At 38.2% G+C, this 71,645-nt stretch overlaps 5 protein-coding genes and 1 long non-coding RNA gene across 11 annotated transcripts in view; 2 read left to right on the top strand and 4 right to left on the bottom strand.

Annotated features, from left to right (window-relative positions):
- LOC126625387 (protein transport protein SEC16B homolog) overlaps positions 1-1,502 on the top strand; it is an 8,686-nt gene extending 7,184 nt beyond the window's left edge. For all 5 annotated transcript variants that reach the window (XM_050294491.1, XM_050294493.1, XM_050294492.1 and 2 more), the window contains 2 exons: positions 1-201; positions 534-1,502. The exon at positions 1-201 is cut by the window's left edge and continues 98 nt beyond it. In XM_050294491.1, coding sequence (XP_050150448.1) covers positions 1-201; positions 534-1,065 — 733 coding nt within the window. In that variant the 3' untranslated portion in view covers positions 1,066-1,502. The remainder of the gene's footprint in view (positions 202-533) is intronic.
- Positions 1,503-1,622: 120 nt separating this feature from the next.
- On the bottom strand, positions 1,623-10,152 carry LOC126625388 (asparagine--tRNA ligase, chloroplastic/mitochondrial). Its single transcript, XM_050294495.1, has 15 exons — positions 9,597-10,152; positions 9,350-9,418; positions 8,723-8,833; positions 8,257-8,361; positions 7,409-7,546; positions 6,790-6,870; positions 5,986-6,063; positions 5,814-5,882; positions 5,636-5,710; positions 5,420-5,503; positions 5,105-5,191; positions 4,087-4,182; positions 3,565-3,639; positions 2,612-2,738; positions 1,623-1,936 (listed from the first exon to the last, which is right to left on the bottom strand). The coding sequence occupies exons 1-15, from the start codon at positions 10,008-10,010 to the stop codon at positions 1,821-1,823; spliced, it is 1,725 nt and encodes a 574-aa protein (XP_050150452.1). The 5' UTR covers positions 10,011-10,152; the 3' UTR covers positions 1,623-1,820.
- A 28,233-nt stretch (positions 10,153-38,385) lies between these two features.
- LOC126625432 (uncharacterized) lies at positions 38,386-39,361 on the bottom strand. The gene is made up of 4 exons (XM_050294526.1): positions 39,318-39,361; positions 39,171-39,219; positions 38,746-38,906; positions 38,386-38,548 (listed from the first exon to the last, which is right to left on the bottom strand). The coding sequence occupies exons 1-4, from the start codon at positions 39,359-39,361 to the stop codon at positions 38,386-38,388; spliced, it is 417 nt and encodes a 138-aa protein (XP_050150483.1).
- An 883-nt stretch (positions 39,362-40,244) lies between these two features.
- LOC126627389 (uncharacterized) lies at positions 40,245-43,027 on the bottom strand. Its single transcript, XR_007624990.1, has 3 exons — positions 42,938-43,027; positions 41,780-41,850; positions 40,245-40,395 (listed from the first exon to the last, which is right to left on the bottom strand). It is a non-coding gene; the product is annotated as an uncharacterized LOC126627389 (long non-coding RNA).
- Positions 43,028-48,137: 5,110 nt separating this feature from the next.
- Positions 48,138-52,819, top strand: LOC126626878 (peroxisome biogenesis protein 19-1-like). The gene is made up of 5 exons (XM_050296276.1): positions 48,138-48,373; positions 48,458-48,512; positions 48,987-49,272; positions 51,641-51,957; positions 52,554-52,819. The coding sequence occupies exons 1-5, from the start codon at positions 48,334-48,336 to the stop codon at positions 52,597-52,599; spliced, it is 744 nt and encodes a 247-aa protein (XP_050152233.1). The 5' UTR covers positions 48,138-48,333; the 3' UTR covers positions 52,600-52,819.
- Positions 52,820-53,777: 958 nt separating this feature from the next.
- LOC126625191 (probable pectinesterase 68) lies at positions 53,778-57,274 on the bottom strand. Of its 2 annotated transcripts, none has more exons than XM_050294269.1 (5): positions 56,802-57,272; positions 56,473-56,662; positions 56,079-56,285; positions 55,029-55,273; positions 53,778-54,134 (listed from the first exon to the last, which is right to left on the bottom strand). In XM_050294269.1, exons 1-5 carry the CDS (start codon positions 57,137-57,139, stop codon positions 53,975-53,977), a joined length of 1,140 nt encoding a protein of 379 aa, XP_050150226.1. In that variant the 5' UTR covers positions 57,140-57,272; the 3' UTR covers positions 53,778-53,974. The 2 variants fall into 2 exon arrangements, with proteins under 2 accessions (XP_050150226.1, XP_050150227.1); XM_050294270.1 differs by lacking the exon at positions 53,778-54,134 and adding an exon at positions 54,400-54,517 and having other exon boundaries at positions 56,802-57,274.
- Positions 57,275-71,645: the final 14,371 nt, after the last annotated feature.

Here is a 71,645-nt window from a genome sequence, read left to right as displayed (position 1 = left end):
TCCTCCCCCGACAAGTACACCCTTTCAGAATGGTGTCTCTGATTACAACTTGAGATCTGTTGTGAAGAAAGAAGGGTCTCCTACTAAGGGCAGCCCAGATTTACAAACTTCAACCCCTCTAGGACCAACTTCAGGGACCCCACCTATTCCACCTAGCTCAAATCAATTTTCATCCCGTGCACGGTTGGGTATTCGATCCAGGTACAATATATTCTCAATCTCTCTCTCCCTACCCATCCTCTCTTTTCCGTCAATTTTAAATCATTCCATTCAAAAAGGTTCTTAAAAGTCTTTTTCAGTATTCACAAAACATTACAAAGTCATTGCTTTGTTATAAGCCTTAATTTACATTAATTAATTAGAAATAATATTCCTTGAGAGTCATGCCCTTTTACCAAAATTTCCCCCAATCAATGAGGGAATAAATGTGCCGGCCATAATTTGATATCGAACTCGCCATCCGGTGAGTCTGAACCTAAGGACAGTGAGGGAATGAATTTGACCTGAGTATATTTTTCATGGAATCTTGGCAGATACGTTGACACATTCAACCAAGGTGGTGGAAGCCCAGCAAACTTGTTCCAGTCACCTTCTGTTCCATCTGTTAAGCCTCCCGTTGCTGCCAATGCAAAGTTTTTTATTCCCACCTTAGCATCATCAAATGAACACGCAATGGAGGCTATTGCTGAGAGTGTACAAGAAGATGGTGCAACTAATGAAAATCTTTCAACATCTGGTATGAATGATTCATTCCATGCTCCTCTGCCTTCATCGTCGTCATCAAATACCATGCAAAGGTTCCCAAGCATGGGTAATATTCAAAGCATGGGAGTTGCCACAAATGCCAATGACTCTGCTCTACCCCACTCACGAAGAACGGCTTCATGGGGTGGAAGCTCCAATGATGTATTAAGCCCTCATATGAAAACGGGCGAGATAAAACCTCTAGGGGAGGCATTAGGTATGTCCCCGGTGGCTATGTTTAGGCCGAGTGAGCCTTCCCTGACACGTGCACCAATGAATGGAGGCAGTTCTGGTGACGACCTTCATGAAGTGGAACTTTGAGCCAACGTAATGAAGATGTAAATATCAAGTTTTGCACCAAGTGATCAATACAAATACTTGTGAGGTTCCTTCTGATCCTGCATCTCTCAGAAAGTAAAAATGGTGGTAGTGCCGGAAGTAAGTTCATCGAACAGGTTCTTTCTCAAAGTTGTTACTCCCCCACGCAGTTTCTATACTCTCGAGCCAATGCTGTATTTAAATGCCCGGGGAGTTACCACCGTCTACAGCTTTAGGGGGAGCTGGTCTTGTTTTCAGTTTTCCGGTTTCCTTTAACAAAAGCCTACACGGGCGACATTGTACAGATCATTTGTTCATTTGTTTAAATACAGAAATGGTTCCTTGAAGTAGATGAAAAGGGTCTACAGATCTTCTCAAGGGAAAGTCTAGTGTATTGAATTGAGAGAAAATAATTAGTCACTGTTTTGTTCTTTGCCTAAGGATTTGTGTGTTTATTACTATTACCGCATTGAATTAATACCGAAATGCCGAGGCGTATAATCTACGTAAAGGATCAAATGGCGTTTCTGGGGTTTCAGAAAGAAAAAACACCGAAGACGGGAGATTTTAGAATGATTTCACTGGGAATGTGCTACCTCCCAAAAAATGGGTTGGTCAAGAAAACAGCCACAAAATGGCGACAAACGTGCAGAAATCAATACCGACTTATCCTCCAGCTCCAGCTCTATATATACATGAGTTAACAAATTAGTAATACAAATTGCGGGAAATTTGTTCCGCAACTGAAAGCAATCGCTTTAGAACTCTGCCGAACCAGGTGCCCGGGGAAACGGAATAGTATCTCGAATGTTGTCTATCCCAGTTGCAAACTGTACAAGCCTTTCAAAACCCAAACCGAAGCCTGCATGAGGAACTGGAAAAACAAGGAAAAGGGAGATCAAGTATCTAATCAATTTATCTACTCGGAATACAGAAGCTTCACAAGTATATACTATTATACATTATCCAAGGTTTTATCCTTCTCCTACAACTAGACGAATGTGAAAATCTTCACCGAAACTGTTCCAGTACTCTTTATGCAGGAAGTGAACCCAAGGACAATTATTTTAGGTATGGAATATTGTTATCGTACGCACAATATTGCACCATGCGCTCGATGCTTCTACAAGAACAAAAGTGTAGAGGACTACAAGATAATTAACAACGGCTAGATCTAATAAATTGAGTCCAGAAATAAATCTAATTTAACATATTGGATGGTGCAGGACTCTACATCATACCAGCCAACAATATTTTATCACTGCAACAGTCATTAAACAGTGCCTACTTTCAAATTTGTCCTCTCCATGTCTAACTGTGCCACTCGAGTCGGGTATAAGTTTTGGTGAGAGAACATGAAAAGAATTGTAGAAGAAGATCGGTGGGTGGGATGAGTGTATAGTTGGTGGGTGTTCGAGTCAGTATATTTAGGCACATTATGGGGGATAATGAGGGTGGAAGAATGTCTCCGTATGTGTTTTTAAATTCAAGCTCAGATTTTCTAATTGAGTAGAAGCACATGATTCTAAACAGTCAGCAAATGGAGTACCTGAACCGTAACGACGCAAATCAAGATACCACCAGTAGCTTTCCTTCTCCAGCTTTAATTCATCCAACCGATCTTCTAAATATTCAAGCCTCTCTTCTCTCTGGCTTCCACCAATAAGCTCGCCAACCTGACAGAAGTACATCAATATACGGGGCAAAACAAAATTATACAACACCAATGAGCATGATATTCATGTATAGCCCATTCCATTTCATATTACATATAAACGAGAACATACAGTAATATGTTAACCATTGCCGTGGACAACACCAGCTAAGGGAGACAATCTAGGAATGACAAGATATGTTACTAATACTGAATGACATGAAATTAGCCAAATGTTGACGGATGTGTCTGAAAACTTTCTTGTCACAATGCTGTGTCAGCACACGAGATGTTAAACTAAAGGCTGTTGACAAAATTAATACAAAAATTCACACGAGGACACAGTTTAGCAGTATAACTAAATACATGACAAATGCAACCCTCCCAAAATAAAGTAAGCATCTTACTCTTGTTGCTTCTTGCCACCCATTTAGTAAATAAGACCATGTTTGCCAGGTCTTGTCATGTTTCTGTCTTCGTCTTATCTTACGTTATGTCGTCTTAGTCAACAGCCAACCCAAAAAACACAAGTTGCCACTATAGACCTGACTCTGACTAATTGCCTCAACACGACTGACTGCTGAGCCAAAAACCTTGGGGTTTTACAACATTTTCCTTTTATTATCATTGGTAATTCACTGATCAACTCAAATAATGCATTTTCAGGCTTTTTACAACTAAGCATAACATCATATATATATATATATATATATATTTTTGTAATGAGGAGTTGAAAAGTACGTATGACACGTCAGCACACCCGCTAAAATAAATTTCAAACCAAATTTTATTAACAGATATTTAGAGGGCAGCTATAATAGAAATGAAATGGTAGACGCTAAGATTACCCGGGGAACCAACATATCCATTGCTGCGACAGTCTTTCCATCATCATTTTGCCGCATATAAAATGCTTTGATCTCCTGAAATAGTAATGTGTCTTGAATGCTTCAGAATAGTAATTCAATAAATGGAATTAAGGGCGGTGTATTCAATTGAGATTTTGAGGGATTTTAATTCTTTTAATGAATCTAGGGGGTATTCAATCAGGATTTTCAAGAAGTTTATAACATTCCAGGTGTATTCAATTAAAAATTGATTTTAAAGAATTTGAGAAAGTTAAGGAATTAAAGGGAATTGGAGAGATTTCGTAGTGTATTTTAAGCATCCACAAATCTCACCTCTCCCATGAGATTTTGAGGGAATTGAATCAAAATTTTATATGGAATCTCTACAAATCAATTAAACTCCATAAAAATTCATGGATTTATAAATCTCAAATTCTCAACTGAATACACCCCCCTAAATGTCATAATTAGTTTTTCCTTTCTACCATAGATGAGAAAAAAGTAGAACAGAGGGGTTCATGCCTTTGGATAATCTCTGACAATTACAGGGCATCCTCTAAATGCCTCTTCAGTTAAATAACGTTCATGCTCACTCTGCAAATCACAACCCCACTTGACCTGATAATAAATGTTGAATAGGAGTTCAGAATATAAAGTCGAAAACATTCTTAAAGTTAAAACAGTGATAAAGAAGAGTAGTATTGCTACAAATGTACCAGTATACAGTGATAGAACTAAACACTATCTTTTGTAACCAGATAACACTAAATGAAAACTGACTCTCAAATGTTTTAAGAACTGAAAATTTCTAAAATAAAAAATAAAACAAATTATGAGTAGCTTCTGACTCACTGAATTTAATCAACTAAGTTTTTCTTTTTCTAAAGTATTCTTAAAGAGGCATCATCCAATATCATGAAACATCGGCCTAAGTCACCATTCACATGCATAAAGCTGTCTATTATCAAAATGTCAGAAAGTGGCAATCCAGTGGGAGGCTATCCAAACTATACATGTCAATAACATTACTGCCACTGGTACCTGGTCCAGGACTTGTTTGGAAGTGCTTTTAAAATGGCTGAAAGCGCTTTTGGTGGAAGTGTTTTTGAGTACTGAAAAAAACTTTTAAGTGCTTCCAGTAAGAAGCACCAATTATGTGCTTCTTAGAGAAAGAACTTTTAAGTGCTTTTTCAGGATTCACTTGCATTTTTACTAAGAATTAGTTCCAAAAGCACTTTCAGTAGTTTTAAAAGCACTTCCAAAAGAGCCTCCAAAAAGTAGCAAGCAATTTTATGGTTACTGGAAGATATAAACATTAACTAAATCTTCTCAAAAAGCTCTGAGGAGAAATGGTTACGATAAAGTCAAATTATAGTGTTGTACACAAATAGGTCCACAGAAGACTATTGAAGGCTATCTGTACAGGTTACACTACATACACACTAAAACATTGTTGACTTAGATAACCATCATAGAGAAATTAGTTCACAACAGAGAGCGATAACATTATTTGTTAAAAGTTTTAAGTAGTTGGCCATACTGGGAATTCAAATTTCTTATTTGCTTTAAGAAGAAGTTCAACTGCATCAGTATAAGTCAACTGCACGAAGTCCTTCTCAGCCACATCCTGTCGATGGATGCACAAAGAGAGAGAGAGAGAGAGAGAGAGAGAGAGAGAGAGGAAAGAGAAAGAGGGACAATGATTAATGGAACCTTGGAAAACAAGCCATTTAGCTTAGTCATCACATGAATACCCATTTCAGAAAAAGAAAACAAAACAAAAACAAAAACAAAATATATGGAGCGAAGTTATGTATAACATAAAATGAGGACAAGTTACAGCAAGAGGTCATACACTCAATCGACCAATGATTCCTTTCTCAATCCAAGTGTTGAAAAATTCCATGTCTTCCTTGCAATTTTCGAGGATGTGTCTCACCTTCAAGCATGGAAGTATATGTTACTCTAAAATCCAAAATAACAATATCTCGACAACTTTACCACGCTGGTGAGTTTGCAAGAATACGGTCAGACAGTAGTGTTGAGGAAATAGCTTTGAAAGGTAACATACTACATACTGGAGATAGGCACTTGCACAGGCCATGTCATCATTCAGATCAGCAAATGCAAGTTCCGGTTCAATCATCTTAACCAAGGCAGAATAGGGAAAAAAAATTATCAGAAAAATACAACCAAAACAGTTAAAGTAAAGAAAGGGATGTGTAAGAAGAAAAGAGAGCTAAATTTACCCAAAATTCAGCCAGGTGCCTAGAAGTGTTGGAATTTTCAGCCCGAAATGTGGGGCCAAATGTATATACCTGGAAAAACGATGCATGGATTTATCTTGGAAGAAATTACACTGATTGTGATTCCAATCGGTAAAGTGAGGAAAAGAACCAATGCAGTTAAGAAAAAACATACATCAGACAGAGCAGTAGCATAGGTTTCAGCATTGAGTTGGCCAGAGACAGTCAAAAATGCTGGCTTCCCAAAAAAATCCTGACATCAAAATAGTAAAATGAAAACTCACAAATGGAAGTCACAACAACAGAAATTAACAAGACGACCCTCTTTCTTTGGTCCTTTTCAAATATTATCAAGCCCAGTCTTACTGGAAGTAACAGATTCAAATGAATTTCGAACACTACTCCTGTTATTAAACACAGAACACGAAGGGATGACATAGTATAATTAACAACAATTTCATCATTAATACAAAACTGCACCTTTGACTTTACAACCTCTTTTGTAGTTGCACAATGTAAAAACCTCCCAACACCAAATAGCAAAATTAAACTGTTATTTACTATGGATAGTTTAGCATCGTCTACAGATTTGAGTCTCAATTTCTCAATAGTCTGCATCCTGGATAACATCATGGAGGGTTCCTTGAGATATTAAATTTGTCTACTAGGAAATCAATCTTGAAGTTTATATAACAACTTACTAGTATAACAGTGCCATTTAATTTGGTAATACAGCATGAAGCCAAATGACCTCATATTAATTCACCATGACATTAATTTGATAAGATTCAAACATCATACGAAGTCCAAATAAGATACGGGGAAATTCAAAACACAAAGCACCATGCCATAATTTTTATAAATTAAAGTATTAAATATTTATAAATGTCTAAGGTACTTTTCTTGATTCCTTTTACCTATGCATAAGAATATACTTTGCTTAGTTGTAATTTAGAATGTGGAAATTCATCCAACTCACTTGTGACCAATCAACTAGGCCATCCTTTGATTTTGGAATGCCATCCACAGGAGAATGAGAGGCTTCTCTAGAACTTGGAATCTGTTCATTAAACAAATACAAGAGTTAACAGAAGTATTTAGAAACATACAGCAGATTTAAAATCAATGATGGTAGAAGAAGACTAAATGCAGTACTAATATTCTAAGTGGCCTCTTAGCTATATATCTCCAAGGAGGCACTAGGATACAAGGAAACAATTAAGGAAACAAATAAATTCACATATTTTCCTTGGAAAAACATACACGTATAACATAGAGGGTAATATTCTTGTGGTGCACAGTATGGAAAACATAAAATTGTTCATTTCGTTAGACTAAAACTGGACAACACATTCAGGGAAGAACCAACCGAATTAATAATCTAAACTCAGTGTGGCAGCATAATCTTCTTATGTTACCAGACTATCTTTTGAAATTTTAATGTATAAATATTACGTAAAGGTTTGTCTGAATAGCATATAAAACAAGAAAGGAGTGAATAAACATGCTGCATAGGGTCGTGTTATTTCAGCAGTTCAGAGGAACATCAATCTTTGAACCAAAACATAACAAATTAACTTTTAATCCACAGTGCTCACCAAAGTAGTCACACAAAATTGTTCACCTGCTCCTTCGCAATCTGAAGCAGTAATGATGGGACTGGAAACCCATACAAATCCATTTTCCTGGAAAAACTTGTGAGTAGCATATGCCAAAGCATTTCTCACTCTTGCAACCTAAAATCATCACAAAAAAAAAGTAAAGATAATTGAAGAAGACACCATAACTCCAAAAGCAAATATTCAAAGACGCACATAAATTGTTTGCCACGCTGAAGTTGTCATTCTCAGTCAGGTAAGGATATATCTCAAAGTAACTATTACTGAATACAAGCCTAAACATACCATTACAGATTGATGCACTAAATACATTGGAGCAGCAATTGAAAATACAAGGTTAAGTAAGTGAGCTACTATTGGAAAAGTAAACATATAAAAAATTGGAGTTTTGACAAAAGCATTGCATGATATTACAAAACTGCACGATCTGTCACTTCAGCTTGAGCAAATACATGCTAAAACAAAACTTACTGAGGCAACCATCAAAGGTCAGTTTCATACAGCTCACTTTGAACTGAAATTAGCAATCGCCAATATCCTAATGCATTGTTCAATGTCTCGCCAATACATTTAAAATAAAATTCTAGTTTGATAAGTAACCAAAACTGTGAGATGAAACAACCAAAACAATTATGACATAAATGGAAGGCTGATTTGAACACCAATCGCCTACAAAGAGACCTGTCTCAAATGGAGCAATGACAACATATGGCAAGTTAGATAAAATAAAAGAAAATAGAAACATAAAACCTAAAAAGATTAATGGAACTAATGGCATTTGTAACTGTAGTGAAACAGTAAGAAACAAAGGAAATGACAGCACATACCGCACCAAAAGTATTTGTTCTTGGCCGAAGATGAGCTTTTGTTCTCAAAAATTCTCTACTGACCCTTTTCTTTTGGATGGGATACGAAGGATCACTCTTTCCAACCTACAAGATGAAGAACGTTAACGATTATTCTATTTGTTTTGTTAGCAAAGTAGAAGCTTGTGTGATTTCACATGAAATGCGGATCAGTATTTACATATATAAAAAAGCAACTCTATATTTTCTGTTTCCACTTATCAAGGTCATTTTGTCAGAGAGAGACTCCATTGCAGCTTATAATCATAATTTAAAGTTGATAATTAGAATCTTCTCTCTTTGTTCAGTAAAGATTAACGATCTACATGAATAACATTCGTTATGGTAGTTAGAACTTAGATGCACGGAAGCAACAACACAGCTGACTTGGAATCTACCAGAAATAAGAGAGCCATCAAGAAACACATAAATGAAAGGAAATACTAACCAGAACAATTTTGTTGACCTTCAATTCCACTTTCTGTTTTGATCCTTGGCTGGCAGATATTATCCCTTGCACCCATATTGATGCACCAGTTGTGATTGAGCCAGATTCTACCTATCAATAAGCTCCACAGCTTGAAGTAAAGACATGATGGTATGTCACAAATGCCATTAAATTATCAGGAAATTAATATCCCCATAAAAATTTGTTTACTTTATCGAAAAAGAGTTACAGAACAAACGCACATTTGTATAGATAGAACTCTTCTCTTCAGCCAATGAATACAGATAGAACTCGTTCAACCCGAATATAGTGATCACAACATAACCAATAGTTATTACACGAAAATCAAGTTCCGGGCTAACCCAAGTGGCTTACAACTCATTGGTGTGAAGTAAAATTACAAGCAAATACAAAAATTATAAGCAAATATATGTTGTAATTTTATGCGCAAGCGGAAGTGAATTCTAACAAAGTACCAAATATCAACGTCGTAGGCGAAAGCTAAAACAAACAATCTCAAAAGAAAACAAGAGATTTACGTGGTTCAACGTCAAATACAAAAATTATAAGCACATATATACATGGATAGAAACACACATTTTGCTAAACAGTGATTAGTAACAATACCTGATCATAACCTTCAGCATCTGAGCCCAATACACATTGCATGTTTGAGAGACACGACCCATCATTAACCTAAATGTGCAAAATTTAACACCAAACACATATTATTAAGCCACAAATAAAACATTTTTTGTTAATTCGATCGATATTCCAATCTAATCTCAACTACGAGGCGTCAAATTCAGGTGCAAAATGTAACTGAAACATTAGGGTAAAAGAAAGGTTACATCAATTATGCTGTTGCTATTACCTCAATGAATGTAACGCTACTTTGAACTCGGAGAGTACGAACCCAACCCATAACCACCAAGCTCTGGCCCAGGCGCTCGAGCCCCTCATCGGACCCTCCCTTGACATCCACAACCTTGAGCTTCTTCCTGAATTCCCCAACTCTGTTGTTGCCGCCTTCGGACCTCCGATCTTCAGCAATTTCCGGTTTCGTCCTCTCGGCAGCTCCGCCGGAGTGGAGAGCTGCGGAGATGAGGGTACAGAAGGACCTCCGGCGAGGGACGGCGGCGGCGCGGGAGAGGCGGGGAAGAAATGGCGGGAAAATTGGAGTTGGGGTGCGGCGGGGAAGTGGGGTTCTGGGGTAGAAGGAGAGGAGCCGGAGGGTGGAGTAAGGATTGAACCGGAGAGAAGGCGATGGTGCTAAGGCAGCAGCCATTTTTTCTGCTGGAGTGGTGCTTTTGATATCCACTCGCACTTTCGTGTGGTCTCGACAAAATTAGAGGGAGAATCAAGAATGTTGTTCGCTGCTAAAAACGAGTAGGGTGCGGTGTTGATTTGATTCGATTTGGTTTGGTTCGGTTCGGTTTAGTTAGCTTCTCTTTGAAGCCGAATCGAGATTATATTACTGGCTCGGCTATATGAAAAAAATTAATATATTAGGTACATAGTTGCGGCGCTTTACCGTCGAACCAAAAAATAAGCATGCATATGCAATCTGGTGCGAGTTTCATCTCTCTCTTCTAACCCACTAGCGCTAATCAGTGGTGGAGCCATAGGGGCATTGGCTACTGCTTTTCCAATAACATATAAATCCCTATTTGAAATTTTGTTTGACCTTGTACCAGCTATAGACCCAACAGTTTCTGACACGACACGAAAATAACAGATTTCGAGTTAATATGATAACTAATCGGATCATTATCGGGTGAAAATTAAAATAACCTAGTATAGTATTTGTATAGGCAAGAACTAAGAAGACATACATACAAGTATAAAAAATGTGAAAAAATATATAAACACTCGTGATCTATCATTATTCCTTCACGAGTAGATAATGGTTACACTTACATTATCGTTTAGATTTTTAAAATCCTCCAAACCCTCATGAGTAATGTTTTTCATTTGAGGGAAAAATTAATAATAATTATTGTAGAAGTGTTAAAAATGTAAAAAAAAAAAATATATATATATATATATACAATCACTCATAGTGACAAGCTTTACAACTTTCATGAAGAGGTCAACTTCGAAATCTAACACTATAATCCATAAACCTTAAATTTATATTTAACCGTCGATTGTCATTTACGCTTTATTCTTCTTACTAAATTTCATTTTTTAAATTTTTTTTTTTTTTGAAAACATAATTGTAACATCCCACATCGCCCAAGAGAGTGGATCATGTAAGCCTTATATGTATATTCCCATTTCTACCTAGCACGAGGCCTTTTGGGAACTCACTGACTTCGGGTTCCATCGAAACTTCAAAGTTAAGTGAGTTGGCGTGAGAGCAATTCCAGGATGGATGACTGATAGGAGCATATTTATGCGCCTTAGTTTAGCTGTTCTTGTACATTTATAGTGTTTTTGCTTAGTAAAGTAGTCTTTTAAGCTAGTTTTATGTGTTTTCAGGTTCTAAGGGCAAAATATGAAAAAGGATGCATTTTGGAGCAATTTAGAGCTTGGAATGGACATCATATGCTTGGAGCCAAGAGGATGGACGAAATTGAAGATTTGAAGATGATGTTTCCTACTTGAAGAAGGTTTCCTAGTCGAAGTAGGAAAGCGCCTAAGTGAAGATGGAATCCTAGTTGAATTAGGATTCCTAGTTGAAATAGGTTTCCTGGTGAAATTGGGATTCCTAGAAGATGAAGATTCCTACTCAAACAAGGTTTCCTACTTGAAGGAGGAAAGTTAAATCCAAATGGCATCAAGTTTCAGCAACAAAGAAGTTTTCCAAGTCCAAGAAGGAAAAGGAATCCAAGATGAAGAAGGAGAAGAATTCCAAGTCAAGGGAGGATTGAGACATGTTTTCCTAATGCTAGAAGGACTCCTAAGTGTTGTAAAACACAAATGAGAAGTTTCTAGAGTGTTCCCTTCCTTGCCGTGAGTTTCCTACATTTCCTATCAGTTTTGGGGCTTTCTAGAAGCCCTATCCCTAATCCCTACATTGGTGCCGCACCCTAGCTTCTAGAAATCTGATTTCCTTGCCTTGCAAGGCTTTCTAGAAGCCTTATCCACCTTATCCCTATCCAGCCGCACCTAGGAGGCTTTTTCCTTTGCAAAATCTGATTGTTTAGACCTATTTCCTTGTGGATTTGGGTTATCCAAGTCCATATCTGATTACCCTAGGGTTTTAAGTGCCTATATATACTCCTATTAACCCCTAAATCAGATCACCACTCACCACAATTCACAATTCACGCCAGAAATCATTCCTTGCTCTTTGCCGCACCTTTCCACCACCATATGCCATATTTTCTGCCCAAAAACAACCCTAGCCGCACCACCCATCAACCCTAAACACCATCACACATCCTCCATCCATTCTACACCATCCATAACCCCAAAGAACCTGTCCAAAGTCCTTGCCGCACCAAGGAAGGGGAGAAGGAAGCTCGGAAGATTCATGCAATTCAAGTTCGCGTCGCTGGAATTTCTAGGTGTTTCTTTTCCTTTGATTTCAATGTTTAAATTCAATTCTCTTTGTTTTGTGCGTATGAGGAACTAAACCCCCCCTTGGCTAGGGGGGATTCGAAATACATGTTTATGCTTGCGATATGATTTGATTACTTCTAATTGCGTTTCATAAGTTGTGAATTCAATTTACTTATCTATGTGAATTACATTGATTTATGTGTGTTGGTTGAGAGTGCACGCTTAATTATTATGCATAAATTGAATGCTAGGATATAAGGAAATTTCACCTAATCGTTATGGACTTATATTCACAAGTAGTAAAGGTTGATGATCTCAATCGCGTTAAGTAAATTCTTGGCATAAGTTTCATGCAATCATAGTAACAAGTGCTTCGTCAATGCTTATGGTTTTCATAGAACTTAATGATTTTTGCTTGTATCTCTATTATGCAATCATGTAGGGGACTTGTGGGGAATGTTTGGGTTGTCGTATGCAATCATCCAATTCAATAACGTTAGGAAAATCTGAGGGTTAATTTAAGCGGACCTAATTAACTTGGGGCATTGAGAATTCATGGTTTATTGAAAAGCAATTGGAAATCATTTTGTATGCAAGTATAACATGTGTGGAGATGAACCCCTTAGCTAGCCTTCCATTCACCCATTTAAATCAAATTCGTTTTTATAATCTGTTCTAATTTACAAAGTTTGTTTTGTTTTAAATTCGTCCAAAACCAATTCCCCTTTGTTTTAAAGTATCAAAATTAGTTAGTAAGTGTTTAGTTTGTGTTTTTAAGTGTCTTGGGTCAAGTTAAAACCCAAATTCGTCCAATTTGGTGCTTAGTGTCCAAAACTGCCCAGATTGTGTTTTTAAGGCAGTTTTGAGTGTTTTGGTGCTGTTTTGAGTCTTTTGGTTTGTTTTGGTGTTTTAAAGTTTAGTTTTGCATTCTTTGAGTTTATTTTAGTGTTTTAAACTTGTTTTTACGTTTTTGAGTCAATTCCAAGTGATTTTACAATCCCTCCTAATCCCCGGTCTAGAACGATCCCTACTTACATACATTGCTACAATTGATAAAAAAGAGGGTTTAATTTGAGTGCTAGTTAATTTTCACATCAAATTTTGGCGCCGTTGCCGGGGATTAGCAACTTTGCTAATCCCTTGGATTGTTATTTTCGTTTTTCTTATTAGATCAGATTCTTATGTTATTTTGTTTCTTGTTTTAGGTACTTGTTTATGACTCGGAGTTCTAATCCGGTTCAAGAACATATTTTAGACTTTGACGACGATTTTGAGCGTGAGTTGAGACGAAAGAGGAAGAACCCGGAACCTAGTGAATCAAGTGCAAGTTCCGAATCCGTTTCTGAAGTTGAAGAGGAAGTGGAAGACATGGCAGCGGACAACCGAACGATCAAGGAGCTTTCCGCTTCGGGATTGGATAATGCCGCACCTCTATGTATCCAGTACCCTAGGGCGGCGCAGGACAAAACTGCCAAGTTCGAATTGAAGTCAAGCTTGTTACATCACATTCTGAAGTACCATGGGCTGTCCATGGAAGATCCAAACAAGCACTTGAAGGAGTTTGAAGTCGTTTGCTCAAGCATGACTCCGGTAAACGTGGACGGGAGTATATTGAAGATGAAGGCTTTCCCCTTTTCTCTTATGGAAAAGGCGAAAGATTGGTTATATGAATTAGCTCCCGGAACAGTCACATCTTGGGAGAGCATGAAACGGGCTTTCTTAGAGAAGTTTTTTCCAACCTCTCGAGTCATTCTCCTACGAAAAAGGATAAGTGGAATTCAACAAGAAGAAGGTGAGTCTTTTCCTACATATTATGAACGTTTTAAATCTCTTGTTGCTTCTTGTCCACAGCATCAAATGAAGGAGGAGCTTCTTCTACAATACTTCTACGAGGGACTTCTACCAATCGAACGACAAATGCTAGATGCCTCGGCGGGAGGAGCATTGGTGGACAAGACCCCCACGGCAGCAAAGACCTTAATTGCAAATCGAGCGTTGAACGCTCAACAATACGAAGGTGTTGGACAAAGAGGCACTCCACGGCAACACCAAGTAAATGAGGTAAGTGCCATAACCGAACTTCAAAATCAAATGGCTAACCTTACTACTTTGCTTTCTCAGGTTGTGGAAGGGCCAAAGTTCAAAATGTAAGTGCGTGTGGCGTATGTTCCATGCAAGGACACCCTACGGACAAATGCCCACAATTGATCGAGAACGAAAGGTGGGAGACCCTCAATGCCGTAGGTTTTGGGCAGCAATACCAACAAAGGAATGATCCCTTTTCTAACACCTACAATCCCGGTTGGTGTGATCATCCAAATTTCAAATGGCGAGACCCCCAACAAGGCCAACAACAAAGCACATTTAGGCAACAACCCCCGGGTTTCTATCAAAAGCCATTTGCACCAACTCAACCCCAAGCACAACCCACCCAAAAATCAGGTTCGTCTATTGATAATGATCAAATTTTTAATTTACTAACTTCTATGGCGCAGGGAATGCAAAATAGGGACAAAAAGGTGGACGAGTTGGAGAAACAAGTAGGGCAAATTGCCGAGTTCATGGGGCAGTTTCGAGAGCAAGGCAGGTTGCCTAGCTCAACCATTGCAAATCCGAAAGGCGGCTTTGAATCTGCCAAGGCAATCATGTTAAGAAGTGGGAAACAAGTAGGAACAGCCCCACCACCATCCAAATCAGCCCCAAACAAGGTGGAGGAAGTGATAATTGAAGAGGAGGAACAAAGGTTGGCCACGGCAAGGAAAGAGGTTCCTTTGCCGCAAGTCTCCATGGCTCCTAAGCCATCCAATCCGCCAAATAAAGGTACAACCGTGTCCAATTCCATTCCTACTAATGATTTTCCTTTGAATGTCCCCTTTCCTAGTAGGTTCACGCAAACAAAGAAAGAAGAAGCTGAAAAGGACATTCTAGAGACGTTCCGGAAAGTGCAAGTCAATATACCTCTCCTTGACGCAATTAAGCAAGTACCTAGGTACGCCAAGTTTTTGAAGGAACTATGTATAACAAGAAAGAGAATTTCAAACAAAGAGGTTGTCCAGGTAAGTGAGAATGTTTCCGCTGTTTTGCAAAGAAAATTACCTCCTAAATGCAAAGATCCGGGAAGTTTTACAATTCCATGTGTTATAGGCAATACTAAATTTGAACATGCTATGTTAGATCTAGGAGCTTCAATTAATGTCATGCCATACTCAATTTATGCATCCATGAACTTAGGAGAGCTTAAAAACGATGGTGTTATAATTCAATTAGCCGATCGTTCTAATGCATATCCGAAAGGAGTTTTGGAAGATGTGTTGGTGCAGGTGGATAACTTGATATTTCCAGCGGATTTCTACGTTTTAGAGATGGAGGACTCACCAAATGTCACCCCATTGCCGATTCTACTTGGGAGGCCTTTCATGAAAACAGCACGCACCAAGATCGATGTGTTCAAAGGGACGTTGACAATGGAATTTGATGGGGAGATTATTAACTTTAACATTTCTGAAGCTATGAAATTTCCTAAAGATGATCATTCTTGTTTTTCTATTGATATATTGGATGAATTGGCGCAGGTTATCTTGATATGTTGGAAGACGATCCACTCGAAACAACAATTGCACAAGGATTTGGCACAAAACCCAACATGGCCGTACCAAATGATGAACATGCCGAGCTTGTGGCTGCCTTGGAATCATTGCCAAAACATCATGGTAAGTCGTCTAACCCAATTCCAATTCCCGTTTCCACTAATACGTTGTTACCTTCTGTGATTCAGGCCCCCATTCTTGAGCTTAAACCGTTGCCGGATCATTTAAAGTATGCATTCTTGGGAGAGGGAGAGACGTTGCCCATCATTGTATATTCATCACTCACGGCATTAGAGGAAGAAAAGTTGATTCGGGTGTTGAAAGAGCACAAAACAGCCATTGGATGGACATTGGCCGATATTAAGGGAATTAGCCCTACAACATGCATGCATCGCATATTTCTAGAGGAGGGGGCTAAACCAACTCGAGAGGCTCAACGCCGGCTCAACCCTCCGATGATGGAAGTCGTGAAAAAGGAGATTATAAAGCTTCTCGATTGTGGAGTGATTTATCCAATTTCGGATAGCCGTTGGGTCTCACCGGTTCAAGTTGTCCCGAAGAAGTCCGGAGTTACTGTGGTGAAGAATGCCGAGGATGAGCTTGTGCCAACCCGTATTCAAACAGGTTGGAGAGTGTGCATTGACTATAGGAAGCTCAACAACACCACAAGGAAGGATCATTTTCCACTACCATTCATCGATCAAATGTTAGAAAGGTTAGCCGGTCATTCTTTTTATTGTTTTCTTGACGGTTATTCGGGATACAATCAAATTGTCATAGCTCCGGACGACCAAGAAAAGACCACCTTCACGTGCCCATTTGGTACTTTTGCTTACCAGCGCATGCCATTCGGATTATGCAATGCACCGGCCACGTTCCAAAGATGCATGGTAAGTATCTTTTCCGATTTTATTGAGAAGATTATTGAGGTATTCATGGATGATTTTAGTGTCTTTGGCGATTCGTTTGATGGTTGCTTGGAAAATCTCACATTAATCTTAAAACGATGCATGGAAACTAACCTTGTTTTAAATTGGGAAAAGTGTCACTTTATGGTAAAACAAGGTATAGTTTTAGGGCATATTGTTTCTGTAAGGGGAATTGAGGTTGATAAATCGAAAATAGATCTTGTACGCTACTTACCCTCTCCGACTTCGGCTAGAGAGGTTCGTTCGTTTTTGGGACATGCAGGATTTTATAGGCGATTCATCAAGGATTTTTCAAGGATTTCCACACCCCTTTGCCGACTTCTCCAAAAGGAGGTGCCCTTCGAGTTCAACGAGGAGTGTGAAAATGCGTTCAAACACCTTAAAGAGATGCTAACTTCGGCCCCCATCATTCGGCCACCAGATTGGAGCATTCCCTTCGAGCTTATGTGCGATGCATCCGATTATGCTCTAGGCGCTGTTTTGGGACAAAGGAAGGACAAACAGCCACACGTCATATATTATGCCTCTCGGACCTTGAACGATGCTCAATTGAACTACTCCACAACGGAAAAAGAACTCCTTGCCGTTGTTTTTGCTTTAGATAAGTTTCGTTCTTATTTACTTGGAACTAAAGTAATAATTTACATTGATCATGCAGCATTGAAGTACTTGCTCACGAAGAAGGAGGCTAAACCAAGGCTTATTCGATGGATGCTTCTTCTCCAAGAGTTCGATATCGAAATCCGAGACAAGAAAGGAAGTGAGAACGTTGTGGCTGATCACTTGAGCCGTTTGGTGCATGAAGAAGATGTCATACCTATTCCAGAGACATTCCCGGATGAGCAATTGATGTCCCTAAAGGTTAGTGCACCTTGGTATGCCGATATTGTTAATTTTTTGGTGTCAAAACGTATTCCACGTGAGTTCACTAGGCACCAAAGTGATAAACTTAGGTATGATGCACGGTTTTATGTGTGGGATGATCCGTACTTATGGAAATTTTGCCCCGATTAGATTATACGTCGTTGTGTGCACGATTCTGAATGTCATTCAATTTTGAGTTTTTGTCACACATATGCATGTGGAGGGCACTTTGGCACACAACGCACAGCCCTCAAAGTGTTACAATGTGGATTCTATTGGCCTAGTATTTTTAAAGATGCTAAAACTTTCTGCTTAACATGTGATAAATGCCAACGAATGGGTGGAATTAGTGCAAGGGACCAAATGCCGCAGGTTTCTATCCTAAATGTTGAAATTTTTGATGTTTGGGGTATTGATTTTATGGGTCCCTTCCCTTCATCGTATGGTTTCATGTATATTTTGCTTGCGGTTGATTATGTGTCGAAATGGGTGGAAGCCAAGGCCACCCGGACTAATGATTCTAAAGTGGTTGCAGATTTTATTAGAACTAACATTTTTGCAAGGTTCGGAATGCCACGGGTGATCATTAGTGATGAAGGGTCACACTTTTGCAATCGGACCATTGAAGCGTTATTGAGGAAATACAGTGTCACCCATAAGGTTTCTACACCTTACCATCCTCAAACGAATGGCCAAGCCGAGGTTTCCAACCGAGAGATCAAGCAAATACTTGAGAAGACCGTTGGGCCAACACGGAAGGATTGGAGCTTACGGTTACATGATGCACTTTGGGCGTATCGTACGGCGTACAAAACCCCCATTGGGATGTCCCCCTTCCGACTCGTCTATGGCAAGGCGTGCCATCTTCCCGTTGAATTGGAGCACAAAGCACTTTGGGCCATCAAGAAGTTTAACATGAACCTCGATGAAGCGGGCAGTCAAAGGAAATTGCAATTGAATGAGCTTGATGAGATACGGCACGAGGCATACGATAATGCAAGCATTTACAAGCAAAAGACCAAAGCTTTCCATGACAACATGATCCGTGGGAAATCATTCTCAATTGGGCAGAAAGTGCTATTGTTCAATTCCCGTTTACGTTTGTTTCCCGGTAAGTTACGTTCTAAGTGGATTGGACCGTTTGTTATTACTAATGTTTTTGTTCATGGTGCAGTCCAAATCCAAAGCTTGAAAACAGGACAAGAATTCAAGGTGAACGGGCATCGTCTGAAGCCCTATTATGACACCTTTGTGGAGCATACCGTGGATGACTTACCCTTGGATGCCGTGGGCCCTAGTGAGGAGTGAATGAGGTCTTCGTCCGGCTGTACGACGTTAAAGCAAGCGCTACTTGGGAGGCAACCCATGCATTCAACAAAGGAGAACATAGAGAGCACTCCAATTCCAGATTTGCGTTCCTAAACTCTTCTCTTTGTTGTTAAATTCGTTTCTGCTATGTTAGGTTGTTTAGATGTTGTTTTGTTTGTTTGTTTGTTATTTGTGTGAGTCTATGCTTGAAACATTGAGGACAATGTTTGATTTAAGTGTGGGGGGGGTAACCAAAGTGTTTTGATGCAAATTCGTAGGGTTTGTCACCCATAATTTCAAATGTTGTTTCTTGCTGTTTTTAAGCCTTTTTAAGCTGTTTTGGTGTGTTTTAATGTGTTTTGAGTCAAAAATCCGAAAATCCCATAAAAATTTGAAAAATTGTTTTAAAAAACCCAAAAAGAGTTGTTTTTGTGTGTTTGTTTGTGTCTTAGGGTACCTTCCAACACAATGATGAGGATTCGGTTTGTAATTGCATGACGGTTAAATAGAGTTATAAACATGGATAAAAGTTTGATTTACTCTTTGGTTTATGCTTGGTTGTGGTTATAACTTATGAATTCACATATAATCATAAAGAAAAAATCCGTTTTTGTAACATGCTTGAAGGAAGTAACTCAAACTAATGCTACAACCTTGTGAGACTTGAGCCTAAACGTTTATTTGGAGAGTTAAAATTTGTGCATTCTTTGTTTTCTAAAGTCGTTGCATGATCTCATTATTCTTTGCTTGGTTGCTACTTAGAAGGCGTTTCATCACTTAGAACCAAACACTAGAACTCATACCCATTTCATTCAAAACATGTCATTGATTTGCATAACACATATTCAAGATTAAGTTGTGTAGTGTCCACCATAGCCCAAAAGCCGTATATCCCTATTCCATTATGTTTTGTAGGTTTTAACCCCGTTGAGCCTTGTTTAGCCTATGTTCTTTGTTAACCACATTATCCGCACCTAGCCTAGATTAGGACCATCCACACCCTTGTTCTTAAAACGTAGTAAAGCATAACGCAAAATGAATTCCTTTTGATCAATGTGTGCGGGAAACAAGTGTGGGGGAAGGATTAGTGATATAGGGATGTGCCAAAGTCTTGAATGAGGCACGGCAAAGAAGAGAAAAAAATGAGAAAAGAAAGAAAAAAAAAAGAAAAGTTGTGAAAAACATGCAAAATAGTTGAAATGCATGTGAAAAAGAGTTCCAAAGTGTTGTTTGTTGAAGAAAGGGTCCAAAGAGTTGCATTCGGCCCTAATTGATTGTTTGAGTCTTCCCTTCTGTTTTGAAATTGATTTCGGCATGCTAAAGTGAATTCTAAGTTTCGATTTCCATACTTTGCTTACTATTGTTTTAAAGAACGTTTGTTTTCCATATCCGTTTTTGTTAGCCAATACCTTAAGCCCCGTTACAACCCTTGACTTTAATCTTGAGTGTTGTGAATTTCAATTTGTGGAGTTTGAAATTGGTTTGAGCATATGGTGTCATTGGTTCTCGCATCTAAGTAGTAGCATTCCATTCATGAGATCATATTTATAAACATGTTATTAACTCCGGAAATTGCTTTCTTTGTTATACATATATGTGAGCATTCGTTTTTATTTTTACATCAATCTTCTCACATATAACTAGTGTAGGGTGTGTAGTTAGAAAATCTGAGTGAAAATAGAGTGCATATCTAGTAAGGAATTGAGGGATTCTCTAAGGCATGTTACTACATTCAAAACATTGTTTTAATTGGTTAAATGTGAACTAGTAAGTAGTGACTATGATTAAGTATGGGCTTAAGTGTAAAGATGGCTAAAATCTGTGGGAATGATGATTTTTAACATGTCATGTGCATTGGAAATCCCTGAGGCGATTGTTGGAAGGTTTAGGTTGTGTTTTACTTGTTTTATTTCGTTTTGTTCTTTTGTTTCGTTTTGTTTTGCTCGAGGACTAGCAAAAGCTAAGTGTGGGGGAATTTGATAGGAGCATATTTATGCGCCTTAGTTTAGCTTGTTCTTGTACATTTATAGTGTTTTTGCTTAGTAAAGTAGTCTTTTAAGCTAGTTTTATGTGTTTTCAGGTTCTAAGGGCAAAATATGAAAAAGGATGCATTTTGGAGCAATTTAGAGCTTGGAATGGACATCATATGCTTGGAGCCAAGAGGATGGACGAAATTGAAGATTTGAAGATGATGTTTCCTACTTGAAGAAGGTTTCCTAGTCGAAGTAGGAAAGCGCCTAAGTGAAGATGGAATCCTAGTTGAATTAGGATTCCTAGTTGAAATAGGTTTCCTGGTGAAATTGGGATTCCTAGAAGATGAAGATTCCTACTCAAACAAGGTTTCCTACTTGAAGGAGGAAAGTTAAATCCAAATGGCATCAAGTTTCAGCAACAAAGAAGTTTTCCAAGTCCAAGAAGGAAAAGGAATCCAAGATGAAGAAGGAGAAGAATTCCAAGTCAAGGGAGGATTGAGACATGTTTTCCTAATGCTAGAAGGACTCCTAAGTGTTGTAAAACACAAATGAGAAGTTTCTAGAGTGTTCCCTTCCTTGCCGTGAGTTTCCTACATTTCCTATCAGTTTTGGGGCTTTCTAGAAGCCCTATCCCTAATCCCTACATTGGTGCCGCACCCTAGCTTCTAGAAATCTGATTTCCTTGCCTTGCAAGGCTTTCTAGAAGCCTTATCCACCTTATCCCTATCCAGCCGCACCTAGGAGGCTTTTTCCTTTGCAAAATCTGATTGTTTAGACCTATTTCCTTGTGGATTTGGGTTATCCAAGTCCATATCTGATTACCCTAGGGTTTTAAGTGCCTATATATACTCCTATTAACCCCTAAATCAGATCACCACTCACCACAATTCACAATTCACGCCAGAAATCATTCCTTGCTCTTTGCCGCACCTTTCCACCACCATATGCCATATTTTCTGCCCAAAAACAACCCTAGCCGCACCACCCATCAACCCTAAACACCATCACACATCCTCCATCCATTCTACACCATCCATAACCCCAAAGAACCTGTCCAAAGTCCTTGCCGCACCAAGGAAGGGGAGAAGGAAGCTCGGAAGATTCATGCAATTCAAGTTCGCGTCGCTGGAATTTCTAGGTGTTTCTTTTCCTTTGATTTCAATGTTTAAATTCAATTCTCTTTGTTTTGTGCGTATGAGGAACTAAACCCCCCCTTGGCTAGGGGGGATTCGAAATACATGTTTATGCTTGCGATATGATTTGATTACTTCTAATTGCGTTTCATAAGTTGTGAATTCAATTTACTTATCTATGTGAATTACATTGATTTATGTGTGTTGGTTGAGAGTGCACGCTTAATTATTATGCATAAATTGAATGCTAGGATATAAGGAAATTTCACCTAATCGTTATGGACTTATATTCACAAGTAGTAAAGGTTGATGATCTCAATCGCGTTAAGTAAATTCTTGGCATAAGTTTCATGCAATCATAGTAACAAGTGCTTCGTCAATGCTTATGGTTTTCATAGAACTTAATGATTTTTGCTTGTATCTCTATTATGCAATCATGTAGGGGACTTGTGGGGAATGTTTGGGTTGTCGTATGCAATCATCCAATTCAATAACGTTAGGAAAATCTGAGGGTTAATTTAAGCGGACCTAATTAACTTGGGGCATTGAGAATTCATGGTTTATTGAAAAGCAATTGGAAATCATTTTGTATGCAAGTATAACATGTGTGGAGATGAACCCCTTAGCTAGCCTTCCATTCACCCATTTAAATCAAATTCGTTTTTATAATCTGTTCTAATTTACAAAGTTTGTTTTGTTTTAAATTCGTCCAAAACCAATTCCCCTTTGTTTTAAAGTATCAAAATTAGTTAGTAAGTGTTTAGTTTGTGTTTTTAAGTGTCTTGGGTCAAGTTAAAACCCAAATTCGTCCAATTTGGTGCTTAGTGTCCAAAACTGCCCAGATTGTGTTTTTAAGGCAGTTTTGAGTGTTTTGGTGCTGTTTTGAGTCTTTTGGTTTGTTTTGGTGTTTTAAAGTTTAGTTTTGCATTCTTTGAGTTTATTTTAGTGTTTTAAACTTGTTTTTACGTTTTTGAGTCAATTCCAAGTGATTTTACAATCCCTCCTAATCCCCGGTCTAGAACGATCCCTACTTACATACATTGGTACAATTGATAAAAAAGAGGGTTTAATTTGAGTGCTAGTTAATTTTCACATCAATGACCCACCAGGAAGTTCTCGTGTGAGTTCCCAGAAACAAAACCGTGAGGGCATGGTCAGGGCCCAATGCGGACAATATCGTGCTATGGTGGAGTTGAGCCCGGGATGTGGTGAGGGCTCGGGCCGGGATATGACATAATCATTTGGTTGATATAAGAAGATGAATGATTCAGATCTTTGATACCATGTTTCGATATTTACGATTAACTGAAATATGAGTCGATGTCATACAGTTTGTAGAAACTTTACAAACATCAAGCAATATTTTCACTAACCGTAAAACACTGAACATAATATTAATGATTCAAACCGTTCATCTTCCTGCATCCTCTAATAGATCATGTTTTCAAAAAAAAAAATAAAAAAAAACAAAATTTGATGAGAAAAATGAAGCGTAAATGTAAACAATAATCAATGGTTAAATTTTGATTTATGATTTATATGATTATACAGGTGAATTTCGAAGTTATGCTCTTCACAAAAGTTGTAAAGCTTGTCATTATGAGCGTTTATATATTTTTTCTATATTCTTCTACATTAATTAAAAAACTATTAAGGACTTTACTTAAATAACAACCGTAAGATAAATGAGAGTAAATCTGTACCGTTGGATTCTATTTCACTTATATTATTAGAACTTTTTTGGACGAAAAAACCCCTTCTCTATTCCATTATTTTCCAATTTTACCATTTGATCAAAACAAAAGCCCTAATCCCTTTCTTTCTCCCCCACTCCCGTAACCCTCTCTCTCGATCTCGCTGTCTGTTTTTTCTAGCCATTCTCTCCCGCCGTATGTTCAGTTCTTCCAGTAGCCTATCTCAGTCTCTCTTTTCTCTTCCCTCGTGCAGTGGACAAGGCTCTTGCTGTAGTTGAAGCATTGGAAGGAAATGTCAGTTCTTATTTGGTTGGAACACGTTGCCTTTTTTTTTCTTGGACCTATCTGGATCGATTAGTTACAAATCTTATGCTGATTTTTCAATTTAATGTTGGGTATTTAACTATTTATTTCTATTTTATTGATAGATATTCCTTTTATACAATGATTTTCGTTTTTCTTAACTATGAATTTATGACATACCCCGTCCCGCAGGAGGGCATGCTGACCGTCACGTGAGAGTGACGTAACTATTTACACAGTTCGGAAGCTTTAAAGATACAATTACTAAGATGTAACACCTGAGGGTGAATTCTACTTTTGTAAATTCTGTCAGAACACCGTTGGATTCCTCGTGGCCACCAAAGCTCTGCTATCTTGAACCTCGAGGGGCGCAAAATAAAGTTCAGTGGGTCAGTAAAACAAAGTTTTTCGAAAATCATCTCATTATCAAAACGCTAACCCCTCGCTGTAAAACTCATATACTTTCCCAAAAAAATAGTATATATATAACCATATATAACAGTAAATAACCCAAATCACAAGTCTTTAACACTTTTCAAGAAATATGCCATGCTATGCTTCAAAACATGATAAGGATGCATCAATATAACAGGTGAATTAAGGAATCAACCGGAGACCCTGCAGTTGTCCTATACGGTTAATTCTATAGCTCCAATCCAACCGGAGCCACCACTGTGACCTATACGGCACTACTCTGCACATAAATCGAAACTACCTGAAGTAGTCTGTATGACAAGAATGGTGTAAGAATACGCTCTAGTGCTTCTCTCATCAACAGCTGTATAATAATCTAAAGTCATCTACAAGTCGGAACCACTTCTAATGGCCTGTACAACATGTCGGAACCACCTCTAATGGTCTGTACGACATGCACCTACTTGGATCCAAGGTGAGCGTATGGTGCGGGGTGAATAATATAAGCACTAACACCAGGGGTGCAGGTTAGGTTATGAGATCTCAACACAATTTACATCATCAATAAATCACATGAACAACATAAAACTCACCTAATACTCACATGTGCGTCCACATCACCATTTCAAATATATGCATCAAATACTAATTCATATATTTCATATATTATGCATTCATGGCATTTTAAAACATACTTTTATTTAAATTCAATTTCTGGGAAAAATCGGTAGTATATAGGTATATACAGAAAATAACCGCCCACTCACCTGGGGTCCGCGCTACGACTCCCTAACATCAGAACCAAGGCGTCCCGAACGCTCGGTGCCTAAAACAGTTATCAAACCACATCTCAGAACTCTTGTACATAGAATATGTAATTCACATAACACATATCCTCAAGGGCATTCAAGAATAATGCGAGACCAGTTGATCAAAGGTCAACCGTCGACTAAGTTCGACGGTAGGGTCATAACCCCAAATAACTCAATCTGGAAGATTCACAACTCAGATTTCTAATCCGTTACTTCCCAAGATACACATTAAGCTTCTAGAACAATATACTAAAATTTCGTTACGATAAGACGGTTGGATCTTCGCCAATTTCCAAAACTAAGTGGCAGTTAACATTTTATTTTATGAACTTACAAATCCAATTCAAAAAGATCCGTCCATCGAATTCCCGATCCATAAGTTCCTAAATTCTTCAAATATTACGTACTACTACGTATCAAAGTTTGGTGACGATCCGACGGTTGGATCGTCGATTCACCTTTTGGCCTAACCATGAATCGTATCGAAATTAAGTTCAATTACTCAATTTACGTCAATCAATTATCAAAATTGAACCTAGAACATTAAACACATGCTAAGAATGACATTGGCGGGCCACTGACCACGCGTCACCGCACGGGCCGCCGCAAGTGGTGGTCGGCCACCCCGGCTGGCCGGAAAATCCAACTATTTCCAAAAATTACCAAAATTTATAGAAATGAAGATCTCAATTAGTAGAGTAAACTTTATACCTGTGGCCAAGGCCAATTTGGCCTGGAAAGGCTACAATTCCATCAAACCCGTGAAGAACCCTAGAAATGGGTGAGTTCCAATTCTTCCTCAAATCAACTCCGCCGTTCCAACCAATGCTTGGGCTTTGTTCTAGGCCTCAAGAGGATGCTATGGGTGGTAACAATTGGAAGGAATTGCTTCGGGATTGGGTGATTCGAAGCCAAAGCCGCCGCACTCCCTTCTTACGATTTTCTCCATTTTCAAAGCCAAATCTCTCCAATTTTGAGATGGAATGGATAGAGGAAGGCTCCTCGAGTGTTTCCCATGAGGTTTCTTGAAGCAATTCGCGGGAAAAATGGGTGAAAATCATCGAAAATAGGCATGGGTGCCGACCGGGTCAAGAACGGGCCAAGAGGATCCGGCTGATCCCCCGCGCCACTCTCTCCCTCCTTTCCTCCTTTCCTCTGTTCCGATTGGCTGGGCTTCTCTCTCTCTTCTCTCCATTCACCCAAATCTCTCTCATTTATCTCCCGGAGCTCTTGCTCTCTTCCTCTGGTTGGGCAGCTGTGCCCAATCTCTTCTTCTTCTTTTTCTTCACCAGTCACGCGCACACACACACACACAAAGCATTCCTTCATCTTTTTATTTTTATTTTCTTTCCTTTAGATCCAAGCCATCCATTTCAGATTTTCTTTAATCTGGGCCATCCAAATGGCACACCAAAATTTTTATAATAAAATTCATAAAATGCCCAAACTTTAAACTTTAAAATCTTTTTCGTTATAACTCCAAATCACAAACCGTCTGCGCTCACGCTTCCGTAGCGACGAGTACTACGAGGATATGTCAAGAAAACAAATCTTAGATGGCACAACACAATGATTAACCTCGAATAATGCGCGTGCCTCAAAGGGCATTTTTGTAAAATCCTTTATTAAAACTTTAAAAACTCTTAAAATCAGGGACAGACTATCACAATCTACCCACCTTATAGAATTTCGTCCTCGAAATTCACACAATAATTACAATTCATCCATAACCATAAAATAATCTGGGATAGATCTTTCTCAGCCGATTCTCTGCCTTCCAAGTAGCTTCTTCCGCTGAAAGATTCCTCCATAAACTTTCACCAAACTCATTGTCTTATTCCTCAGCATAATGTCTTTCCAATACAAGATAATCACTGGCTCCTCATCATACGTCAAATCTAGATTGACTTCCAAAGGTTGAAGAGGTATCACATGTGAAGGATCTGAGATGTAATGTTGAAGTATCGAAACATGAAACACATCGTGCCCTTTCGACAACTCTAGAGGCAACTCAAGCCTGTAAGTAACTTCATCGACTCTTTCGGTGATCACATATGGTCTGATGTATCTAGAACTTACTAGTTTTTCTTTCCAAATCGAACCATACTTTCCAAGGTGATAATTTCAAAAACATCCAATCACTTTTATTATACACCCGGTCAGTGACATGTCTGTCTACTAAGCTCTTTTGTCGATCCTAGGCTGCTTTCAAGTTAGACTTAATCACTTGAATATTATGAGTAGTCTCCTCCACTAACTCAGGGCCTTACATTTTCAAACCGTTCGTGATTGAACCTTTGCTCCCCAATTACCATCCGTCCATAAGTTTAAAAATTCTGAAACACATGACACAGCTTTCCTGGGCCTTATAGTGTTACTTCCGAGAATCTGACGAGACTAACATGCCCAAGAAGTTCAATGGATCCGTAAGCCCAAATCTATCTTTTTCCATAAGACAGGTAAATAACTGTTGCACTTCTGGAAATGTTATTGTTCCCTCATTAAAGAATAATGCGCTGACTTAGTAAGCCAATCAACTATCACCCAATTTTCATCGTAATCATTTTGTGTATGAAGAAGCTTGTACACGAAATCCATTGTAATATTTTCTCATTTCCACCGTGGAACGGGAAGTGACTGCATCAATCCAAAAGGCTTCTTTTTTTCCACTTTAACCTGCTGACAGATGATCCACCTACTTACATACTCAGCAATTTCCTTTTTCATACCCGGTCAATAATAAAATAGTTGAAGGGTATGATACATCTTAGTACCTCCTGGATGCATCCCATAAGCTGAAATATGTGCTTTATCACAAATTGCTTTCTTTAATTCCACATCATTAGGCACATACATCATGTTCTCTTGCATAAGTATGCCATCTGATTCTCTAACTATAAGGTCTTTCTTTTTCCCTTTATTCCTTGCCTCAATTAATTCTTGAATTTCTTCCTCATTTATCTGGGCATCGAGTATACGATCAACCAAAATAGGCCTAACTTGGAACTAGCAAGTAAGGCTACTTCTCATTCTTCTATTCTCAATCCATTCAAACTTAACCTCTTTTCTAGTCAATCTCGTCAATGGCAAAGCAACGACTGAAAAATCTTTCACAAACCGTCTATAATACCCTACTAGGTCAAGAAAACTCCGTACCCCAGTGACGTTTGAGGTTGTTCCCGATTCTCAACCACTGCTACCTTTTAAAGATCCACTTGAATACCTTAAGCGGATATAACATGTCCTAGAAATGTCACTTGATTCGTCCAAAATTGACATTTGTCAAACTTTGCATACTACCAATGTTCCCTCAAACATTGCAACACCAACTCAAAATAACTAGCATGCTTTACTTTCGACTTAAGAGTATACCAGACCTCAACTCTTTTCTTGAAAGCACATAGGCACCTCTAAGCTGATCAAACAATCATCAATGCGCTGCAATGGATAACGGTTCTCAATCGTTACCCGATTCAATAGCCCATAATCAATGCATAGCCTTAATGTCCCGTCATTCTTTTTCACAACAAAAACTGAGGCTCCGTAAGGTGGCGTACTTGATTAAATAGAATCTTTATCGATCAATTCCTGCAATTGCTTTTTCAATTCCCTTAACTCTGCAGGAGCCATTCCTTAATACAAGATCTACACTTGGAAATAAACCAATGGTGAACTCCACATCTCTGCCTGGTGGCAACCCAGATAACTCATCCGTAATTACAACAGGAAAAATGTCTAACCACCTTTACATTTTCCACACTACTCAGTGTAGCATCAATTAGCATCATATGAGCTAAGTATCCTTGGCAGCTTTTCGATAACAATCTCTTTGCTCTTACAACAGCATAATGGCATACCTCATTCCGCTTTGCTCACCCATAAAAGTAATCTCTGGTGATCCAAGATGATGGAAAGTAACTGATTTCCCGTAGCACTCTATATTGGCACGATCATAATGCAACCAATTTGTGCCTAAAATCACATCAAAATCCACAATGGCTAACGGGATAAGATTCGCTGGCATAACTACTTCTTCCACCATCACTGGACACCCTGAATAATCATAACCGACATAGAATGACCTACCTGTTTACTTGCTTAACGAATCCAACAAATAAGTTATGGATATTACGGTCTGCAGTCCGCAATAACAATAACTCACTGTTGTCTCGATAAGTAAGCAACAATTCTCAAGGGTGCAATATTATCATCTTGCTCTTCATGGGGAAATACATATGCACACTTCAATCGTGTTTAATCACCGTTTTCTTTGACAGCATCTTCCAAAACATAAAAGTTCTGCATCACAACCAATGAACTCTGGCAAAGTGACCCAAATGTTTAACGTGCCCCTGATGAAACCCGAATAATTCTGAGCAACTTGCAGTGATATGTGGTTAACATGTCCTTGGGCTTGTTGTCATCCTTCACGACCTCCATTAGCCTGATTACTTCGCCCATGCACACTATGGCTTATTTGACCATAACTAATGGATCCAGGAACTTACTGGATCGGCATTGGTGGTGGCAAAGAAGACTGCTGGGCATCAATCGATTCTGGGAACAATTTGCAGCTCTACGTCCTATTTGTCCACATGTAAAACATCCACCGCTTTCTCGCCTACACTGTCTAAAGTGTCTATTACTGTACCTACGGCACAAAGGTACATTTCCTTTACCAATATTTTCCTGCCTTTGGAATCTGGGACCTCCAGTGAAACTATCACCTCTTCTCAGACCAATAGTACGAAAACCTGCTAGAAGAATTAGAATTATTTCCACTTCTTTTGAAGCTGTGAGTTTTTCGAGGTCATTGAGATAACCGACCTTTACCTTGGTCATCATTCCTCTGATTCCCATTCTTTTCCTCTTCTTCATCACTATTTCTGAACATATTCTCAGAGCCTTCAACAAAATCTCGTAAAACTCCGGGTAAGAAACACTCTGGGCAGTGGTCGCCAAAGAACACTACATCTTCTTATTACTCATCTTAAAATGACGTAACGTCTCAACCGGATTAGCAACAACATCTGAATGGCGACGAGACAAGTCAATAAACCTTCTATAACGCTCATTCGTCGACATCTTTCCTTGTCTCAAATTTGTAAACTCTTGCTTCTTACCATCCATGTATGCCGGAGGAATAAATATTTTCTTAAACCATTCCTTAAACAATTATCAATCAGCAATTTCCTCTAGCGTCAATTGATAAGCCTCTAGTCTCCACCAGGATGCAGATTTAATACTCAGAAATCAAGTGGTCATCTCAACCTACCTTTCAAAAGAAAGATTCCCTTAACTTGCAGAATCTGAAACGCCTTTTCCAAATGATTAAGCCATCGATCTACTCTCTCCGGTCTTTCATTTCCATAAAGTGATTCAGATTCAACTTATAACCATTCTTCAAATGAGTCCTTTGGGAAGGACGGATAACAAACTGAATCACATTAGTAGTTTCCCATAACTAAGTTAAATCGGGGAAACTAAGCTCATCTGAACAAAGTGGCTATTTACGAGGCGGTAAAGTTCTGACAGAAGACACTAGGGAATTCTCAAGATGTCCAGGACTGCAACTTAGGCTCTGATACCAACTGACACACCCCGTCACGAAGGAGGGCATGCTGGCCATCACGCGAGAGTGACGTAACCATTTACACAGTTCGAAAGCTTTAAAGATACAATTACTAAGATGTAACACCCGAGGGTGAATCCTACTTTTGTGAATTCTGTTAGAACACCGTTAGATTCCTCGTGGCCACCAAAGCTCTGCTATCTTGAACCTCGAGAGGCGCAAAACAAAGTTGAGTGGGTCAGTAAAACAAAGTTTTTCGAAAATCATCTCATTATCAAAACGCTAACCCCTCACTGTAAAACCCGTATACTTTCCAAAAAAATAGTATATATAACCATATATAACAGTAAATAACCCAAATCACAAGTCTTTAACACTTTTCAAGAAATATGCCATGCTATGCTTCAAAACATGATAAGGATGCATCAATATAACAGGTGAATTAAGGAATCAACCGGAGACCCTGCAGCTGCCCTGTACGGTTAATTCTATAGCTCAATATCCAATCCAACCGAAATCACCACTGTGCCCTGTACGGCACTACTCTGCACATAAATCGGAACTACCTGAAGTAGTCTATACGACAAGAATGGTGTAAGAATACGCTCTAGTGCTTCTCTCATCAACAACTGTATAATAATCTAAAGTCACCTACAAGTCAGAACCACCTCTAATGGTCTGTACGACATGTCGGAACCACCTCTAATGGTTTGTACAACATGCACCTACTTGGATCCAAGGTGAGCGTATGGTGCAGGGTGAATAATATAAGCACTAACACCAGGGGTGCAAGTTATGAGCTCTCAACACAATTTACATCATCAATAAATCACATGAACAACATAAAACTCACCTAATACTCACATGTGCGTCCACATCACCATTTCAAATATATGCATCAAATACTAATTCATATATTTCATATATTATGCATGCATGGCATTTTAAAACATACTTTTATTTAAATTCAATTTCTGGGAAAAATCAGTAATATATAGGTATATACAGAAAATAACCGCCCACTCACCTGGGGTCCGCGCTACGACTCCCTAACATCAGAACCAAGGCATCCCGAATGCTTGGTGCCTAAAACAGTTATCAAACCACATCTCAGAACTCTTATTCATAGAATATGTAATTCACATAACACATATCCTCAAGGGCATTCAAGAATAATGCGAGACCCGTTGATCAAAGGTCAACCGTCGACTAAGTTCGACGGTAGGGTCATAACCCCAAATAACTCAATCTGGAAGATTCACCACTCAGATTTCTGATCCGTCACTTCCCAAGATACACATTAAACTTCTAGAACAATATACTAAAATTTCGTTACGATCCGACGGTTGGATCTCCGCCAATTTCCAAAACTAAGTGGCGGTTAACATTTTATTTTATGAACTTACAAATCCAATTCGGGAAGATCCGTCCATCGAATTCCCGATCCATAAGTTTTTACATTCTTTAAATATTACGTACTACTACGTATCAAAGTTTGGTGACGATCCGACGGTTGGATCGTCGATTCACCTTTTGGCCTAACCATGAATCGTATCGAAATTAAGTTCAATTACTCAATTTACGTCAATCAATTATCAAAACTGAACCTAGAACATTAAACACATGCTAAGAATGACATTGGTGGGCCACTAGCCATGCGCCGCCGCACGGGCCTCCGTGAGTGGCGGTCGGCCACCCCAGCTCGCCGAAAAATCCAATTATTTCCAAAAATTACCGAAATTTACAGAAATGAAGATCTTAATGAGTAGAGTAAACTTTATACCTGTGGCCAAGGCCAATTTGGCCTGGAAAGGCTCCAATTCCATCAAACTCGTGAAGAATCCTAGAAATGGGTGAGTTCCATTTCGTCCTCAAATTAACTCCGCCGTCCCAACCAATGCTTGGGCTTTGTTCTAGGCCTCAAGAGGATTCTATGGGTGGTAACAATTGGAAGGAATTTCTTCGGGATTGGGTGATTCGAAGCCAAAGCCGCCGCACTCCCTTCTTGCGATTTTCTCCATTTTCAAAGCCAAATCTCTCCAATTTTGAGATGGAATGGATAGAGGAAGGCTCCTAGAGTGTTTCCCATGAGGTTTCTTTAAGCAATTCGTTGGAAAAAACGGGTGAAAATCATCGAAAATAGGCATGGGTGCCGACCGGGTCAAGAACGGGCCAAAGGGATCCGGCTGATCCCCCGCGCCACTCTCTCCCTCCTTTCCTCCTTTCCTCTGTTCCGATTGGCCAAGCTTCTCTCTCTCTTCTCTCCATTCGCCCAGCTCTCTCTCCTTTCTCTCCCGGAGCTCTTGCTTTCTTCCTCTGGTTGGGCAGCTGTGCCTAATCTCTTCTTCTTCTTTTTGTTCACCAGTCACGCGCGCGCACACACACACACAAAGCCTTCCTTCATCTTTCTATTTTTATTGTCTTTCCCTTAGATCCAAGCCATCCATTTCAGATTTCATCCAAATGGCACACCAAAATTTTTATAATAAAATTCATAAAATGCCCAAACTTTAAACTTTAAAATCTTTTTCGTTATAACTCCAAATCACGAACCGTCTGTGCCCACGCTTCCACAGCGACGAGTACTACGAGGATATGTCAAGAAAACAAATTGTAGATGGTACGACATAATGATTAACCTCGAATAATGCGCATGCCTCAAAGGGCATTTTTGTAAAATCCTTTATTAAAACCTTAAAAACTCTTAAAATCAGGGACAGGCTGTCACAATTTAGGTTGCATCCTTAGTGGATTCAGTACTTTGTTTCTGATTTCTAAACTCTTCTAGTTCTGCAGAGTTTGCATTCATTTTATTATTATTTTGTATGTAAGTTAAGCACTCAACACTGATTCAGTTTATAGATTGATATCTTAGTAGGAAGAGCTGATTATTTTTTTCTCTGAGGGTTACCCATCATTAAATGAGGCAATTGAAAGCTTGGAATGTAAATATATACTTAAAAGAAAATTGCGTTTTTATATTTTGGATGTGACAATATGGTATGTATTATGTTTTTCATTTGATTATTTATTGTTTTAAAATATAGTTTCCTTAACGGGTAACGTGTCGGGTCATATTACCTGTTAATATTATCGGGTTGATTTCAGGTCGGGCCATTGTACTCAGTTATTTTAACGGGTGTTACACGACATGACCCGTTAAGAAGTATGACACGAACACGGAAAACATGACACGAATGCCAGGTCTAACCAGCTAGATAAACGAAATAAAGAGACCTTTAATCAAATATTCTTTAAATTGACACAAACTAAAATTGTGTTGGTTGTGTTCTTTTTCACTTAAAAAAAATTAGCATACTAATTCTCAAACAAGTGAAAGACTTTAATCCACCCAAACTTCATATCTCATAATTCAAAGCTTCTCTGGTGTTCAAGTTTGGTCAGGCACCCTTCATTGCACTTGCTTGTATCACGGAATCCCATATATATCAGTATTTTTCTCATCTTGAGCTTGTTGGGATTTTCAAGGTTTGATTGATTTGGAATATCTTTTGCATAAAACATATGATAAATTTGCAATTATAAGTAAATTATGATCAATTTTTGAAGCTTTTATTTTATGACTCCGTCATTATAAATTTCTGACTTCACCACTAGCGCTAATTTTTCTTAATAATCCGGACTACTCAATAGTCAGGAAATGAACGTTCATGGTTGAATTGAGGAAATACTATTTTCACTTACTTGTTAATGTAATGGATATAAAACCAAACTACCGAGTAACCCAGACTATTGAAGACTTATCCCACAAATGTTATGGCTCTACTAAAGAATAAAGGTACATTGTCAGTGTATGAAGCACTGCTCGCCAAATATAGCAGCCGCGGAACTCTAGGTCAAGGAACTCTCGATCTTTTGCAACTCCACTTTGATTGTTAACCAACTCAAAGGAGAATAAGCCGCCTATAGTCTCACTAAGGATAGCAACGGTTTAGTTTGGGGATGGAAATGTTATATCAATCACCATAACCACGAAAATTAATCATATTCATAACAAAAAATTAACCATCGGGGAATATCTATAACCATACTCACGAGGTAACTGATTCTCCATAGGTTAACGATTATATCCATTTTCGTCAATAATATATTTGTTCAGTTGATGCATTGTAATTTAGTAAATATTAATTTCGTCATTAAACATCTGATGTATAAAATAATTCAATGAACGATTAAATTAAAACATCGAATTTAAAAAGGAAAATGTTATTGGTACACCACAAATATCATTTTGCACTCCTCACAAGTGTATTTTTCTTTCTAAATATAGAAAGTTTGGAGTGCATAATGAGATTTCTGAAAATGCTAATAACAAGTGATGTTGGATGATCTTTGATATCTCCATAAGCACCATTGAATTCTCATTGACTTTGATTCAAAACTTTAGAACTTTCCCACAAAATGCAACTCAAACAACGTAACTTTTGTATTCTTAAGGTAATGGGTTTGGTGAATAATTAATATATATATATATATATATGTATAAAATATTAATTATATTATATATTGCTACCTAGTACTATGGTCTGATAGTATTTCTCTTCACTTGGAAGTGAGAGGTCTTAGGTTCGAATCTCATGGATGGCGAATTCGATACCAAATTAGGTTGCTTATTGTGTGGGTTAGCCGAACTCCCCTTCCCCTTAGTGTAAAAATATCGATGTCCAAAAAAATAATAATAATATAATATAATTTGGGTCGGATTCGGGTATGGATACGGATCGTGGACCCCTATAACCATATCCAAAACCATAACCGAACAATATCCACATTTTTTTCCCTATATCCAAAATTATGGGTGGTTCGGTATGAGATCCCATACCGAAAATGGGATCTTGAATCCCAACCGAAATTTTTTCGGGACGGGAATTTAAAGGCCAATCCAGAACTAAAATTTCTGTATTCCCAATTTTCGAGGTTTCCGAAATATTTTCGGTATTTCGGGATGGATCGAGATTGGATTTTGGGTTTTGGGTTTTGGGTTTTTTTTGGATGTGGGCTAAAAGTTGGGCTTTTCTCCTAAAATGTTATTTCCCAATTTGATATCAATTGAAATTTAGGTTTTTTACCTCATATTAATTTGAAATTTCATACCAATTGAAATACCAATTCATTCATACCAAGTCAAATTGATGTTCCAAAGTTCCAAACTACTTAAATTCAACATTCAACATGCATGAAACCAAAATAAATAAATATATATATATATATATTCGGTTCGGTTCGGGATTCCTGAACCATTTACATATCTCGAACCATTATATATGTAAACCCGATTCATGTTCCGAAAGGTTTGAGATCGATTTGGAAATTTTTTGGTATGGGGTTGGGATTTTTTTGGTTTGGTTTGGGATTTTCGGAAAAAATTCCAGCCTTATCCAAATATACCCAAAAGTTCATACCCAAATTCGTTCCATTTGAATGGTTTTCCACGGTTATCGAGTTTAACGGTTAGAATTGCCATCCCTAAATCTCATTATAGGGCTATACTTGGCCAAGATCGAAACACTACCCGAAAGATTTGAGAAGTACGAGATTTGACAGTTTCTTCAATATGAGAACAGTCATGTTGACGCACTTGCAAACATCGCATCCATTGTGGACTATTTATTTTTAATTATGATCTTTTTACTTTCTCTTCAGCAAATTCTTGCTGCTAACCAAACAGAGAACAACGAATTAGAGAATTACAACAAAAATCAAATTATCTTATAAAAGCCTTTCAAAGGAGTCTAGCGTGTGATCTCCTTCCTTCATTCATTCGCTACTACTGCTCCAGCTATTTTCATCAAATATTTCAAAAGTTCAAAATTTGTTCAAACCCCCTCTGCTCATTCATATGTCCTCTATTCAATTTTCATACATGATGAGGTTTTAAGGGATCAATAATCCTTGAGGTTGAACCATGTAGACGTCTTCTTTTAAGTGGATGCAAGAATGCATTACTAACATCTAACTGATTAAAAAACTAGTCATATTTAGTAACTAAAGCAAAAATTAACCTGATTGTAATAGGACTACAAGTTTCATGATAGTCTATCCTATCATGTTGATGAAATCATTTGGCAACAAACTTAGCTTTGTACCTTTCAATGCTACCACCTACCATATGTTTGATTCTGAACACCTACTTACGACCAATAATATTCAGTTCAGATGATCGAGGCACTAAGGTCGAGCATTGGTGCTTAATGGCTTGCTTAAGTGTAGGATGGTGTAACTGGAAGATTAGCTAAAGAATCCATCTTAGGTGGCAAAGCACATGTTTTGTAGCAGTCAAGGCTTTAGGTTTAGTGATTCCTGCTTTTGCTCTTGTTATCATGGGGTGTGTAATGTATTTGTTTTAGTAGGATTAGGCAGAGGAAGGCGGGTTAAAGGAAATTTTAAGGAAGGTAGATAGGGTTCAATGTGTGATGAAGGTAGGAAGTGAGAATAAGGCAATGAGGACACAGGGTTTAATATGGGAACATTAAGTGAGAGTAGATTTGATAAAGGTGTAGTATGTATAGATGGAAGGATTGATATATGTGCAAACTTGGTATAGTATGAAACTGTGAGATCCAAAGATGGCGCCAGAGGAAGTGTAAGGTGAACTGGTTGATGACTGAGAGTCTGAGACTGTTGGTAGTAGGATCCAAACACCTATATCCACTACCATACTATTTGTGACATGATTTCTAACACCACTATTAGCTACCCAAATAGCATCTGGATGATGAGTAGAGCTTGAAGCATAAATTCTAGTTAATTGCCGAGGCACATAAATTCCAATGTAAGATTAATTGAAGCAATGACGAGTGTATACCGCCAGAAGAAGACAGAAAAATTGACCCCCGTAACTAACAAATTCATGACCAAAACTGAACTTCTTGTTCCCAAAATGGTTACCATAAGTTGCTAAGCAAGAGGCGTGGGTAAAACGCATTTGCCATTGTTGTTGAAATTTCGTTCAAAAAATTGATTTCCTTTGTCATGAAAATTATTCTTGAATGATCGATTTGGACCTTGGACCGTGTAGGCATGAAATGGCTCCACTCCAAAATGTAGAATTGGCATGAGAGAGAAGACTCGTTGCTTAACAGTAATCCATGCATCTCATCAGCATTATCATCTTCATAACTTGTTTCGGTAGAGTTAATAATGACTCGCAATCATCTAGAGATCAGCCAAGATGTAGACTACAAGATCCTTATCTGATTTAGCCATTTTTCTCTCAAGTATTATCATTTTGAACTTGGATACATAAAGTATCAATATGCTATTGAGATTGTTCAATCGATCGATATGCTATAGTAAATAGTAATCCAGATATTTGATAAAACATATTCAATAGTAGATTTAGCTATTTGAGGGCAATTCCCATAACAAAAGCACCCATTAGACAATGCAAGTAGTTTCCTTCTATTTATTTTATTTTGTTTTTCAAATAGTGAGACAACGACTCATAACTGAAACTCACTAAGATTCACAAAAGAAAGGTTATCCTGGATGCAATGAAAAATCTGTAGATCAGTGGACGTATTTAGTTTTCTATGAAACCATCTCATAAAGAGACACCAAAAGTATGCACAAGAACAAAAAACATATCTCCAGCTGGCATTGGTAGTATATCCATGATAATAGAACATCTACCACGAGGCTGCTTCATCATTCTAAGTGTGTTCACATACATGTAAGTGGAAAATGCTACAAAAAGCTTGCGAAACCTGTAGATATAAAATGCAAAACTTATAAGAACTAAGACCAGTCAACAATCTAATTTGGGACCAGCTAACAATTTATGACTTGGATTTTTTTTTTTTTTGTTAATGAAAGTTGAAGAATATTGTTGTAAACGGAAAAAAGAAGTCTAAGGAGGATTCACAAGTAAAAGAAAAAAGAACATAAAGAGTATTAAGCGTACCAAACCCATGGACTGGAATGTTGTGCCATCGCCAAGAAGTTCTTTTGTGGCTGCTCATTCAGCAAGCAATGCATCACTTCTTGTGAGGATTGCATGGGATATAAATTGGAAAACCAGATATCCACTGGTTCGTTATACTTGCGGAATATATTCGTACTAACCTGGGAACAATATATGGGACAACAAAAGAAAAATTAATATTGTTGGTTCAACATCCAACAAGACACTATCATATAAGAACTTATGTGAGGTATAGTTGATTTGTTTGGTAACATATCAGAATTTCAGGATGTTTGCTAATTGTAAACATAATATTATAGACTATTTCAACAACCAGAACTAGACAGAATTAATAATAATACCATTGATTTCAATTTTTCAAATTAACGAAAAAATAAATAAAACCTAATGAAGAGAACACATACAAGTTCCCAGGCTTCAATTTTCCTATGTGACGATGCATGTAAGAGCTTCCTGCTTACAACATAAATAATTAATAAATAAATATGGCAAATTATAGTGTGCCATAGTAAACAAATAACACCATAAATTGATGCATCTTGAAAATGTACATCAACGAGGATGGAAGAAGACAACAGGTAGGTTCAAAATTCATTTAGGGGAGGCACAAATTTGAAGGAGTATTCTCACTGGGACAAACCAAAGTACTTCGCCCAATCCCACTGGAGCCCTATTCTAACTCTCTTAGTTTCATTCAAAATTTGTCTGAAAATGGTAAGGCTCAAAAGATAACGAAGAAAAATTGTCCAGCAACAAAATATATTCATGTCCTGTGAAGAGTAATATCCAATCTTAATTTTTTTTGGATATATTTTAATGTCATATATGTAAAAAATATTTAGGCATTTATATAGCAACAAATTCCTTTTTGTATTATAATTTATTATTATTAAGGGGAGGGGATGGTTTTGAAATATTACAATAATTTAGGACAAGGGGATAAGACATTACTTTATACAAAAACAATATTCCATCAAACGATGCTTATCACATCACCACAAAAAAGACGAGAACTTTTACAGTACTGAATTTTAGTAGTCTAGAAATTCATTAGAAGGTGAGTCCATATAGCAAATTATTTGTTCCAAGGATTATCTTATCAAGTCAATGTTATTTCTTGTAATTTCCTATTCGATAATCTTTGCCAATATGTCAACGTTCCAAACTTTGCCAAAATCATCCTAAGAATTGAATAATGTGCAGTTAATGATGTCACCTTAAGATAGTATTAGAAATAGTATTGACTCAATAGTTGAGTAGAACTTGAAGATTTGGATGGTCCAGAACCAACACTTGTTGATGTGGAACCTACATATCCAATTTCTCATGTTATAAAGTCTATGTAATGATCTAGTGATACTTCACAATGTATCATAGATTAAAAACGAACATAAGTTTTGCAAACAATAACCCCTAATAGGATTTTAAGAATTGTTGACAAAATAAAGTTTACAATCTTAAATAACTTTAGTACTGGATTGACATGAAACTTAAATTTTGGCTCACAACATTGTGCCAAGCGAATATGAAAGCCTCAACTTTCTTGTTCCATATTACACATCACTTTGAGAATTGCAAAAGTCTAGTATAACTCTTATTTTCTTGTAATTCTTTTACCATCTGCATTGCCTTCACAACAAAAGAAACTAATTATCATCTTAAAAATGATACAGGAGATGAAAAGGGCAAAGATTAACAACTTATGAGACATAATTCAATCGTATCACCAAAACTATTCTTTAGAAAGATATATAATTATTAGTTACAGTAAGTAGTGGAAAAGGCTGAAACTACTGTAACACAGTAGGATACATGAAACCAACAAATAAACCTGAAGAGAAATTCTTATCCCATCCTAAACAGATGGGCTTACCTTTATTCTAGATACACTATGAATGGAACAACCCTTGTATAAATTGGTACTCAAACAACACTTTAAGAGTAAGGGTGACTACAATACACATGCAAACTGTTAGTGTAAGTAAAAGAATAGCTCTATTGAATTGATAATTTTGGAAGAAGAGAATCAAAGAAGAAGAAAACACAATAAGAAATGGTTGCTTTTCACTCTGCAAATCATAGAGGAATAATATTCACCATATAGTTTTCTTCTTTCACTCTCACACACAAAACGTGCAAAAAAGAATAAAACAGTTAGAAAAGCTTAGCTGGATTATTCTTTCTAGAAACTGATCAGCCACCCATCTAGCTAATAGCTAAGATCATTACACATGTCACTCATGCCCTTACATATTTTAGCCTTACACTTGGCAATTTTAAGCACAAGTGGATACACAATTAAACTCATGATTATTCACTAATAATAATCAGCTCATAGCTTATAGTTCAACACAAGCACGGCCTTTGTATCAGTTATTATCACTTTTTTTTTCCTTCCGAGAGACCAATTTACGTAGTAACCCTATAAACAATTTATCACATCCCAAACCGGCTTCGCCGTAGCACAATATTGTCCGTTTTGGGCCCCGATCACGTCCTCATGGTTTTGTTTCTAGGAACTCATATGAGAACTTCCCGGTGGGTCACCCATCCTGGGAATGCTCTCGCCCAAACTCGCTTAACTTCAGAGTTCTGATGGAATCTGAAGCCAGTGAGTTCCCAATAAGACCTCGTGCTATAAAGAGGGGAGCATGTACATATAAGGCACATCACCCCCTCTCCATTGGTCGATGTGGGATGTTACACAATTGTTCAAATATTAAACAAAAGATGCATAGAATAAGAGATTATAAAAACAAATTAAATAGAGTTACATAGATTTCAAAACCCATGATGACCTATACTGTTCTAGATATATCTACAACTATGTTGTACAGTTGTAATAAGATCTGAAAGATCTCTAATTATAACATAGGTTGTGTTACGTCAACTTGATCCATCATATAAGCGATTATTAAGTGAAGAAATTAGTCCACCACATAATAAATTAGTGAACAAGTTTAAGGTATAAGCTACATGGATATTAATGAAAATGCTAATTAAAGGGCATTACCAATTGAAAAGCACAAAATGTGAATAGTATGCCCTCTCGAGCTTAGATAGTTTATTGTTAAAGTAAAGAACCTGCAGAAGTACGACACAAGGTTTTAACACAACATAAATTCAGAACATCAATGCATCACATTATACAATATGGAAACAAAAATAGATCTCGTCTATCATAACATAAAAAAAATAATCGCACATGAGAAAACCATGCAAACAAATGAAATTAGGGCAAAGGCAACCGGAATAAGTGCTAGGTTCTTACACCCACTTTTTCCTTTTGGTCACCGAGTAGAGTCTATCATTATGAAAAAAAATTATTTTGAAATTTCTGAAAGCAATATTTAAAAGATGAACATAGAAGGGCCCAGATGCAAGTTGACATTTATGTTATTGAGAGAGATTATGGCTTAAACCCATCAAACATTCAAGTTCACCAACACAAACTAAGAACTTAAAAACTCAATTGATAGTAGCTACAACTGAAGCCAGTATAGAGTAATAGAAGTGACAATACAATTTTGTTAGGCTTACATGGACTCGTCGTTACATGGACTCGTCGTTTGAATGGGCAACAACAAACAAAACATTTCTCTTGTTGACACTACCACTTGTTTAACAAATACAGTTTAGTCAATTAATAAACACGAAACAAAACACATTAAAAAAGAAGCTCACACAGATCACCCACTATTTTTCAAATTATTCAAAGAAGTGTCATTTAGATGCGAATATGAGCCGTGAATAATTTTGAATAGAAAAGCTATATGTACTACAAGAACGAAAGACACAATCAAGAACCATGTCATTATAGCATGCGCCTGCAACAATGATCATCAATTCATCAAATCAAACCACCTCAAAACTCGAGAATGAAACAAATCCAGTAACCCAGAAAACAAAAACAAAAACAAAACAAAAAATAACCAGCTTGGATATGAATATTATTAAGTTGTTGTTTTGTCTTGCAACATATGCTCTCTGCTCTCAGTGGCATTTAATCAAACACATGGACTACAATACCATAAGACCATTAAAGCCATCAATGAAAAACATGAAACATTTAGCCTTTTTTATCACTAATAATGATAATCCCAATAACTCAATACGGATCTCCAATCAATAAAATAACCTATGATTTGTAAAAGAAAACTTGAATTCTTACTTGGTGAGAATCTCTCTCTGATTTGCCGCAAAATTTTCTCAAAAATTTTTAAGCTTGACGAATCTCTCTAACATTACCAGGTGGGAGTGGCTATTGTCGTAGTTTGCAGGGTCCAAGGTGGTAGTGGAGAAAAGGCATGTGCATTAACCGGTACAACATTCTATTTTTTTATTGATTGGCGTGGTGGCATTGTGATTTAATTGGGAAAAATTGATGTGTTAGTTGAATTTTAGTGGAAAAATTGTTTAATGATACAAAAAATAAATGGCTAAGATTGAAATTAGAAAATCTAATAGTTCTAGAAATCGAATCTAACGGATAAAACACTCAGCATTAAAACCAGACCCGAATTAATGCTTTTTTTCTTTCTCTGTGTCATTGTTTAGTGCATTGAAGTTGGAATCCCATTATATAAGTTAATTATGAGTATGAATAGTTTTTGTTGAATTTGGATTCGTTAAGAGCTTTTTTGGTCACCTTTTGTTTGCAGAATTGCATACAAATGTGCAATTAAATGGAACTAATCTGGTTTTTTTATCTTTGGTAATTATCTTCTTCAATGTAAATTGCGGTCTTTGCTTTGGGATAATATGTTAGTTGTAACTTATGTGCAATGGTGCAATGACGTTCCACAAAACCAAGCAAAATGACATTCTAGGATTCATATAGTGGACTCCACTTAGTGGGATAAGGCTTTGTTGTTGTTGTTGCAACTGTTGTGCATTCTTTTTCATAATTTACAGATTGGTTAGTTACTTATAGCTTCTTAGTTGTGATTTTTGTGAATGTTTATATCATAATCCCAACTACTCTCCAATTTTCAGTTGCTTTAATTTGATGTGATGTACAACCTGATTGTACAGATGGATCCCAAGTGTCTACATTTAGTATTGGTGCATTTGCATGCATTTAGGAAGATCTTATATATTTGATTAATGTAACGTAACATAGTTATTCCACGTCAGCTTTTGAACTGTATTTCAATCAAAACCCTTTCCAACTTCCCCACCATCTCACATTACAAACTATTTTCCCATATGGATGCCATCGATGCAATCATTCCAAGTAGCAAATGGTTATTTAGTTGTTATTGCTAGGCCGATAGTTTTTGCAATATCATTCAATTGTAACTATTTTATCTATTTTTTTAAGTTGTATTAGACAGTTACAGAGATGACAACCATGACAATGCGAATCTGGGAAGAGGGTTTGAGAAAAGAATGGAAGGAGTTAATCAATTAAAACAAAAGTAAAAATGAGCTACTAAAAAATGAAAAATGGGTAAGTTCTACAGTTTTAGGTGAAATTTTAATTATGATGATGTGGAATAATAGAACTCCATTATATTAATCCATTGATCAGATTTTTTTTTAAATGCGTGTAATCTGATGTTAAATGTAGAGACTCAGGATCATGTACAGATGTTATTTTGTTAGACGTGATTCTTTAGCATGGGTTTTGGGTGCCTCTATGGTAGAATTAAAGAAAGCATGTAACTGCCGTGTTTTTCTATTGCTTGTTTGAGTCTTAGGGGACTTATGACATTTGGTTTTGATATGTTACAAACTTTTGCATGTTTCATGTTAATAATAAGTTCTCCGAACTTTGTAATACACATTTCATGGTGTTTGGTGCGGGTCCTTGTGTGATTAAAACTGATAAGTGAATAGTGATGACTAAAGTGTAGTTACTCCTGCAAATTCTACCATGTATGATTTCTTCCCGTTACCATCCACTTCAATATTTCTTTTTCTTTTTTCGGTGCAACTATAAAATACTTTTAGAAAATTAGCAAAACTCAAAAATAGGTGCATATACATGAACTCAGAGGACTTCTGGCTTGATGTTCTGGTGATCTCAACTATTCTAACTTTTATTAATGTAATATGTTGAAAGTAAGCCACCAGCGTTGCTGTAGATATTAGGTCTATTAGTCTAAATTACCTGCAAATTTGAATGCAAAATGGCAATTATCTTCACTTGATTCAGATAATGATTAGGAAGCTTATGTGCAAAAAAGAATGATTAGACTTATTAGTTTGGTTTGGACTATATGTTGGGTTAGCTAGACAAATTTTGTCTCTCGGGTTCTTGTAAATATTATGTGTAACCAGAGGTTTTGTACATCTCTTTGCCTAGTATTTGCTCCTTTATGTTACCAATTTTCATTTTTGTCTCACTGTACTTTTTGGCTTACATCCCTTATGTTGGTTTTCGGTATACGTAGTTTGAACATAAGTTGTTGTGGAGGTTTTTAATATCTTTATGATTGTAAACCTTGTTGTTCTTTTTCACCATGCATGTATCCAACTTTCTACATTCTTGAAAACCATTGAAGATCTATTTTTTGTAGGTTGGTTAGCCTTTATACACAAGTAGTGGTGAAAAGGTCGACGAGCCTTTCAAAAGAAACCTTGGAAATTTTGGCTACAGCCACATGAGACATGGTGGTGTTGGCTATTCTTTCAGTGGGGGAGCACATGGCCAGGCTACAAGTGGTCCTATGAATTTCCCCCAACATGGTGTTGCTTTAACATCTTCTCATTCCTCCAGTTTTAAGAATTCTAGATCTAAGACGGACGAAAACCCCTAGGTTGCTTGGTGTGAAGTTTGTAAGGCTACATGCACTAGTTTGGAAGTTTTTGAGAAGCACAAGAATGGAAAGCGACATAAGAAGAAGATAAAGAAAATTGAAAAGATGAAAAATGTTATCAAATTAGGGTTTGAAATAAGGGTCCAACAAAATTGCACGTCTAATTTACGCATGAAAGTTATTAGCCATGAAAAAATAGTGGAAAGTGAACAGTAAAATAAGATCCAGGGACATCAACATGGTTCAAAGTGTAAGAAGAAGCACAAGAAGACTTTTGAAACTGCAACTGTTATTCCAAAAACATGTGATTTGTGCAATATCAAATGTGGTAAGCCAACCTTTTATGACCGCCATCTCTCTGGAAAGAAGCATCTTGCTAACTTCAAACAATTAAAAGGTCACAAAAATTAGAAATCGGCCAGTAAAGCTTCAAACTCTTTACCCGCCTAATCCAAACGCATAAACTCTCTTCCGTCCCCAAGAAGGGAAATATATGCCTCCCCATGTGTACCAAAACATACTTGTGGAAACAAGTTCGCATCCTCAAATTCAAGAAAATCCTACAAGCTAAGGGTCTTGAGCCTTGCCTGGATGAAAGCCATAACACTGACACATTGGCTATCGAAACCACAGATAAGTCAGTCACAGCAGAACCAGAAATCAACCAAGCAGCTAGAATCGAAGCTAATTGTTTGAGGAGACTATCAGGGATGAGAATATCCTTAATCACATGACAAAAATATAGAAACTGACACCAGGTGATTGCAGTTGCAATGCCCTCCTAGGTTGCACTGTGCTTAAATCATGAAGTTATTCGGCACGAGACATGTAAACAAAGAGTCATATAGCCCATGTAGTTTCACATTCTACTCTTGGATTCATTTTATTCATGTACATGGAAAGTTATTTTCAATTTTACCCCATTGATTTTATTTATTTAATTTTTTTTTTGAGAATTAAAGACAATAATTCATAGAAGCGTTGTGGGGACACCCAAAGCCCATACAACCAAATATCAAATCATGTCTTGCTTCGCTAGTAAGCACCTTATCACAATGTACATACCTTTAACATTGTGACCTAAAGAAATGATAACATCTGCAATGAAGTTTGCTTCTTGAAAAACTTGGATCCAAACAACAGAATCAAACGAAGTAGCCAACCATTTGATATTTTAAATCATCTTAGGGCCCAAAAAATACAAAGAAGACTCTTGAAAATTAATCATTTGTCTAAAAGCTCCAGGAAAAAATATTAAAGACCCTAAGAATGCCACGAGCAGCCTTAGAAGTAGCTTTACAAAAAAATTAAACAGTCATTAGCAAAAACTAAATTAGGCACCCTAAACCCAAAGGGAGAAGATAACACACCTATGTGGTTTCTAGTCCTTGAGGCAAGCAGATTAAAATGCCTAATCAAAGGTTCCATACATAGAATAAAAATGTAAGGAGATAACGGTCACCTGCCTAATACCCCTGGAAGGGTAAAAATAACCTCTTACAACACCATTGATTAGTAAGGAGAAAGAGATAGAAGAAATACATTTCATAACTCTATAGATCCAGCCATCATGAAACCCAAATTGTTTTAAAGTACTTCTAATAAATTGTCAATCTAAGATATCACAAGATTTTTCTAGATCAAGTTTAACTGCCATTTGCCCCACTTTCCCTGTTTTTTGTATTGAGGCTAGTGAAGAACTCATGTGCAATGAGGATATTATCATAAATTAATTTACCTAGCGCAAATGCTCCTTGATTATTTGACGTGCGATTTTTTAATAAAGGCTTCAGTCTTTTTCACAATTATTTTAGTAATTATCTTATAACTGACGTTAGACAAACTAATAGGTCTAAAATGATCCACTGTTTTAGAATTATCCACTTTAGAGATCAAAGCAATGTTAGTATGATTTATCAAAGCAAGAGTTTAGCCATTAGCAAAGAAATCCTTCACTAAGTTGATAACAGAACTTTTAACATGCTCCCAACATTCCGGAAAAAAACGTGGCATGTAAGCCATTAGGGCTAGTAGGGGCTTTAACACTTCCAATGGATCTTACAACCCTTTTTGTAAATTCAACCCTTTTTGAAAGAATTTTCTGGTCTACAAACGGCTAATTCAGATTGTTTTGATGAAGTGTAGAAATTGATGTTCGATGTGATGTGTATGTGATTTGCTTAATGCTCGTTTATGATTTTGTATGATTAACATCATATTAAGTTATTAATTGGTTCAGTAGTTCTAAATACATAAAAACAACGAAATTGATAAAAGCGACATAAGATAACTAAAATGTCACACATGACATAGTCGGATGAACTACACAATTTACTAATTGAAGTCGCATACCAAAATTCAAACTGAGGTATAATCCAAGAATTACGCTGTAATTATCCAAACTTTTATTAATTCACTTGAAATTAAGAAAATTATATTAATTTCACTTAATTAAAGTTATCTTCATCTATAAAATGTAAGTTGTAACTATAGACTTGATATTCAATCTCAAAACTTCCTTCAAACGAAAACCTCAATTTGCAATTTTTTTTCATAGTAAAATTATTGGGCACAGAGGGGAGAGAGAAAATATCTTTACAAGAAGAGGTTTTTTGAACAAAATCTTAAAAGAGTTGAAGGCTGAAATTATCAAAAGTCCATAAAGATTTGACCGCCTCGTCACGTCATTTCTGGTGCTTCGCTTTTTCTATCAATCCCTTCGAATTCCACGCTTCCATAAAATCCCATTCCAATCCACACCCACACCCAAACCCGCACAAAGGGAGCAGTTGAAGCTTCGTCCATGGCTGACCACTCCGATGACTTAGACGAACTCCTCGATAGTAATACAACAAGCTTTTGCTTTTGCTCTCTCTCTCTCTCTCTCTCTCATCATGTTTTGATTTCACCTTCAATTGCCCTTTCAGGTGCTTTGGATGACTTCCAGAATCTCAACCTCCAGAAACCCTCCTCCCTTCAAAGGTCATTCTCTCCCTCCCCCCCCCCCCCCCTTCTCTCTCTCCTAAGCTTCAATCTTTACTAATTACTATGCTTCAATATTACAATTTCCGTGTTTGTTTCTCCAGAATTATCAGTTGGTATTGTGTGGTAAGTACGAACATTGCGAATCGAAATTCTGATTTCTTGGTTCCGAAGCAGTTTATAACTCTTCATAAATGTTGTTTAGAATTGATATCTCATTCAACATTTAGTTTTCGAACCTAGAAAGCAATCAAATGATGGGTGTTTGTAATTTCCCTTTGCCCAAATTGTGCAGCAGCATTTTCAACTTATGTAGTTACCGATATAAGCAAAACCTGTGAAGAAAATTGTAGACAAAATTTGTGAAGAAAATTGTAAAATAAGCCGTGCATAATGGATTAGATACTTGTAGTACTGGAAATGTGTGAATTTATGCCACAAACTGAGTATTTAGCTTTCTTTTACTTGTCATAGAAGTAAAGAATCTACGGAGGACAAGAAAGAACTGCCTTCCTTGCCAGCTGGGGTTCAAGGACTTGGCATGGGATTACCTGAAATAAGAGCCAAGAAAAAGGGGAAACAGAAGGTTTCAGGAGAATCGCATGTTTCTGAGGCACTTGATAAGCTCAGAGAGCAGACAAGAGAAGCTGTTAAGGGACTTGAATCTGTGACAAGTGCAAAACCAGGTGGAGATGATATTGTGGACGATGCAATGGTGGAGGATTGGGTCAAGCAATTCGAGAGTCTTGCTGGGTCTCAGGTAATGTGCTTTGCACTTGTATGAATTACATTTGTTTTTTTTCTTTCTTGTTTGGGTTTTTCTCAAGGTTTTCTGCTTATTGTTTGGTTAGGCTTGAATGCAGTTTGAGCTGTTATTGGTTTACAAATTGTATTTCTGACACGGTTATGCATGATATTTGTGAATACTTGCAGTTTGATCTGTTAACCTCCTTTTCCCTGGAAAATTGTTTCTTTTAAATTTTTGTAATGTGCGGTCTAACAAATTTTTTTTTACAGATGGTTGTGTGTGATTTCTGGTTTTGTAGTTGTAGGATTTCTGGTTACGATAGGCTTTCAGTAAAAGAATATAGAGTCTTTACGGTTCTTGGCCTAAGTTTTTGGCCATCTGACCTGGACTGATACTTGGATTGGCAATTGTCTATGGTTCACGAAGCCAGATTTTCCAAAAGTGAAATTGGTGCCAAAGTCTTTGGGACTGGCCTTAAAAGGCCAATTAAATATCATATGAAGGACCAGTTGTAAATTGGAGTCAGGGAGAGAGAATATTGAAAGATAAATTTTGACCCTTGTCCTTCTTTTTACGTTTCTTGGACTAGTGATCGTCTCTACGTGAAGGGAATATGTCTGTCATTGATTACGCTGAAAAGTTTGAGGAATTTATGTTCGGATGCAAGTTAACTAAGGACAGACTGATAACCCTCTATTGTTTCAGGATGAGCTTCCACCATTTTACCTAGATTATCAGTTGGTACAAGAATTGGATTGTTACGTGGAACAAACCACCATGTTATCGACTTGATACTTGTGAAAAACTTTGGTGGTTGTTTTTCTTCTATGATTCATTTGCTTACTTCTTCTAAGGTCTATAACTAAAACGCACTAAGGAGTGTAAGCTCTAGTTCGAACTTTGAAATCTAAATATGAGGTGAATTGTTGAACATGTAAAGGCTTCTGACATTGTTCACAATGTCTGGATACATTGGTGATCTTTGCTTATAAAGACACTCCTACTGCCTTTACCACTCAAGAACTAAAAGAGAAACTGTTCTTATTTGGTTTTACGTCAACATCATCAAATCACTATGTAGGAGAAAATGAAGAGGAATTGATGAAGGAGAACACTTTTCAAGCATTGTTACAATATGATGGTCCATTTCACATCCTGGTTATAGACAACGGTAGTCATGCCAATATAATTGTTGAAGATATTGTGACCAACATTAGGTGCCTACTAAGCCCAATCCAACTCTGTGGACAAAATAACAAAAATCTCAAAATCCACTACTGATATCTGGTAGCTTATTCTTTTGGAAGATTGGTTGATAATTGATGCAAACAACACAAGATGGGTATTGCCTTGAGTTATGGTGGGCGTAAGATGATGTCTAATTTCTTAATTATTTTTATCTATTATTAAATTTAATTCTTTGCTGCATCCATGAAACAAATTAGTATAATTCATGTCTGCATTGTTGCTACTGTGAAGTGGTTTAAATAGCTAAAAGAAATTTATTGAGGTGTTAACCTTTCAAATATTCTATGATGCTTTACTTGTTCAAGTGGCTAAACGACTTGACAAAACAAGGTCAACTGGTCTTGGTTGCCTTTCGGTACTAGATTTCATGACACCTGACATTGTAGGCATCAAAGACTCTGGTGGCAAAGTATATATATATATATATATATATGTATGTATGTATGTATGTATGTATGTATGTATATTGTTTTCTTATGTATTAGATTCTGTATAAACAAATTCTTTCAATCCAGTGTTTCATTTAATATATTTTTCGGTACTAACTGGCACTTGCATTGCTTGAAAGAATTATTTTAGAAATTAGAAGTTTTGGTTATGGTTTCAATGACCATTATCTAACTTTAAGCTTTTGGGTGAAAACAAGTATTGTTTTCATTATCTACCGAAAGACAGTCTAAACCATACCCGACCGACGAGTATATTTCTCAAATGCATATGCCTTATGCTTTTGAAACTGTCTATAAAAAGTCATTTTATTTGTTTTAATAGCCCTGGAAGTAGTCAAACTATAGTAGACCTAGATTCAATGATCCTCCGATTTTTTCTTTGTACTTTCCATGTATTTGAGACTATTTTACTTACATATGCAATGTTGGGCTTTTGAGTTTTGCAAAATTTGAGCTAACGTGGGTTCTAAAGGTGTCATAGTAATCAGCATAATAATCTCCTATATCTCTGTATATCTCCTTTAAGTGTTAGGATCTGGTTTATAAAGAAATGCTTTAATTACTAAATGTTCTTTGTATTTGACTAATATGCTTTACCTTTTACGTTCCTCCTCGATGCTTTGTCGAATTGGCCAAACATCTATATGTCCAACAGGTTGAATAAACCCCTATTATTTGTGTAGGACATGGAATCTATTGTTGAGACCATGATGCAGCAGCTTTTGTCTAAGGATATTCTTCATGAACCGATGAAGGAAATTGGAGAAAGATATCCAAACTGGTTGAAAGAGCATGAAGCAAGTTTGAGTAAAGAGGATTATGAACGTTATTCTCACCAGTACGGACTCATAAAAGAACTTAACGAAGTCTATGAAAAAGATTCTGGAAACTTCAACAAGATTTTTGAGCTCATGCAGAAAATGCAAGAATGCGGCCAACCACCTAATGATATTGTGCAAGAGCTAGCTCCTGATTTTGATATAGCTAGCCTTGGACAACTGTAAGTCTTCTCTACCGTGTTAATCATGAAGATCTGAATCATCGGTTCTTATGCAAACTTTAAATTGCTTGTACATCTTAAATTATCTGATAACCACATTTTCATTTTTTGTATTTCGTATGGAATACTGTTGTTAGATTTTATTTATTTGGAAGGACAAGTACATTTAGTGTTAAGTATTAGAACTAGCGAATCACTTGGTCTTCAGAGTTATTCAGATTCGGAATTCTAGACTAATTATCGGATGTTTATGTACTGCTAAATCAATGGGAGAAGATTCCCTCTTCTATAAAGCTGTGAGACCTTGAATCTGTTCTGCAGGAGAAAGACACTGAGATTGAAATTTTGAATAGAAGATTCTGTTTGGAGCAAATTGATGTTCTGCACAATTATTTGTCATATCAAAACTTAATATGCACTGTTATGTTATGAAGGAAAATCAGATAGCTTTCTGCTTGGCTACTCTTCTACCAGTAATTGCACGTCCGAAAATTGACTCAGTTAGCATGCTTTTTCGGTAGCACCATCAATTTGCACAATTTGTTTTGAAATATGGTGCAGTTCTATCGATTGATGAACGTTGCTTTCCTTTGCAGGTCTCCAGAGATGCTGGAGTCTCAGAAAAATTGTTGTATAATGTGAGCAAACGTCTTACCCCGACTACCTTTCGTATACCCCTAGCAGTTATCCCTGAGGGCACGCAGTTATTTGTTTTTCAGAATTTGTGCAATTGGTTATTGCCTATTACAGTTGAATTATGTCAAAATCTATGAATTTTTTGAGCTGCCCAAGTTCAGGCTGTGTTGGGACATAAAAGCTTGTATAAAATCTGGGGCTAATATGAGAGGGAAACTCTTCGATTTGTTTGTTGGTCTTTGGATGTAGCTTTTCCCATGTTGTATATTATGATGGTTGATAAGGGAAATGATTTTTGCCCAACCATTTTTCATATCTTGCACACCTTTTTCTTTTCTCGACCCATTTGATTGGTAAATATAAGGAAAATCATGGACTCGAGTTGCCGAGGGGTGTGCATAATTTTTTTTTTTTGGGAGGGGTGTTTGGGGGTGCAAAAATCACTCCCTTTAGGTCATCTTCAATGCAGAGGGTTACAAGTCTAAAGGTCAAAAAATGATCTCATTTGTCAAAAAAATCATCTTCAACCGATGGTTGGGCTATAATTTTATAAAATTCACCAGGCTATTATTTTGCCAAATGGACATTAGGCGAGCCATATGTAATCCTCCTCTTAGCCCCTTTTATGGGTTTCAGTTATACAGTTGCAATAATTGATTCAAATTCAGCGATTAGATTTAAAAGCATTCAATGAGTAGTTTAATTAAATTAACCAATACGTTTAAAATATAAAGTGAAAAAAATGATCTATGGGGCTATGTTTAGCCAATTCGGTTGGAAATGATATATGAACATGACTTGACATTGTTACTTAAAGATAATTTTTTTGTAAGGCTATAATTCTGAATGGGGCTCTATTTAGCCCCCTTGGATGGAGATGGCCTTATACCACCCCTCGATGTCACAATCTGTTGAACTATAGTGTCTTTTGCTCCATGATACTCATGTCACTTGTGTAGTAACTTATTTACTTGTACACATTTAATGTCACTACATTCCGCCATGACAGGTTGAGTGGCAAACATTATTCAGTTAAAACTTGTTTCGTGTTCCACACTTTTATTAAAACAAAGTGTGTGTGATGCAACTTATTTTAACTAGATAGTAAAGCAGCATTTATTTGCGTCGATATAGTTTGTTTGGAAACTAATAGAAAAAAAATACAAGTATATATAAATTAAGCATTATATTTTCCAAATAAGAAAGGGCTGAGAGACTTAGATACATGAAATGAATAAATACAATTGAATTGAATACATCCAAGAAATCTTAATACAAAAGCCTTGGAGACGTGGAGTGCAAACAATATTATTACAAGAATTGAATGAATGAATGAATAAATTAAAGAATGGCAGAAGATATAGAAAGCAAAAGTAAAAGCTTAGGCATCATCGGGTGCGATCCAGTGCCTGCCATTGACAAAGCTCTTGGCGAGGAATGGATGAGCCAAGTCGTACTCAAGCTCCGGGGCACATGACACCCCTCGCAGGGCTTCTGCTCCTGGCCCCCAGCACTTGTACACTCCCAGATACACACTCCCACTGCATTCCAACAATTACTTTAGGTCCGCTGGGCGGGAAATTCAAACTCGGAAACTCAAACACAATGTGATAGTTACGAACGGCATGGCATATGGTTATCTTACTTGTTAAAGAAGAAAATAGTTTGGGTTTTTTGTGAGCGTTATCTGAGACAATCGCCGAAGCTCGCACATTTACATAAGTGACTCCGACTGTTACTGCATGTTTCATGACAGTTGTCAGTCACTCACGCAATTATGCTCTCGGGTAATATTCTCTGCATTCCTTTTTGTTTTTTTTTTCAGTATCACCCGACAATCTTTTTCCATAGCTGGCATTGGGTGTGGCCGAATCATGGTTTCACCTCAACTTCTTTTGAGCTTTCTACGGCCTTGTCTTGTTGACTAAATTTGATGCCAACAATGATTAAGAGCCCAAACACTCATAATTGAGCACATAACCAAAATATAATGGGCCATACAGACATTCTTACTTTCAAAAAGACAAATAAAATATTGTTTTCTTAATCAATATTTTAAATTATTCTGATCTAGAACGAGAGATCGAAACTCCAATATAATGGATTTTGATCTCATCCAGATGAGGATTTTAGAGATCCTCATCTCTTATCCGTTCATCGTACATCGTGCGGTTGGAAATAATTTTAAATAATTTTAATTAAACTTAAATATAAATATTATCTAACAAAAGTTGGCCGTATGATGTACATTGAACGGATAGGACGAGAATCCTCACAAAGAAAATCCAGAGAGGATCCTCTTCCCAATATAATGAGACGAGTGTATCGACCTAATCAACTAATCTAACTTATTTATGCACCAACTAATCAAACCTACATATGTAAGAAATTATGGCAATTAAATAGAAAATAAAGGGAAATATGTAGTTAATTACTTTGTAGCAGTACTTGTGATTGTGTTGTTCCAGTCATCCCAGGCACCGTGTGCAACCACGTCATCAAAGTAGGTGTAGGAGTATACGATCCGGGAGTACTTCCCCATGGCCCGACCCACGTACAACGGACCCGTACCGGTAACCCGGCAGTTCAGGAAAGCGAACCCTGACTTATCATCCGGCGAGTTCCTGTAGTGGGCTGCAATGGACCCGAACTTGGTTGCTATCGAGTGCAGCTCACAGTCCTGTGTGCCAACAGTTAAGCTGTATAAGTCAAAACAATGATAGTATACGTTGAAAAAAAAAACAGATGTAATTTGAGATTTACTGCATATGTATATTCACTTGGATTTGTTCTTGAGATTAATCATTTTGTTCAATACCTTTTAGTATTGTTTAATATTAAACATAAAGCGTGGTTATACATGTTATAACTCAAGAATAATTTAGGCTCTCGGCGTCACATCACTTTTATAATTTCGTTCAAATTTCTTTGAACAGTAAAATACAGACACATTTTAATGTTAATCATTCACACCAACGCTAAGTGACTAATGGCAATAGTTACTCTTGAACGTCTAGTTAGTAGTTACATACATCTACGTGTATCACTATCAAACGTTGATTCGTCATTGAGTGATTAATAATTGTTGATTGGTGTAAACCTTACATTTTAAGTAATAGATACCTTAATCTGTGGCTTTACATGCATGGTAAATGATAAAACTGTTGCCAGTAAAAGAAGATAAAAATGCTGAAGAAAAAGCAAGCTCACTTTTCATGGATTTATGTGCACCCAAGTGACATCACTGTCACAAAAGATGCTGCAGAAGACACGCAAAAATCTTTTTCTTTTGACAGAGTGACAATAAAAAGGTGCATCTGCGTCCCAAAAGGTTAAAGTCACAGGCTTTTCGTATATCGTATTGATCTAAATTATTGGTTGGAGCACAATTAGACAAAGTGGCATGCATAATTCAAAATACTAATTAATTTATGCTAATTGAATAACTGGATTAATTAGCTAGGTATATATGTATAGCTTCTTACTTTGTACATGGACCGACCATTCCCAAAAATGAAGTCTATGGAACCCTCAATGTAACACTCCTTGAAGTAATGGCGTCCTACGTCGTCACAGAGTGTGTCTTGGGCACCATAGAAGCCACAGCCTGAGAAGTACGCCTTGTCGCCGGATATCCGAAATGCCACCGCTTGCCATCCTTGCATCCCCGGCATCGGTGCTGGTGCAGTATTCTGCAACCAATAAACCAAGATCAATATTACTAATTATGCATGCATGCAATCACTTAAAATGTATCTGGTTTTTAAAATGTGGCCTCTCTATTGTTACACCGTAAAATCTGAGGTCATATATTATTATATATGGGCGTGTTTGTGCTATGAAGTAGCTAGCTAGATATACACCTTTGTTGTTACGTACCTTGAAGCTAATATTTCTGGCAGAGAAATAGTTAGCAAAAACAGTAACAGAAGCCGTTCGGTAAGTTCTGAGCTGCTGGCCGTTGGGTCCAGGGTCACTGGCACGGTCATGCCATTCGATCACCGTCGCATCTTTCCCGGCTCCTTGAAACGTGATGTACGGCTTCGTCGCCGGCACTACCACTTTCTCTCTGCATTAATTATAATATTGTTATTCTTAATTCTTATGATAGTCTGCGTGCTTAACTGTGCGTATAGTTATATATATGTAATTAACTTACTAAGATTAAGAAGAATTTTAATATCAATGTTATTAACAATTATAATTACATGTAACATCCGGGCTTGATTAGGATGACAATATTGACCGTGTTGTTCACCGGGACTGCATTGACGGCGGACTGGACAGACTGGAAGTCCCCGGAGCCGTTCACGTCGACCATGATCAGGCGGTGGCCGCTGGGTCCAACCCACTTGTGGTGGGGCTTGGAACTGCTGCTATCGGTCGCAGGGGTTGGTGACGAGGTCATCAGACTGCTGCGGACTAGTACGTGAGAGCTTCTCGCTGCCGTCACAATTGGCACTGCATGAAACAACATTAACAAAGTAAGTATGTTGCACACCAAGTAGAAACAAATGAATGATAACACAAGAGAATGCGAAGCCATTGAATTGAATAAAAAATTATTGTAGTAAAAAATATTGAGAGAGAGAGAGAGAGAGAGAGAGAGAATATGGTGGGAAGAGTGCTCTCTGAGTTATTAGATCATGCGATTGTAAGAGAGCTAGGAGGTATGGAAGAAATGGAACTGCTATATATATATATATGTATATCTATATATCTACGCGGAATGGCAAAAATACAATTTTAGTACTTTTTCCAACGGTCATAATTTTAGAGTTGCTTCGATCGGTTGCTTATGCTAAAGAAATATCCTTTGGAATGGATAGGTATGTGGGTCAACATATTTTTGGCTTAATTTTCATGGACAAACCCAGCTGTGAGAAAGATACCTCCTGATCAATCGTGGCTACGATGTGTCTAAAGTCTCCATCCAGCTTGAGGAATCTAGCTAACCCACTTTCTTTTTTTTGTTGTTGTCAAAAGCTATACCCTATGTCTGTAATTCATGAACTCCGTGATTTTAGTTTATGAAGTGAATATTAGTATATTGCACTTGGCTCCAGTGTTATCGCCATTTCTTTACGTAACGTACTAATTTATAGTTTATAATTTAGGTGAAAGACGACCTTAATGTAAGAAAAGGATTGATGTAGCGTAAGAATGTTTCTAGTGTAGACCCTAACTTGGGAAAAAGAAAAACGGTAATGTGGATCAAGATGAATGTTATCTTATCTTGAGAATATTTTCTTACCACATTGTTTGGCACTAATGCTAATGTTACCAATAAAATCTTGATCGCCATTTCGTCGATATTCAGTTAAAAACTTTTAAATTTATGTATGGTTCAAATTTTAATTCCTCAAACAAAGCTTTGACAAGACAACATATTATTTGTTTCAATGTGGGCGGGGAGGGGGGGGGGGGATTGAGGATAATCAACTTACAATTAGTTAACCTGAAGCTGATTTAACTCAGCGACATGGGTTGCAATTGTTTTCAATTCCATTTATATTATCTTCTTCCTTATTAAATTGTTTCCTTCATTGGTTCTTCTGAGACTTCTGTTACGGACATTTTTTATTTATCATTTGTAGACTAATAGTTCACTGATCCTGATCATGATCTAACTTTTAGTGAAGATAGAATGATTATTATTATCCTGTTCCGACAGTAACTCCCTTTAAATAACAACTTTAAACTGTTGCTGCATTTGCAGATCAAAAGCGTGCGAATTATTAACTTAATAATGTTGAGGCAAAAAGGAAACAACTTGTTGACTTAATACTTCTTGTTTTATTCCTTACTGTATACCATTCTTTCTAGTTTCTTCTGCTGCTTCCTTCAAACGGTCATTTGTTCTCAAGATATATATCCTGTGGTGGTGGTGGTGGGGGGCGTAAGTCGTGACAAATATTGATGGTCCAGGCATGGTTAAATACCATATTGTATTGTATTGTATTGTATTTGTAAGAACACATCCATCGATCCATGCATATTTCTGGACAGGGTTGGTCCCCACCTTAATTTTTTTCAAATTTTTTTTGAACGTTGGGACATGGATCCAACCCAGTTCCTCAGTCTGGACATAGAGCTAAACTATAACCACACATATACACAGATTACCTTTTTCTTCTTCGGACGAAATAGCCATGAGAGTTGGATTTAGTAGTAGTATGAACTTTTGAAACGATGAACTTTAAAATGATGAAATTTATTACAACAACAACAACAACAACAACAAAGCCTTTTCCCACTAAGTGGGGTCGGCTATATGAATCCTAGAACGCCATTACGCTCGGTTTTGTGTCATGTCCTCCGTTAGATCCAAGTACTCTAAGTCTTTTCTTAGAGTCTCTTCCAAAGTTTTCCTAGGTCTTCCTCTACCCCTTCGGCCCTGAACCTCTGTCCCGTAGTCACATCTTCGAACCGGAGCGTCATTCGGCCTTCTTTGCACATGTCCAAATCACCGGAGCCGATTTTCTCTCATCTTTCCTACAATTTCGGCTACTCCTACTTTACCTCGGATATCCTCATTCCCAATCTTATCCTTTCTCGTGTGCCCACACATCCCACGAAGCATCCTCATCTCCGCTACACCCATTTTGTGTACGTGTTGATGCTTCACCGCCCAACATTCTGTGCCATACAACATCGCTGGCCTTATTGCCGTCCTATAAAATTTTCCCTTGAGCTTCAGTGGCCTACGACGGTCACACAACATGCCGGATGCATTCTTACACTTCATCCATCCAGCTCGTATTCTATGGTTGAGATCTCCATCTAATTCTCCGTTCTCTTGCAAGATAGATTCTAGGTAGCGAAAACGGTCGCTTTTTGTGATCTTCGCTAGATTGCTCCGGTCATTAGTGTGGATAAGTATATAAATGGATAGAGATAGGAAAGCAAACACAAGATGTACGTGGTTCACCCATATTGGCTACGTCCACGGAATAGAAGAGTTCTCATTAATTGTGAAGGGTTTACACAAGTACATAGGTTCAAGCTCTCCTTTAGTGAGTACAAGTGAATGATTTAGTACAAATGACATTAGGAAATATTGTGGGAGAATGATCTCGTAATCACGAAACTTCTAAGTATCGGAGTGTGGAGTCGTCTTGACTTGCCTTATCTGTCTCATAGGTAGATGTGGCATCTTCTCTGGAAGTACTCTTCCTCCATCCAGGGGTGGTATCTTTAACTGGTGGAGATGCACAAGGTAATGTATCAATTTCACTTGAAGCTTACTTGTAGTTTCAGGCTTGGTCAAGCGCGATACAAACCATGTAGTAGGAGTCTCCCAAGTCGCCGAGCTAGGGGGTCTGCTGAAAAAGGTGACAGACAAGGTAAGCAATCAGAGCTCCGACTGATTGTTCACCTTCTCCCCATCTTGCAACAGCATGAAGGATAAAGAGAAGAAAAATGAGAAGAGATGATATGAGATACTTTTGCTTTTGAAGAAGTAACTTCCCACAGGCTTATTCTTGAACTGAGCTGGAGGGTTTTCTGGTTTCCTCCAGAGTATAAGGCCGACTGAAGAATTTGAGGGTCAAAACAAGTCCATCAAATCTAGAGTACGTTCCACCTTGCTGATATGGGATACTTTTGCTTTTGACAGAGTAATGGATGTATCGGCACGTGTGCTGTTACGCTTGTCTCCACATGCTTCCTTGTATCCTTCGCACTTGCCCTATCTGTTCCTCAAGCAAATGCGGAATCTTCCCTGGAAACATAAGATGTTGAAGATGAGTACTCGAGAGCAATGCCAGGTAAGTAATCAGGTAAGGGGTTCCAGGCAGTCAGTTCCTGGCTGGAAGCTTGATTCCAAGTGCTGACTGATTGCTCTCTTTCTCCTTGTCTTGCAGGTAAAAACAAGGCCAAAGGAAAAGACAGGGAAAAAGCATGATATGGGATACTCTTGCTTTTAACCCTGATGATATGAGATATTCTTGCTCTAGTATAGCTTGTTTGCAGAGGTATTATCGGGGGGAAAGAAAGCTGAATATTTCGAAAGGCTTCGTTGGGAGTGCCCTCTCAGATATGATGAAGGGTTGAGCATTTTTGCAGGTCTGCCTGTCCGTTGGGGATGGAGGTCGACATATATAGGAGTCTCCCTAACAAGTAGTAATGCTATTCCTTTACCCTGCTTGGTCATAGCACGGTAGTGGGAGCTGCCAGTTTCACATGTTTTAACTCTGTCAGAGCACTTTGAAAAAGTGGTCTGTGGTATCTGGCTCTCGAGATTCGGAGAACGATGCCTCTTCGATTTTTGAGAAAGCAATCATGCTGGGGGTCTGGCTCTCGAGATTCGAAGAGCAGTGTCTCTTCGATTTTGAGGAAGTAATCATGTTGGGAGTCTGGCTCTCGAGATTCGGAGGGCGGTGCCTCTTCGATTTTGGAGCAAGCAATCTTGTTGGGAGTGTTGTCTCGAATGTGAGTAAAGGTTGGGCATGTTTGCTAGTCTACCTTGCCACGAAGCACAAAGGTTGACACACAGGGACTTTCCAATTATCCAGCAATGGTACTGTTCCTTTACCCTCTCTTCGATTTTGAGAAAGTAGTCATGTTGGGAGTCTGGCTCTCGAGATTCGGAGGACGGTGCCTCTTCGATTTTGGAGCAAGCAATCTTGTTGGGAGTGTTTTCTCGAATGTGAGTAAAGGTTGGGCATGTTTGCTAGTCTACCTTGCCACGAAGCACAGAGGTTGACACACAGGGACTTTTCAATTATCCAGCAGTGGTACTGTTCCTTTACCCTTGTGGGTAATAATATGGTAGCTATACCTTCAAAATTTATGTGTCTAAACTTTGTTAGTGCTGTTTCTTTGCTATTCTTTTACCTTTCTTGGTCAGAGCGATGTAGTGGGAGCTGCAAGCTTCACGTGCTCAACTTTGGCAGAGAACTTTGGCAAAGTTATCTGTGGTACCCATGAGCTATTGTTGCGTGTGGGAAGTGGGTGATTGAACAGTAAGATTCATGTGCTTTCTACTTCACCAGAAGTCTTCGACAGAATGCCCATAATTTCTGCAAAGCTGAGTGTGCGTGTGACAGGTGCTGACAAGGCTAGAAAAGTAGGTGTCTCTTCGATTTCTGAGATCGGCCCTCGTGGTCTCTGAGCAGCCCAGCTTTTGAGAAAGCGAGCGCCTCTTCGATTGATTCGGAGAACGATGCCTCATCGATTTTTGAGAAAGCAATCATGCTGGGGGTCTGGCTCTCGAAGATTCGGGGAGCAGTGTCTCTTCGATTTTTGAGAAAGTAATCATATTGGGAGTTTGGCTCTCGAGATTCGAAGGGCGGTGCCTCTTCGATTTTGGAGCAAGCAATCTTGTTGGGAGTGTTTTCTCTAGTGTGAGTAAAGGTTGGGCATGTTTGCTAGTCTACCTTGCCACGAAGCACAGAGGTTGACACACAGGGACTTTCCAATTATCCAGCAATGGTACTGTTCCTTTACCCTCTCTTCGATTTTTAAGAAAGTAGTCATGTTGGGAGTCTGGCTCTCGAGATTCGAAGGACGGTGCCTCTTCGATTTTGGAGCAAGCAATCTTATTGGGAGTGTTTTCTCGAATGTGAGTAAAGGTTGGGCATGTTTGCTAGTCTACCTTGCCACGAAGCACAGAGGTTGACACACAGGGACTTTCCAATTATCCAGCAGTGGTACTGTTCCTTTACCCTTGTGGGTAATAATATGGTAGCTAGACCTTCAAAATTTATGGGTCTAAACTTTGTTAATGCTGTTTCTTTGCTATTCTTTTACCCTTCTTGGTCAGAGCGATGTAATGGGAGCTGCAAGCTTCACGTGCTCAACTTTGGCAGAGAACTTTGGCAAAGTTTTCTGTGGTACCCATGAGCTATTGTTGCGTGTGGGAAGTGGGTGATTGAACAGTAAGATTCATGTGTTTTCTACTTCCCCAGAAGTCTTCGACAAAATGCCCATAATTTCCGCAAAGCTGAGTGTGCGTGTGACAGGTGCTGACAAGGCTGGAAAAGTAGGTGCCTCTTCGATTTCTGAGATCGGCCCTCGTGGTCTCTGGGGAGCCCAGCTTTTGAGAAAGCGAGCGCCTCTTCGATTTCTGAGATCAGCCTTCGTGGTCTTTGAGCAGCCCAACTTTTGAGAAAGCAAACGCCTCTTCGATTTCTGAGATCAACCCTCGTGATCTCTAAGCAGCCCAGCTTTTGAGAAAGCAAACGCCTCTTCGATTTCTGAGCAGGCGCCTCTTCGATTTCTGAGGCTCCGTCGAGTGCAGATTTTTATAAGGGCTGGCATTAAGTTCCAAAGCACACTTGAATCTCCACCAGTAGAAGCTTCATTCTTGCACTTCTAAGATCTTGATTTGTCCGACCTCTTCTCTCTTCAACACCTTTGAAAATGTCTGGCCCCTCCGACCGTCGTTTTGACTTGAACCTTGTTGAAGAGGCAGCCCCGCCTTCTCCAGACAACATATGGCGCCCATCCTTCGTCTCCCCTACTGGTCCTCTTACCGTTGGGGATTCCGTGATGAAGAATGATATGACCGCTGCGGTGGTGGCCAGGAACCTTCTCACTCCCAAAGATAACAGACTACTTTCCAAACGGTCTGATGAGTTAGCTGTTAAGGATTCGCTGGCTCTCAGTGTTCAGTGTGCAGGTTCTGTGTCTAATATGGCCCAACGCCTATTTGCTCGAACCCGCCAAGTTGAATCATTGGCGGCTGAAGTGATGAGTCTCAAACAGGAGATTAGAGGGCTCAAGCATGAGAATAAACAGTTGCACCGGCTCGCACATGACTATGCTACAAACATGAAGAGGAAGCTTGACCAGATGAAGGAAACTGATGGTCAAGTTTTACTTGATCATCAGAGATTTGTGGGTTTGTTCCAAAGGCATTTATTGCCTTCGTCTTCTGGGGCTGTACCGCGTAATGAAGCTCCAAATGATCAACCTCTGATGCCTCCTCCTTCTAGGGTTCTGTCCAGTACTGAGGCTCCAAATGATCCCCCTCCGGTGCCTTCTCTTTCTGGGGCTCTACCGACTGCTGAGACTTCTCCTAAGCAACCTTTGTGAAGGCTCCCTCTTGTGTGTTTATTTTGACTCATGTATATGTACATATTTGTAGCTTATCGGGGATATCAATAAATAAGCTTTCCTTCATTTCAACGTATTGTGTTAAATACACCAAAGCCTTCTTCGCTAAGTTCTTTGAATTTTCTTTTGTTGAAGCTTGTATGTTGAAGCTTTCTGAGTGGAGCATGTAGGTTGGGGTAGTGTTCCCTTAATTTTCCGAGTGAGGAAAACTTCTCGGTTGGAGACTTGGAAAATCCAAGTCACTAAGTGGGATCGGCTATATGGATCTTAGAACGCCATTGTGCTCGATCCTGTGTCATGTCCTTCGTTAGATCCAAGTACTCTAAGTCTTTTCTTAGAGTCTCTTCCAAAGTTTTCCTAGGTCTTCCTCTACCCCTTCGGCCCTGAACCTCTGTCCCATAGTCGCATCTTCTAATCGGAGCGTCAGTAGGCCTTCTTTGCACATGTCCAAACCACCGTAACCGATTTTCTCTCATCTTTCCTTCAATTTCGGCTACTCCTACTTTACCCCGGATATCCTCATTCCTAATCTTATCCTTTCTCGTGTGCCCACACATCCAACGAAGCATCCTCATCTCCGCTACACCCATTTTGTGTACGTGTTGATGTTTCACCGCCCAACATTCTGTGCCATACAGCATCGCCGGCCTTATTGCCGTCCTATAAAATTTTTCCTTGAGCTTCAGTGGCATACGGCGGTCACATAACACGCCGGATGCACTCTTCCACTTCATCCATCCAGCTTGTATTCTATGGTTGAGATCTCCATCTAATTCTCCGTTCTTTTGCAAGATAGATCCTAGGTAACGAAAACGGTCGCTCTTTGGTATTTCTTGATCTCCAATCCTCACCCCTAACTCGTTTTGGCCTCCATTTGCACTGAACTTGCACTCCATATATTCTGTCTTTGATCGGCTTAGGCGAAGACCTTTAGATTCCAACACTTCTCTCCAAAGGTTAAGCTTTGCATTTACCCCTTCCTGAGTTTCATCTATCAACACTATATCGTCTGCGAAAAGCATACACCAAGGAATATCATCTTGAATATGTCCTGTTAACTCATCCATTACCAACGCAAAAAGGTAAGGACTTAAGGATGAGCCTTGATGTAATCCTACAGTTATGGGAAAGCTTTCAGTTTGTCCTTCATGAGTTCTTACGGCAGTCTTTGCTCCTTCATACATATCCTTTATAGCTTGGATATATGCTACTCGTACTCCTTTCTTCTCTAAAATCCTCCAAAGAATGTCTCTTGGGACCCTATCATACGCTTTTTCCAAATCTATAAAGACCATGTGTAAATCCTTTTTCCCATCTCTATATCTTTCCATCAATCTTCGTAAGAGATAGATTGCCTCCATGGTTGAGCGCCCTGGCATGAACCCGAATTGGTTGTCCGAAACCCGTGTCTCTTGCCTCAATCTATGCTCAATGACTCTCTCCCAGAGCTTCATTGTATGACTCATTAGCTTAATACCCCTATAGTTCATGCAATTTTGTACGTCGCCCTTATTCTTGTAGATAGGCACCAAAGTGCTCGTTCGCCACTCATTTGACATCTTCTTCGTTTTCAAAATCCTATTGAAAAGGTCAGTGAGCCATGTTATACCTGTCTCTCCCAAAAGTTTCCACACTTCGATTGGTATATCGTCTGGGCCTATTGCTTTTTTATGCTTCATCTTCTTCAAAGCTACAACCACTTCTTCCTTCCGGATTCGACGATAAAAAGAGTAGTTTCTACACTCTTCTGAGTTACTCAACTCCCCTAAAGAAGCACTCATTTCATGTCCTTCATTGAAAAGATTATGAAAATAACCTCTCCATCTGTCTTTAACCGCGTTCTCTGTAGCAAGAACCTTTCCATCCTCATCCTTGATGCACCTCACTTGGTTTAGGTCCCTTGTCTTCTTTTCCCTTGCTCTAGATAGTTTATAGATATCCAACTCTCCTTCTTTGGTATCTAGTCGTTTATACATATCGTCGTAAGCCGCTAACTTAGCTTCTCTGATAGCTTTCTTCGCCTCTTGCTTCGCTTTTCTATACCTTTCACCATTTTCATCGGTCCTCTCCTTGTATAAGGCTTTACAACATTCCTTCTTAGCCTTCACCTTTGTTTGTACCTCCTCATTCCACCACCAAGATTCCTTTTGGTGTGGGGCAAAGCCCTTGGACTCTCCTAATACCTCTTTTGCTACTTTTCGGATACAACTAGCCATGGAATCCCACATTTGGCTAGCATCCCCCTCTCTATCCCACACACATTGGGTGATTACCTTCTCTTTGAAAATGGCTTGTTTTTCTTCTTTTAGATTCCACCATCTAGTCCTTGGGCACTTCCAAGTCTTGTTCTTTTGTCTTACTCTTTTGATATGTACATCCATCACCAACAAGTGATGTTGATTAGCCACGCTCTCTCCTGGTATAACTTTGCAATCCTTACAAGTTATACGATCCCCTTTCCTCATTAGAAGAAAATCTATTTGTGTTTTTGACGACCCACTCTTGTAGGTGATCACATGTTCTTCTCTCTTCTTAAAGAAGGTGTTGGCTAAGAAGAGATCATATGCCATTGCAAAATCCAAGATAGCTTCCCCATCCTCGTTTCTCTCCCCAAAACCATGGCCACCATGAAAACCTCCATAGTTGCCTGTCTCCCTGCCCACGTGTCCATTTAAATCTCCTCCTATAAATAACTTCTCCATCTGAGCAATTCCTTGCACCAAGTCTCCAAGATCTTCCCAAAATTTCTCCTTCGAACTCGTATCCAACCCTACTTGAGGTGCGTACGCACTAATCACATTGATAAGTTCTTGTCCTATTACAATCTTGATTGCCATGATTCTATCTCCTACCCTCTTGACATCTACAACATCTTGTACCAAGGTCTTGTCCACGATGATGCCAACACCGTTTCTCGTTCTATTTGTGCCCGAATACCAAAGTTTAAACCCTGAGTTTTCTAGATCCTTTGCCTTACTACCAACCCACTTAGTTTCTTGTAGGCACATAATATTTATCCTTCTCCTCACCATAACTTCCACTACTTCCATAGATTTTCCCGTTAAAGTTCCTATATTCCACGTTCCTAAACGCATTTTGCTCTCTTGAACTCTACCATTCTGTCCTAGCTTCTTCACCCTCCGCCGTCTAATAGGATCAAAGTACTTCTTTTGTGTGTCCCGGGTAAAGTTGATAGGAGCATATGCTCCCAAACAACTTTGAGTGGAGTCGTTCGAAAAGAAGTTTCTATGGCCCCCTTGCTCATTTAACACTGCATCATTCACAAATCTCACTTCTCATCCTGAGATTTCGAGAGAATTAAATCAAAATTTTACGTGAAATCTCTATAAATTAATTAAACTTCATCAAAATCCATTAAAATCCCTCAAAATACCAATTGGATACACCCCCTTAGTTGAACAATTGTGTACATTAGCTTACTGGACTTGCAAAACAACACGTTTGATTGTATCGTTAAAATGTCTCGAGTCACTTGGTAGAATTAGCTTTTAGCAATTTCAAAAGGAGTAGTGCTATCTACACACAAATTTTTACTTCTCACACACATCTCTCAATTTTCGGTTGTCGGATCGAATGAATTGAAGAAGATCAATGGTAAAAAATTAACAAGGTATATAAAAAGTAAAAATAGGTGTGTGTGAATAGAACTTTCCTTTTAAAAGTGGCTATCAAATGAATGAAGAGAGACCAATTTGTAGAGCTTATAAGAGCAGCTCCAGTGGGAGTTGGAGCCCGATGGACTGACGACTTTGAAGACCCAATAGCCCCAGCTACCTTCTCTAGCCTAGAGGGTGATTGGAAAGGGGGGCCCAAAGGGCGATTGGAAAGGGGGGCCCAAGCCCGGCTCGAATCGGTGGCCCAAGAGCCCAAGGACCAAGTGATGCAACGTTGACGTCAGGGTGATGTTAGCCACTATTTAATTATTTTTGTGTTAGGCGCGTGCACAACATGCGCACGTGGGGGCGTGTCCTCGACAACATTTCAGGCCCTAGGGCTCGCGGTTCAGACAGCAAAAGTGTTACTGTTGGTGGCCACATGTCACATTCTCGTCCGTTGGATTTCAACGGTAAAAAAATTTTTGAAACCTTCCGCAATATCAGCCGTTAGATTTGAGATCAACGATCCACGTTATTTGTCTTTATAAATTAAAAAAAATTAACATTAAAAAAATCTGAAATTTTAACGTTGTGCCACGTGGCACATTATGGAGCGTTGGATTTAAAAATTTTTTTAATCCAACGGCAGAAATTAATGAAGGTAATAAAAAATGTTAAAAATTAATAAAACATCCGAAAAAAAAAATGATTTTACTTTTCTATAAATACCTTCTCATTATCTTCTACCTTACACCACAATTTCATATTTTCTCATATACTTTCAACCACATTCCAATATTTCTCTCAAAGTTTCAATCCAATTGGTTTCCAATAAAATGACAAATGATGCAGGTACGAATTGGACGCTTATTGAAGATGTTACATTGTGTTCTAACTGGGTTGAAGTTACTCATGATCCGGTTACGGGCAATGAGATATAGTTGCGAGAAATGTGGAGTCTTATTCATACCAATTATCTTGAGAAAATTGGTGGGAAAATAGCCAAATAATCGATGTCCAGTTGTTGGAGAATACTCAGCCAATCATTTAGTCTTTGGAGAGACGCCTTGGCACAAGCCAGTGGTAATCTTCGAAGTGGGGAAAATTTAGCAGATCAATTAACAATATATTATTTATTTGTTTGTATTATACCCAAATTTACGTTAGCTACTTTGATTATAATTATTTCTTCTGTCACATTTTGTAGATACTTCAAGCACAAGTTTGGTATAATGCCAAAACCAAAAACAAAAACAAAAACAAATCATTCACCCGATGGGAATGTTGGAATATTGTCAAAGATTGTCCTAAATTCAAAGTTGTGCCTGTCGGTCCAGAAGTTGTCATGAACATCAGCCCTCTACACTCTACGCCCGTTCATGACTCGCATGATCATGAAACCGACACAGAAGAAGTGCCGGAAACTCCCCTTGAACAAGCGTCGGGGTTGACCCGTTGTCCAATTAGGCCTTAAGGTAAGAAGGCTTCAAAGAGAAAAGGGAGTGCTTCCAAGAATGATTATGCAAAATATATGGAAGAACTTGCTCGCCAAGGTGAATTGACTTTGGCGCGGGAAATGGCTAAATTTGAGGCTGATAAGGCTAGAGAGGAGGCAAAAGCTGCAACTGCTGAGAAATTATTTCAAGCTAATGAGAGAGAAATAGAGCTACTTAGGCAAGAAAGGGAAGAGCTTAAAGAAGAAAGAAGGGCTCAACAAGATCGTAACATTATGAAGGAGCCTGTAGAGGGGAAGTCATCGAATTCTAAATATTTTTGGAATTTGGAGAAAGCGGATGTGGTGAGGAAGCATGCAAGGGAAGCGAGAGCAAGAGGAAATGGTCCTAGCACCACAAGAGGAGATGATCCTAGCACCACAAATTAGTTAGATGTTGATTTTCCATTCACGAGGGACTAGGGAATTTGTTTTTAATCGGAGCCCATAATTTTCCAATCACTTTGGGTTGTTGTCACAGCCCGTCCTGAAATTTACATTTATTGTTGATGTGAATTGATGGAATTGCCCTTAAAGGTTGCTAAGGTATGTGTGACATGTTTATTTGAATAAAGCATACCTTCCTAAATTCTTGGAAAAAGTTAAGTTGGATTAAAAATTGTGTGCATTTTGTGTGGTTAGGGACTTAGGAGGACCACACATACACAATTAGATTTCTCTCTCTCTCTCTCCCGCACGTTCTCTCTCTCCTTTCTCTCAATTCATTATCTCTCCCTTCGAACTCGTACGGAGCACACCCAAAGACCATCAAAACATCACAGATCGTCGTGTTTGAGACCACCATCGTGCTCCTGGAGACCACACGAACTCTCTGGTACCCATTTCAGGTAAGGAATCGTTCAATATCACGTTGAAAACTCAAACTCCGAGTTGAGCACTATTCATGAACTTTTGAATGGTTATGTTTTAGGACAATCCAAGTTCACAACGAGCTTTAGGAGGTTCTCACGAAGCTCGGAGTGCTTCGTTTGAAGGTTTTGGACGTCGGGATCATGAGGTTCGAAGGTGGCCGGTTTTGATAGAAATTTCCCGATGTGATTTCGAAGGTTTTAAGGCTCTAAAGAGGTATAACCTTCATCCTCTCGTGATTTGTGACATTTTGGTGAAAATTTTGTGGAAAATGGTGCAAAATCGAGCGAGAAAAAGGCATTTACATGTTTGCCCAGTTTCTGGTGTCTGGAGGTAGGGGATGACGCGCATAGGGGCGCATAGCACCGTGCCCTTTCCAGCCCGTGGGGGCACGTGCGACGATGAAAAATTATTTTAAAAATATCTTGACGTCAGTGACGTCGAGTAGGTCACTGTGGTATATACCCAAATTGAGCAATGTATGAGAAGTTATTAGCTAGTTTTGCCTATATGTTTTAAAATAACATTTTTATAGTTGTTTCACATATAGGTGAGACCTATCTCGAGGACGAGCGCATTCAAGGGCGTCACGGGGGTTACGACCCTTCGACATACCAGTGAGTTGGCAGTTATTTTATGTATATACCTATATACTACTGACTTTTCCCAGAAATTGAATTTAAATGAAAGTATGTTTTACAATGTCATGCATACATATTATATGAAATATATGAACTAGTATTTGATGCACATATGTGAAATGGTGCTGTGGACGCACATGTGAGTATTAGGTGAGTTAGTTATTGTTTATTGTTTGATGTGATTTATGTTGAGAGCTCATAACCTGCACCCCCGGTGTCAGTGCTTGTATTATTCACCCCGCACCACACGCTCACCTTGGATCCAAGTAGGTGCATGTCGTATAGACGACTAGAGGTGGTTCCGGCGTGTCATACAGACCATTAGAGGTGGTTCTGACTTGTAGGTGACTTTAGATTGTTATAAAGCTGTTGATGAGAGAAGCACTAGAGCGTATTCTTACACCATTCTTGTCGTACAGACTACTTTAGGTAGTTCCGATTTGTGTGCAAAGTAGTGCCGTACATGTTACAGTTGGTGACTCTGGTTGGATTGGATATTGAGCTATAGAATTAGCCATAGAGGACAGCTGTAGGGTCTCTGGTTGATTCCATATTTCACCTGTTATATTGATGCATCCTTATTATGTTTTGAAGCATAGCATGGCATATTTCCTGAAAAGTGTTAAAGACTTGTGATTCGAATTATTTGCTGTTATATATGGTTATATATATACTATTTTTTCTGGGAAAGTATACAAGTTTTATAGTGAGGGGTTAGAAGTGTTATTAACTGAAATATTTCCGAAAAGCTTTGTTTTACTAACCCACTCAATCTTGTTTTGCGCCCCTCCAGGTTCTAGTTAGCAGTATTGGTGGTTCACAAGGATTCCCACGACGTTCTGACAGACTACTTAAATGTAGGACTCACCTTTGGGTGTTGTAATTTAGGAATGGTCCAACTTGACTGCACCTAGTACTTATGCTCTGATTATGTGTGTTTCACACTTAAACTCACTCTAGCATGTTATTCGGATATTATTGCTAGTAGATGGTTTTTATTCCTTTGTATTTCTTTTACCTTTTTGCTTCCGCGTTGCACTTTTGGTTACGTCACGCCCACGTGACGGCCAGCACGTCCTGATTTTAGGATCGGGGTGTGTCAGTTTGGTATCAGAGCCTAGGTTTGCAGTCTTGTATAAATTGTGAATGCTCTAATGATCTTTTGGTGTATTATGTCAGAACTATGCCGCCTCGTAGGGAACAACGTCGTGCTTCTGAGCCTAATTTCCCTAACATAACTCAATTAGGGGAAGCGATGGCCCATGCCTTTCAGACTGCAATCCGTCCTCCTCAGAGAACACCCCTGAAGACTGTGTATAGTCTGAAATTAGACCACTTCATTGGTAATGAGGGTCATGAAGGGGCATAAAA

This window comes from Malus sylvestris, chromosome 6 (genome assembly GCF_916048215.2).
Source record: "Malus sylvestris chromosome 6, drMalSylv7.2, whole genome shotgun sequence".
NCBI lineage: Eukaryota > Viridiplantae > Streptophyta > Magnoliopsida > Rosales > Rosaceae > Malus > Malus sylvestris.
The sequence above is the reverse complement of the archived record's forward strand: the minus strand, read 5'-3'. Positions and strand labels throughout refer to the sequence as shown.

Coding starts and splice junctions, on each gene's coding strand:
- LOC126625388 (XM_050294495.1), bottom strand. CDS start 10,010: ATGGCTGCTGCCTTAGCACCATCGCCTTCTCTCCGGTTCAATCCTTAC. Junction 6,871..7,408: donor AATTTTGTGTGACTACTTTG/GTGAGCACTGTG, acceptor TTTAATGAACAG/ATTCCAAGTTCTAGAGAAGC. Junction 1,937..2,611: donor TTTGCGTCGTTACGGTTCAG/GTACTCCATTTG, acceptor TTGTTTTTCCAG/TTCCTCATGCAGGCTTCGGT.
- LOC126625432 (XM_050294526.1), bottom strand. CDS start 39,361: ATGAATTTTGAACCTACCTGTTGTCTTCTTCCATCCTCGTTGAT. Junction 39,220..39,317: donor CTTCTTCCATCCTCGTTGAT/GTACATTTTCAA, acceptor TGTTGTAAGCAG/GAAGCTCTTACATGCATCGT. Junction 38,907..39,170: donor AAATTGAAGCCTGGGAACTT/GTATGTGTTCTC, acceptor TATTGTTCCCAG/GTTAGTACGAATATATTCCG.
- LOC126626878 (XM_050296276.1), top strand. CDS start 48,334: ATGGCTGACCACTCCGATGACTTAGACGAACTCCTCGATA. Junction 48,513..48,986: donor AAACCCTCCTCCCTTCAAAG/GTCATTCTCTCC, acceptor TACTTGTCATAG/AAGTAAAGAATCTACGGAGG. Junction 49,273..51,640: donor AGAGTCTTGCTGGGTCTCAG/GTAATGTGCTTT, acceptor TTATTTGTGTAG/GACATGGAATCTATTGTTGA.
- LOC126625191 (XM_050294269.1), bottom strand. CDS start 57,139: ATGGCTTCGCATTCTCTTGTGTTATCATTCATTTGTTTCTACTTGGTG. Junction 56,663..56,801: donor ATCAAGCCCGGATGTTACAT/GTAATTATAATT, acceptor TAATTAATGCAG/AGAGAAAGTGGTAGTGCCGG. Junction 54,135..55,028: donor ATCACAAGTACTGCTACAAA/GTAATTAACTAC, acceptor GTTGGAATGCAG/TGGGAGTGTGTATCTGGGAG.